This window comes from Anomaloglossus baeobatrachus, chromosome 11 (assembly GCF_048569485.1).
Source record: "Anomaloglossus baeobatrachus isolate aAnoBae1 chromosome 11, aAnoBae1.hap1, whole genome shotgun sequence".
NCBI classification, from domain to species: domain Eukaryota; kingdom Metazoa; phylum Chordata; class Amphibia; order Anura; family Aromobatidae; genus Anomaloglossus; species Anomaloglossus baeobatrachus.
Window position 1 is genome coordinate 98,611,449 of NC_134363.1, and position 72,089 is coordinate 98,683,537.

A 72,089-nucleotide genomic window follows, 5' to 3' on the forward strand; every position below is an offset into this window, starting at 1 on the left:
GAAGGAATCACGCACCCCTCATTACTATGCTGGCAGCAGAGCGCAACGGCATCAGGCGGTCTTTAGCTTGACATGTCTTGGGAATAGGAGTCACACAGCTGAGGAGTTGTGGTCAGCTCTGCGGTCAGAGTTTAATAAATGGTTGTCTCCACTCAACCTGCAGCCTGGTAAGGCCGTGTGCGACAATGCTGCAAACCTGGGTGCGGCCCTTCGCCTGGGCAAGGTGACACACGTACCTTGTATGGCTCACGTGTTAAACCTTGTCATCCAGCAATTTTTAACACACTATCCCGGCCTAGATGGCCTTCTGAACAGGGCACGAAAACTGTCTGCTCACTTCCGCCGTTCAAGCGCCGCAGCTGAGCGACTTGCATCGCTCCAGAAGTCTTTCGGCCTGCCGGTTCATCGCCTGAAATGTGATGTGGCGACACGCTGGAATTCAACTCTCCACATGTTACAGCGACTGTGGCAGCACCGCCGAGCCCTGGTGCAATACGTCATGACGTATAGCCTGGGCCAACGAGATGCAGAGGTGGGTCAGATCACCCTGATGGAGTGGTCTCAGATCAAGGACCTATGCACCCTTCTGCACAGTTTCGACATGGCGACGAATATGTTTAGCGCTGACAATGCCATTATCAGCATGACGATTCCAGTCATTTACATGCTGGAGCACACGCTAAACACTATTCGGAGTCAGGGGGTGGGACAACAGGAAGGGGAGGAAGTACAGGAGGATTCATATGCGCAAGACACAACAACATCACCAAGGTCCAGACGTTCATCATCACCAAGGCGCCAGGCATGGGACCATGGGGGACAGGGATCAACAAGGGCGCATGGTAGCAGGCGAGATGTTGAGGAAGGTGCAGGAGAACATGAAGAAATGGAGGACGAACTGTCCATGGACATGGAAGACTCAGCAGATGAGGGAGACCTTGGTCAAATTTCAGTTGAAAGAGGTTGGGGGGAGATGTCAGAGGAAGAAAGAATGGTTAGCACCTCTATGCCACAAACACAGCGTGGACTTGGTCCGCATGGCTGCGCAAGACACATGAGTGCCTTCTTGTTGCACTACCTCCAACATGACCCTCGTATTGTCAAAATTAGAAGTGATGATGACTACTGGCTTGCCACACTATTAGATCCCCGGTACAAGTCCAAATTTTGTGACATAATTCCAGCGATAGAAAGGGACGCACGTATGCAGGAGTATCAGCAGAAGCTGTTACTCGATCTTAGCTCGGCTTTTCCACCAAAAAACCGTGCAGGTGCAGGGAGTGAATCTCCCAGTTGTAACTTGACAAACATGGGACGGTCTCGTCATCTTCAACAGTCTACCCGTACCAGTAGGACCGTATCTGGTGCTGGTAACAGCAATTTTATGGAATCTTTTCATAAATTTTTTAGACCCTCTTTTGCAAGGCCAACAGAGACAACAAGTCTGACACATAGTCAACGGCTGGAGAGGATGATACAGGAGTATCTCCAAATGAACATCGATGCCATGACTTTGCAAATGGAGCCTTGTTCCTTTTGGGCTTCAAATGTAGAAAAATGGCCAGAGCTCTCCAGTTACGCCTTGGAGATTTTGTCGTGTCCAGCTGCCAGCGTTGTCTCTGAATGTGTCTTCAGTGCTGCTGGGTGTGTGCTGACAGATAAGCGCACGCGTCTGTCCAGTGACAATGTGGATAGACTGACGTTCATCAAAATGAACAAGTCATGGATCCAGAAGGAATTTACTACCCCTGTGTCATCCTGGAGAGAGTAAATGCTTGTGGATTTGGAATGTGCTTGATGCAAATCAAAACATCCTGTTTGCAACTAGGGCACAACTGCTGCCACTGAAGGGGTGGGTGTGTGTGGGGCCCAATTTTTGGAAAAAAGGAAGACTCCGCTTGGAGTAACCCTTGCTTGCTGTGTTTTTTAAAAGGAGCCAAGATGAACAGAGCTGGGATCAGGAAAGACTTTGCTACCTACCCTGGTGTCATCCTGGGGACGGTTAATTATGGCGTATTTTTGAGTGTGCTTGATGCAAATCTAGCTGTGAAGTGTACAACTGGGGCACAACTGCTGCCACTGAAGGGGTGGGTGTGTGTGGGGCCCAATTTTTGGAAAAAAGGAAGACTCCGCTTGGAGCAACCCTTGCTTGCTGTGTTTTTTAAAAGGAGCCAAGATGAACAGAGCTGGGATCAGGAAAGACTTTGCTACCTACCCTGGTGTCATCCTGGGGACGGTTAATTATGGCGTATTTTTGAAAGTGCTTGATGCAAATCTAGCTGTGAAGTGTACAACTGGGGCACAACTGCTGCTACTGAAGGGGTGGGTGTGTGTGGGGCCCAATTTTTGGAAAAAAGGGAGACTCCGCTTGGAGTAACCCTTGCTTGCTGTGTTTTTTAAAAGGAGCCAAGATGAACAGAGCTGGGATCAGGAATGACTTTGCTACCTACCCTGGTGTCATCCTGGGGACGGTTAATTATGGCGTATTTTTGAATGTGCTTGATGCAAATCTAGCTGTGAAGTGTACAACTGGGGCACAACTGCTGCCACTGAAGGGGTGGGTGTGTGTGGGGCCCAATTTTTGGAAAAAAGGAAGTCCCTGCTTGGAGTAACCCTTGCTTGCTGTGTTTTTTAAAAGGAGCCAAGATGAACAGAGCTGGGATCAGGAAAGACTTTGCTATCTACCCTGGTGTCATCCTGGGGACGGTTAATTATGGCCTATTTTTGAATGTGCTTGATGCAAATCTAGCTGTGAAGTGTACAACTGGGGCACAACTGCTGCCACTGAATGGGGGTGTGTGTGTGGGGCCCAATTTTTTGAAAAAAGGGAGACTCCGCTTGGAGTAACCCTTGCTTACATTGTTTTTAAAAGAAGCCAAGATGAAGAAGTCATGTTTCAGCAAAGACTTTGCTACCTACCCCGGTGTCATCCTGGGGACGGTTAAGAATAGCATATTTTTGAATGTGCTTGATGCAAATCTAGCTGTGAAGTGTACAACTGGGGCACAACTGCTGCCACTGAAGGGGTGGGTGTGTGTGGGGCCCAATTTTTGGAAAAAAGGAAGACTCCGCTTGGAGTAACCCTTGCTTACATTGTTTTTAAAAGAAGCCAAGATGAACAGAGCTGGGATCAGGAAAGACTTTGCAACCTACCCTGGTGTCATCCTGGGGACGGTTAATTATGGCGTATTTTTGAATGTGCTTGATGCAAATCTAGCTGTGAAGTGTACAACTGGGGCACAACTGCTGCCACTGAAGGAGTGGGTGTGTGTGGGGCCCAATTTTTGGAAAAAAGGGAGACTCCGCTTGGAGTAACCCTTGCTTGCTGTGTTTTTTAAAAGGAGCCAAGATGAACAGAGCTGGGATCAGGAAAGACTTTGCTACCTACCCTGGTGTCATCCTGGGGACGGTTAATTATGGCGTATTTTTGAATGTGCTTGATGCAAATCTAGCTGTGAAGTGTACAACTGGGGCACAACTGCTGCCACTGAATGGGTGGGTGTGTGTGGGGCCCAATTTTTGGACAAAAGGGAGACGCCGCTTGGAGTAACCCTTGCTTGCTGTGTTTTTTAAAAGGAGCCAAGATGAACAGAGCTGGGATCAGGAAAGACTTTGCTACCTACCCTGGTGTCATCCTGGGGACGGTTAATTATGGCGTATTTTTGAATGTGCTTGATGCAAATCTAGCTGTGAAGTGTACAACTGGGGCACAACTGCTGCCACTGAAGGGGTGGGTGTGTGTGGGGCCCAATTTTTGGAAAAAAGGAAGACTCCGCTTGGAGTAACCCTTGCTTGCTGTGTTTTTTAAAAGGAGCCAAGATGAACAGAGCTGGGATCAGGAAAGACTTTGCTACCTACCCTGGTGTCATCCTGGGGACGGTTAATTATGGCGTATTTTTGAATATGCTTGATGCAAATCTAGCTGTGAAGTGTACAACTGGGGCACAACTGCTGCCACTGAAGGGGTGGGTGTGTGTGGGGCCCAATTTTTGGAAAAAAGGAAGACTCCGCTTGGAGTAACCCTTGCTTACATTGTTTTTAAAAATGATCCAAGATGCACAGCGCTGGGATCAGGAAAGACTTTGCTACCTACCCCGGTGTCATGCTGGGGACGGTTAAGAATGGCGTATTTTTGAATGTGCTTGATGCAAATCAAAACATCCTGTTTGCAACTAGGGCACAAGTGCTGCCACTGATGGGGTGACTGTGTGGCCCAATTTTTGGAAAAAAGGGAGACTCCGCTTGGAGTAACCCTTGCTTACATTGTTTTTAAAAATGATCCAAGATTCACAGCGCTGGGATCAGGAAAGACTTTTCTACCTACCCCGGTGTCATCCTGGGGACGGTTAAGAATGGCGTATTTTTGAATGTGCTTGATGCAAATCTACCTGTGAAGTGTACAACTGGGGCACAACTGTTGCCAGTGAAGGGGTGGGTGTGTGTGCGGCCCAATTTTTGGAAAAAAAAGGGAGACTCCACTTGGAGTAACCCTTGCTTACATTGTTTTTAAAAATTATCCAAGATGAACAGAGCTGGGTTCAGCAAAGACTTTGTTACCTACCCCGGTTTCATCCTGGGGACGGTTAAGAATGGCGTATTTTTGAATGTGCTTGATGCAAATCTACCTGTGAAGTGTACAACTGGGGCCCAACTGCTGCCACTGAAGGGGTGTGTGTGTGTGGTCAATTTTTGGAAAAAAAGGGAGACTCCGCTTGGAGTAACCCTTGCTTGCTGTGTTTTTTAAAAGGAGCCAAGATGAACAGAGCTGGGATCAGGAAAGACTTTGCTACTGACCCTAGTGTCATCTTGGGGACGGTTAATTATGGCGTATTTTTGAATGTGCTTGATGCAAATCTAGCTGTGAAGTGTACAACTGGGGCACAACTGCTGCCACTGAAGGGGTGGGTGTGTGTGGGGCCCAATTTTTGGAAAAAAGGGAGACTCCGCTTGGAGTAACCCTTGCTTGCTGTGTTTTTTAAAAGGAGCCAAGATGAACAGAGCTGGGATCAGGAAAGACTTTGCTACCTACCCTGGTGTCATCCTGGGGACGGTTAATTATGGCGTATTTTTGAATGTGCTTGATGCAAATCTAGCTGTGAAGTGTACAACTGGGGCACAACTGTTGCCACTGAAGGGGTGGGTGTGTGTGCGGCCCAATTTTTGGAAAAAAGGGAGACTCCGCTTGGAGTAACCCTTGCTTACATTGTTTTTAAAAATGATCCAAGATGCACAGCGCTGGGATCAGGAAAGACTTGCTACCTACCCCGGTGTCATGCTGGGGACGGTTAAGAATGGCGTATTTTTGAATGTGCTTGATGCAAATCAAAACATCCTGTTTGCAACTAGGGCACAAGTGCTGCCACTGATGGGGTGACTGTGTGGCCCAATTTTTGGAAAAAAGGGAGACTCTGCTTGGAGTAACCCTTGCTTACATTGTTTTTAAAAATGATCCAAGATGCACAGCGCTGGGATCAGGAAAGACTTTTCTACCTACCCCGGTGTCATCCTGGGGACGGTTAAGAATGGCGTATTTTTGAATGTGCTTGATGCAAATCTACCTGTGAAGTGTACAACTGGGGCACAACTGTTGCCACTGAAGGGGTGGGTGTGTGTGCGGCCCAATTTTTGGAAAAAAAAGGGAGACTCCGCTTGGAGTAACCCTTGCTTGCCGTGTTTTTAAAAATGATCCAAGATGAACAGAGCTGGGATCAGGAAAGACTTTGCTACCTACCCTGGTGTCATCCTGGGGACGGTTAATTATGGCGTATTTTTGAATGTGCTTGATGCAAATCTAGCTGTGAAGTGTACATCTGGGGCACAACTGCTGCCACTGAAGGGGTGGGTGTGTGTGGGGCCCAATTTTTGGAGAAAAGGGAGACTCCGCTTGGAGTAACCCTTGCTTACAGTGTTTTTAAAAAGGAGCCAAGATGAACAGAGCTGGGATCAGGAAAGACTTAGCTGCCTACCCCGGTGTCATGCTGGGGACGGTTAAATATGGCGTATTTTTGAATGTGCTTGATGCAAATCTAGCTGTGAAGTGTACAACTGGGGCACAACTGCTGCCACTGAATGGTTGGGTGTGTGTGGGGCCCAATTTTTAGAAAAAAGGGAGACTCCGCTTGGAGTCACCCTGCGGTGTTTTACATGATTTTAGAAGGGCGTGCCATGCCTATATCTGTGTCTCCTCCTCTTTTTCCTTGTCCTGCTCTTTTGTTTTCACATGAGTATATGTCCTTGTCACTTTCCCATGTGTTTGTGTTGTGCTGTGAGTTGTTTGTCACCTTTTGGACACCTTTGAGGGTGTTTTCTATGTGTTTTTATGTGTTTGTGAATGCCTGCCATTGTTTCCTATGCGGTTCGAGTTCGGTTCGTCGAAAGTTCGACGAACCGAACTCGAACGGGACCTCCGTTCGGCGAACCGACCTCGAGCCGAACCGGGACCGGTTCGCTCATCTTTATTTAGGACACAAAATTTGGTATATGATACCATTATTATAACCTATATACCTACATAAAGAGCTCATATTAATAATGTGTAACATATGGCTCTTAATTATAATGTGTATGATATACGGTTAAAACTTCTTGATATAACTTTGAACGCTTGTACATTTTCTCTCCATACACAATTCTATCTTAAAACTATACCGCTATAAAGCTACGAGGTACGTTCCCGCCCCATGCATGACGCACTATTACATGTCATGTGACATTCTGTGGGCGTGTTTGATTGCTGCTAAAATCAGCTATATTAGTCATTATGACTATACCGTGCTGGGACTGTTATGTACTTTAATCATAAGACTTACTATGCTTGCATTTTGTTACCATCTCCACCGTAGCACCATACCGATATGATTGGATGAGCTCCCTATGACATGTACTGACATTCTCCCACGTGATACCCCACTATGTCTGGCCGCTACGTAGGTTCACATCTCTTCATCTATTGGCTACTCACGTATACTTAAACTCCTATGTAATTAGATGACTCCACCCCCTGAAGAAGACAGCAACGAAACGTGCGCGCGTCGGGGTGTAGGCGTCCTTTTCCTTACCAGGAGGCAGCATTACATCATTAGTTTGGTAAATATCTCGCTACTATGTACAACCTAATTGTACTCTGACATTTTTGAGGGGTTTTTCCTCCATCTATTACTGCCTCCTGCATTTAATGAATTCCTTTGCAGTGGTCTGGGTGAACTGCACTGGCTACTACGGAGATAGGTATTTGTGCTTCTGTAGCTTGTCCCCAGCTGCAGTTTAGTGCTCTTTGCCTCCATTCTTATGCATATGTATATGTGTGATATGATTGACATGTGCATATTTGTATTTACATTATATATACCATAAAATTGCATTATCTCCTGTTTGTTCACCCACACCACGGTATGGTTTTACATGGTATTATATGACATTATGTGTTATTATGTAATTTTGTGACGCCCCCTTTTTTCTAGTCACAGTGTGCCTTTTAAATATATATGTAATGTTCAATTTTTTATTAGACATGAATAAAAATTGTTTTTATGACCTGTTGTTCGGTTAATTTTTTTTGGGTGATTTATATTGAATCCGAATGGTCCTATTGGTCCAATATACCCTCACATATAGTATGATCTCTATACAAGACTATTTGAAAGATTAATTACTTTGTGATGTGATATGGGTATTTTCCTCTAACTATTGGTGTTTATTATTGTACTGTGTTTTGCACAGGTTCGTTCGAGCAAATGGATCTTAAAGCCAGGGAGACCAGCTGGCTGAGTCAGATCAACCAAGTTTTTAATGACACTACTCTTGCTGGACCTAGTGGTACACAGGTCGATATTATTACACATGATTTGAAGGATCTCCTGTTGAAAAAGACCAAACTTTTGTGGAACAGAGCGTTTCTAGAGAATTATGTACTCAAACAAATAATCCCTAGAGGTCTCCGTGTCAGAGTCATACCCTCTTTTGAAGTTGATGATGACGTTTTTAAAAAGACATGGGAGAGCATATGTTCAGATGCATCTCGGAAATTCATGGAACTACTTATTAGTCTGAACACAAAAAAATTGTGCGATATTGACAAAACATTAAATGATATGTATACTTCTGCCCAGACTGAATTATCCACCGAACAATATGCTTTACTCACAGACCAAATGGACAAAAACTTGGATTCCTGGGTAAAAGATATTAAAACAAATCATGCCAATAAATACGCAAGGGATGCCCGCGATTTTGCAAATAATAAAGTTTATATGTGGAGAAAACCAATGATACGTAACTCCAACAAGGACCGAACCCCCTCCATTGTATCCATTTCTTCTAGTACCTCCGCGAGTGCCGTATCAGAGGTCTCTAATCAAGCACCTCCTATGTCTAACAATCTGACACCTAAACGCAAAAGAGATTATAGGTCCAATTTTGTCTTTTCACCTAAAAGAGCATATGGACACTCACCCGAATATAAAAGAAATTTTCAAAAGGTAATTAATCTAAGTTCACATGTCCTTTCAGATTCTGACCTTTCTCTTCTCAGTAGAGGTCTATCTTTCTGTCCCGCGGAGAGGTTTGACAAATTTACGGCCATCAAGGACCTGCATATTTTTGCTAGGTCCTTGATGTTCAAAAAATTCTTTCATAATGAATCTACATCAGTTCTTTTTCCCACAGAGACAGAACAGGCGGCGTTAGGTGTCTTGGAGGAATTGGCCCAGGAAGATAATATGATTGAGGGAGGTAAGATCCCTAGCAGCATTAGGGCTAGATCAACTACATTTCCACCTTTGTCGACATACCCTAATTTGGACTTATTTGTTAAAACTGTAAGTCAAGAATTTGACACTATTCCTTCCTACATTAGGAACAATAATCTCAGTTTAGATGAAAGTAAAAGCATTCAGAAATTTGAAAAATTATCAGATGTGGTAATAAAACCTGCCGACAAAGGTGGAAATGTCGTTGTCTGGCCTAAATCCATGTATGAAGCAGAAGCCTTTAAACAGTTGAATAACCCAGTATGCTATATAAAAATGACTTTTAACCCTTTGATTAAATTTCAGGTTGAACTTTTCAATATCCTGAAACTGGCAAGGGACAATAACATCATTACCAAGGATCTGTCTTTGGCATTACAGGTGTGTGAACCTACAATACCAACTTTTTATCTTTTACCCAAACTGCATAAAAACATTAAGGTTCCCCCTGGTAGACCGATCATATCGGGAAAAAACAACTATCTAGATCATATCAACAAATTCATTGATGCCAAACTTCAACCTTTGGTTGAATGTCTTCCATCTCATACTCGTGATACTAGTGACTTTTTGAGGAAGATTGAGGGACTCCACATCGATGACCAATCACTTATGGTCACATGTGATGTGGAGTCCCTGTATACTAATATCAGACATACTGATGGTCTTAAGGCTACTCAATTCTTTTTGAGTACCTCTTTGATATCTCCTGTCATGCAAAAACTTATTTTTCAATTGTTGGAGTTTACGTTGTCACACAATTTCTTTACTTTCAAGGGGTCCTTTTTCCTCCAGACTCAGGGCACAGCTATGGGGGCGGCCTTTGCGCCCTCGTATGCTAATTTGTTCCTGGGTCTGTGGGAGAGGGACCTCTTCCTGTCAGATCATGGGCCATCAATGGACCGCGTCCTGTTTTGGACGCGGTACATTGATGATATCTTCATGATCTGGCAGGACACTGAGGATGAATTATATCAGTTCATGGGCAATTTAAACAAAAACGAATACAATATTCACTTAACCTACCGAGCTGATAAAAATTCTGTCGACTTCTTGGATGTCATAGTAAAACGGGATGAGTTAAATTATCTCCACACTGCTCTTTTTCGTAAAACTACAGCGACCAACTCGTTACTTCATGCTAGTTCTTCCCACCCTCCGGCTTTGATTAGAGCTATTCCCACAGGACAATTTCTGCGATTACGCAGGATCTGTTCCAATGACGCCGACTATGAAAAACGGGCTGTTGAACTTAGTGATAGGTTCTTTGAGAGAGGTTATAGTCGCAGATCGGTAAAAAAGGCTTTTAATAGAGCAAAACATACTTCTAGACAGAATTTACTATACACTTCAGAACCTAAAAAAAACTACAACTAATCAAGTGAGATTCATTACTAAATTTAACTCACAATATTCCTATTTATATTCCTGTCTTGAGAGATTTTGGCCTATACTTACCTCAGACCCAGTTTTCTTGAAATATCTCGACGCCAGACCAGGCATCACCTTCAGGAGGTCAACAAATCTACGCGATATATTAGTTCAGAGCCACTATACCATCAAATTCACTACTTTTCTTGATCAATATTGCCAACCTTGGGGAAGCTCCTCGTGTGGCAATTGTGTTGCATGCCCCAATATTATTAAGGGGAATACATTCATGGATTCTGAGGGCAAAAAGACATTTAATATCACACATTCAATCACATGTACTACAAAAGCCGTGATATATTATGCCACTTGCCCGTGCAACCTTATCTATGTTGGCCTCACCTCCCGCCAACTCAAAGTCAGGATACGCGAACATATTAATGGAATTACTGCAGCTAGGGACATTACGGATTTATCTGTCCTTAAAACGATTCCCAAACATTTTAAACTGCACCATGACTGTAATGCATCAACTTTTTTGGTGAGAGGGATTGACCACATTAAGCCCCATATTAGAGGTGCTAATATTAAAAAACAACTGGCAAGACTTGAGGCTAAGTGGATATGGACTCTGAACATGGTGTTCCCTTCGGGACTTAATGAGAATCTTAGCTTTGTTCCCTTCCTATGAGAAGTTATTGGCCAAATTGGCAACGGGTGTTCCAGTATAGTGTAATTACTTATGGTATACATAAGTCTTTCTCTATATGTATATCGATTTTAATTTTTACTGTTTTTATATTTTTTTAGTTTTTATTTATTTATCCTCTGGACCTATATGATGAAAAATCTACAGTGGCCATCCATCTAAAGAATGAGAACTCGTGGGAGAAATCATGAATTACACATTTGTAATATCTGTTATTGTAGTCAGGACGGCCGTGTATATCACTCTAGCCCTATGAATTGATATTTATTGTGTTTATTGCTTATTATGTGTACACTACTATGAAGTAATATTTATTTAATTATTGTTCTATTATTTTATTGTAATTTTACATTGCACGTATGGATTTACATGTATGCACAGTGTGAATGGATAGGGGTATACGTTATATTTATTCCAGTTACTGGTCATAATAATTCTTTACACTTTTATTAGTTTGTATATCTATATTGATTACATTTGCACTCGTTTAATGTGTTTTGTGTCCATATTGTATGGGCACAGACTCATTGATGTATTATTTGTTTACACGTGGCTGCAATTGTGCATGTAGATGATTGCACACTTGCATCTATACACCCTTTATGATTACTAATTTTCTTACTTAGGTCTTTATGATTCAGTTATGGACCATGGTTTTTTCTGTGATTTTTTATATAGTAATTTATCACTTTCCTCCCTCACATTGTCACTTCCTTTTCCTCACTTTTTCCTCACTTTATATTTAATTCCATGATCATTCCCTGGTCCATAAATTGGATTATATTACATATAGAATTTCTTAATTGTAGGATATTGTTTAATTGATTGACCTTGATGGTCTTGGATGACCACATGTGGTCTCGTGTTCATGTATGTATATGTGTGTATATACGTGTGTATGTATGTGTACATGTATGTATGCGCTTGTATATATATGTGTATATATGTGTATGAGTGCGTATGTATATGTATGTATGTGAATGTGAACATATGTGTGCCCCCATTTGTGTTTATATCTATATGTATATTCATATAATGTGTTGTGTTTTTTCTAGTAGTAAATAATAATTTTTTGTACACAGTGTTGGCTCTAACACTTATCTATCATTCTTGACTTAGCTCTATACATTTGATTCATATATGTGAATTTTAACGGTTCTGTAACAAATTATTTATTAAAGCCCTATTTACATCTGCAGGTTAAATAAGAGTACAATATTATCATATTCCCTATTCACAGCCCTCTTAGTTAATTAATTGCATCTATTTTTCATATATAATTTAATTTCTCTTTATTCACTACACATATGGTTACACAATTATCCTTAATGATTTTACAATGCAGCTTTCTTGACCACTGAGGAAGGATTTTCCGGTCGTGATGGTTACTATCCCCCTAAAACTTAACCTAAAAATAACACACCGACTGCATGCGACTTGGTTAAACAAATTGGCCACAGCAGCCTTTATTACCTATTATTAACATACTACCACAAAGGGGGGCGCCGTCCAACGGGCGACCCCAAACACACAATAATAGGTAACACATAATAATAAACTGTACATGAAACCCTATGTAGGCCCGGTCCAGAAACCCTTTCCTACAATAATATCCCTGGCCGCAACACTCCGACCCAGAGATGAGGTATTAATCACCCCACGGATTAATACCCCCCAAACTTTGCAGAACCCCGTGCCTGCAATTTCCCGGAACCCAGAGACACCATACCAAGACAGTGCCTCTCAGTCCAGCTACCAATCCCTTCCAACCACTTCTGGACCAGACCTACCCCCGCCACAGGACAGGACACGTGACACCTTACGTGGCCTGGACCCGCCACACGCCCAAGGCTTGCTCCACACCATCCCGCAAACCCAGGGCCCATAAATCAGAACCAATATCATTAAGATGAACCCCATCACCTCTCCGAAACTGCCACTTTGCCGATTCCAGGTCCACATGCCTCACCACCACGCCGCCGTTTCTCCGCACGAAACGCGCAACCACCCTGTTCACTTGCGCCCGGGCGCGATTAATCTTCTCAACTGACCGAGCCCCCCTCCACCATAATCTGGCCACAATATCCGACCACACCACTATCAGGCCCGGATATCTTGCCCATAACCGCAGTAGGTCGATCTTAATGTCCCGAATCAGATCGCGGGATGCCCTCGAACCCAGGTACTTCCCCCCCACGTGCAAAACCAACACGTTCGGGGGTCTGTCCATCCTGCAATAGTATTCAAATTCCGGCACGACCCTGCTCCATTCCATGCCCCGCACTCCAATCCACTTGACTGATGCCAGCGATCTGTCCACACCCAACTGCCGACCATTCGGGCGAGCGTCGGCCCGACGGGCCCCCCAAAAAACGAAGGAGTGCCCCAGGATCCAGATCAGACACACTCCTACAATAAAGGAAACAATTTTAACAACAACACCAGCATTCCAGATTGTCACAAAGAACAACAAAACCTAACGGCAGAACAAACAAACTCCCCACCAGAGCCCTCAACGAGATAATAACTGCGGGCGCACATAACCACGAAAACGAGAGGACTCCCACCGACCAATCCGTCTCACCATGTCATCTCCAAGACCCCAACGAGAAGCCTCGGTAGCCGCCCCAATCGTGAACGAATGGGACCCGTAATCCTCTGGGCGCTCACCCGCCCAGTGCAGGCAAGTCCTCAGCACTGCCACAAACTGATAACGAGACAACCAAGCCCCGTCCTCGTGACGTAGCAGCGGGCCCGGAAGACCGCCCCGCAGACCACAAAACTTACTCACCACCTGCACCGGGCACAAGCCATCCCCTTGGACCGCATACAACACTACCAACCTGCCCCGACCCATCTGGTCCGTCTTGGACCGCCGAAGCCGACACTCCACTCTCTGTCCCACTACCGACACATCCTCGAATAGCAAACCACCCCCACTCACCCTTGACGGGCTCACCAATTCTCCTATCCGAAAAGCCCCGAAAAAAGCTAACACAAAAGCAGTTTTAAACAACACCGTCTCATACGCTGAGACACAAATGCCCTGCAAACCATCCACCAAACGCCGTAACAAGTCCAACGAAATGGGACGCCTAGTGTCCCGCACCTTCACCCCTTTACGAAAACCTTTCAATGCTTGCCGTACCCGGAAGTCCCGTGAAACGTCCTCCTCACCCCTAACCTTTAACCAAAAGGCCACGGCCGCCACCCTAATCGCCACTGCCGACGCTGACCTCCCAGCCCTAAAATCCTCACTCACCAATGCCAAGAGCGCCAATAAATAATCCATTCGCCCGTTACCAAACATCTCACCCAGCACTGCCTGCCACTCAACCCACACCTTAGCATAACGGCACCAAGTCACCTCAGTCACCGAATTCCTAATCAAACCCGCAATCACTGCCTCACCAGGCTCCACAATTCCTCTGGGCACACCGCTCCGACCTCGTCCGCCCCCGGCAGTAACTCCCGAAACCTGTGGAACTGAAAACGAGATAAAGCGTCAGCCACCCCGTTATCCACCCCCGGCACATGTTTTGCAACCACATGAATATTCCACAGCAAACACTTGAGCACCAAATGCCGCAAATATGCCACTACAGGTCCAGATTTCGCTGACAAGCTGTTTATTGCATGTACAACTGCCTGATTATCGCAATGGAAGCACACCTTACGTCCCGAAAATTGCGACCCCCACAACTCCACCGCCACCATGATTGGAAACAACTCAAGCAGGGCCAGATTTTTTACAAGGCCACCCTGTCGCCAATCCTCGGGCCACCTTCCCACACACCAATGACCCTGAAAAATGGCGCCGAAACCCGCCGACCCGGCCGCATCCGTATACAGTTCCAGAGCATCATTGGGCACCACCTTCTTCAACCACAAAGTGCGGCCGTTAAAATGTCGCAAGGAGACGTCCCAAACCAACAAGTCTGCCTTGATCTCCCGCGTGACCCGCACGAAATGCGCCGATGACCGTACGCCTGCCGTAGCTGTTGCCAACCTCCTAGCGAAAACACGCCCCATCGGCATAATCCTGTATGCAAAATTCAGCTTTCCAAGCAAAGACTGTACCACCTTAAGCCGCACTTTTTTTCTGCCAGCATTGCAGCAACCGCACTCCGCAAATCCACAATCTTGTCCTCTGGCAACCTACATTCCATGGCCAGCGAGTCAATTTCAATCCCCAGGAACCGCATAACCGGCGCCGGCCCCTCCGTTTTTTCCTGCGCCAAAGGGATCCCGAAACGATCCGCCACTCTCTGCAAGGCGAATAACAAACCAGCACAAACCACGGAACCCGCCGGACCAACACACAGAAAATCATCCAAATAATGAATAATGGATGACAAACCGGACACGTCCCGCACCACCCACTCCACAAAGGAGCTAAAAGCCTCAAAATATGAACAAGAAATCGAACAGCCCATAGGCAAACACCGATCAACATAAAACTTCCCGTTCCACCAGCAACCCAGAAGGTGCTGACTCTCCGGATGCACCGGCAACAAACGAAACGCCGATTCTACATCCGCCTTTGCCATGAATGCACCACGTCCTGCCGCCCGTACCAAGTCCAGCGCTTTGTCGAACGAGACGTAGTACACCGCCGAAAATTCCGGAGCAATGCCGTCATTCACAGACGACCCCTCCGGAAATGAAAGATGATGAATGAGCCGGAATTTATTCGGCTCCTTCTTTGGCACCACCCCCAGCGGGGACAGCACCAAATTACTGCACGGAGGGCTCTCAAATGGGCCCCCCATCCTGCCCAGCTCAACCTCTTTACCCAACTTCTCACCCACAACCATAGGGTGGTCCCTTGCCGACCGCAAGTTACGACAAACCGGAGGCAATGCCTCAACCGCCTACGGAATCCGAAAACCGTACAAAAAACCAAACCGCAAGAGCGACGCCGCTGCCCCGTCCGGATACCTACTTAAAAACGGCGCCATCGCCTCTATTTTCACCGGCGTCCTCCCTTTTTCCAGACCCGTCCCCAGCCTTGCCTCTCCCTTTCTTAAAGCATTTGGACAAACTATGCCCCCCCCCCCGCAGCCGGAGCACTCATGCTTGAACCTACACGCTGCGCCAAATTTGCACTGGCCCTCGTTAAATTGCCAGCACAATCCCTTTTTCTGAATCCCCGAGGGCCCGGATCCCGTTCCCCCGGCACCGCCACGAAAGGGCTGGCTCGGGGCCACCATTAAGCGCATCCATAAGGAAATGTCCTTATGATCCCACCGCATGCCGGGCCGCAACGCCTTCCGCTGCCTAAACTGCTCATCATACCGCAGCCATGCCAAACCCCCGTACGTGCGATATGCCTCCCCAATTGCATCCATATAGCCGAATAGAGCCGAGCAGTGCTCCGGCTCCTTTACCCCTACCACGCTAGCCAAAATTGCGAACGCCTGCAACCAATTGGAAAAGGAACGAGGAATGAGCCTATAACGGCATTTTTCTTCCTCCTCTTTTTCCTTCTTGGAATCGCTCGGCTTCACCTTGTCTAGGTTAAATTTTTCCAGGGGTAGTAAGGAAAATATCTCCACATACTCCCCTTTCCAAATTTTTTCCCTCACCTCCTTTTTGAGGTGCGCCCCCAGCGGTCCCTCAAAGCACACATACACCTCGCTCTTAGCCCTGTCATCCAGCCGCACCACCTCATCCTCCTTTTCCTTCTCCTTTTCTCCCGCTTTATCGCCTGCAGGCTCCACTACTCCGCTACCTACACCCACCCCCACCGGCACCGTCTCGCCGCTAGCCGCCGCTGCGCCATCCGCCGCCGACCCCGTCCAGGCCGTCGCCGCCGCCGGCGCTCGTTCTAAACCCTGCAAAAACCCCAGCAACTGGCTAAGCAAAGCTGACCCCTCTGGCGCTGCCGTGCCCGCAGCCACCTCCCCAGCACCAGCACCCCACGCCGCAAGCAATGCCGAATCCACAGCTAGCTCACCCGACTGCGACGCAGAGATGGAATTCGATTCAGCGATGTCGTCCGCCATCGGCTCCTCAAATTCATCCCCCGACCTGAGGGCTCCTTCTTCCTCTTCACTGTAGCCGTCCTCCACTGTCCCAGCTCCAGAGGACGCAGCCGATGCGTCCCCTCCACCACAGCCACCCTCCTGGGCAGCCGCGTGGGCGCTGGCGGTGGGCGTCCGTTGCTTTCTGTGCGGCGACAGCCCACCAGACCGTCCTGTCCCCTGGGCCGCCGCCGACCGAGTCCTCTTCCTGGAGGAGCCTCTCCCCGAGCTCAGGGGGCTCCCCACCGCCGGTTCCCGCCCTCCGGGGCCTCCAACCGAGACCTCCCGCTGGGTCTTCCCCCCCCCGAGGGAGACCGCGGCCGCCGGGCGCAGAGCTGATGACCTGAGGGACCTGGCGCGCCCTGCGGGGGTCCCACCGTCCCTCCTCTCCTCCGCAGCCGTGCAGGTATCCGGGTGGCGCCTGCCCACACCGGTCCCCCTGCTGGCTGGCTGCGCCCGGCCCCCCCAACGTCTACGGGGGGTAGTGCTGGCCTCCATCACAAGCCGGGCACGCTCCTGGTCAGAAGCAGCCGCCGGGACATGCCCCACCGCCGGGGGCCCGGCGTCCAGAGCAGGCCCAAGGCTGGACACGCCCCCTTTCCGTGCCTCCGGTTCATGCTGGGCATGGCCCGGTCCCCGGGCTGCCGCCGGCCTGTTCAATCGAGCCCGAGGCCTGGGACCGGAAGTAGGCCCCAGGCCGGGCCCGCCTCCATCCAGGCCACCGCTGGCCTCATTCCATCGCCGGGCTCGCTCCCGGCCGGGAGACGCCGCTGGGCTCTGCACTCCAGCCCGAGGCCTGAGACCGGAAGAAGGCCCCGGGCTGGCCACGCCCCCTTCTCAGCCGTCGCAGCCGCGTCGGAGATTCCTCCCGGCGGCCGGAGCGGACGCAGGGAGCTGCCGCTGCCCGCCCCGCCGCGGAGGGTCCCGAGGGGGGCTCTCACTTGGCCTCCTTGCTCCCCCCGCGCCCGGAGAGTACCTGACAGGGGGCCTGGAACGCCGCCCACGGCGAGGGGGGGAACAAGGGGCAGGTGCCGACGGGGAAACCCAGGCAGCCCTGAAGTGAGACTGCACTGCCTGGGCCCCGTGCACCGCCATCGCCGCTCGGATCATCCGATCCAGTTCCTGGAGATCCGCCATCAGTCCTGGTCGTGGTCCAATCTGTCGCCGTCCGGAGTCCAAAAGGGGAGGTAAGACCCACCCTCATCACTTTTATACTCCCCCCCCTCCCCTACAGGGATCCTTTTCTCCACCAATCCCCTATACCTTCCCATAATGCCCCTCATTATAACTTTATTAACCCCTCACTCCCTCCCTTCCCTCTGGTCATGTCGCCCCTCCCCCCTATGGGGTCCATGGCTTTCTAATCACAATTTTTACTAAATTATTTCTGTCTCATCTTCCCTACCATTTTTATTCGTTTTGGAACAATGAAATATTATTATTATATTATTATTATTTATGATTATTCTCTTGTTACCCATTATGAATATGAGCTCTTTATGTAGGTATATAGGTTATGATAATGGTATCATATACCAAATTTTGTGTCCTAAAGTACTTTGTGACTTTTTGAGGGCGTGCAACATTAGTGATTTAATTGTCGGAAGATTTGGTTGTATTCCGTCTCTCACAACATTAACCCTGTGGCTGCACCATTATAACATTTAAAGATAATTGGTTAAATGTATTATTGATCCACTTTATGATGTTGATCACCTGAATATATATGCGCTGATCTTATATGTATATTCCGATTTCGGAATTATATGCTATATAGCTGCTTGGTATATTCCCGCCCCATATGTGATGCATTGTATATGTTGCGTGATTTCTGTGGGCGTGTAATACTGATGTGATTGCTTAGAGGTGTGACCCCTTTGCCCATAACATCGGCTTTATATGGCTCTTAATCATAATGTGTATGATATACGGTTAAAACTTCTTGATATAACTTTGAACGCTTGTACATTTTCTCTCCATACACAATTCTATCTTAAAACTATACCGCTATAAAGCTACGAGGTACGTTCCCGCCCCATGCATGACGCACTATTACATGTCATGTGACATTCTGTTGGCGTGTTTGATTGCTGCTAAAATCAGCTATATTAGTCATTATGACTATACCGTGCTGGGACTGTTATGTACTTTAATCATAAGACTTACTATGCTTGCATTTTGTTACCATCTCCACCGTAGCGCCATACCGATATGATTGGATGAGCTCCCTATGACATGTACTGACATTCTCCCAAGTGATACCCCACTATGTCTGGCCGCTACGTAGGTTCACATCTCTTCATCTATTGGCTACTCACGTATACTTAAACTCCTGTGTAATTAGATGACTCCACCCCCTAAAGAAGACGGCATCGAAACGTGCGCGCGTCGGGGTGTGGGCGTCCTTTTCCTTACCAGGAGGCAGCATTACATCATTAGTTTGGTAAATATCTCGCTACTATGTACACCCTAATTGTACTCTGACATTTTTGAGGGGTTTTTCCTCCATCTATTACTGCCTCCTGCATTTAATGAATTCCTTTGCGGTGGTCTGGGTGAACTGCACTGGCTACTACAGAGATAGGTATTTGTGCTTCTGTAGCTTGTCCCCAGCTGCAGTTTAGTGCTCTTTGCCTCCATTCTTATGCATATGTATATGTGTGATATGATTGACATGTGCATATTTGTATTTACATTATATATACCATAAAATTGCATTATCTCCTGTTTGTTCACCCACACCACGGTATGGTTTTACATGGTATTATATGACATTATGTGTTATTATGTAATTTTGTGACGCCCCCTTTTTTTCAGTCACAGTGTGCCTTTTAAATATATATGTAATGTTCAATTTTTTATTAGACATGAATAAAAATTGTTTTTATGACCTGTTGTACGGTTAATTTTTTTTGGGTGATTTATATTGAATCCGAATGGTCCTATTGGTCCAATATACCCTCACATATAGTATGATCTCTATACAAGACTATTTGAAAGATTAATTACTTTGTGATGTGATATGGGTATTTTCCTCTAACTATTGGTGTTTATCAACAGAGACAACAAGTCTGACACATAGTCAACGGCTGGAGAGGATGATACAGGAGTATCTGCAAATGAATATCGATGCCATGACTTTGCAAATGGAGTCTTGCTCATTTTGGGCTTCAAATCTTGAAAAATGGCCAGAGCTCTCCACTTACGCCTTGGAGATTTTGTCGTGTCCAGCTGCCAGCGTTGTCTCTGAACGTGTCTTCAGTGCTACTGGGTGTGTGCTGACAGATAAGCACACGCATCTGTCCAGTGACAATGTGGACAGACTAACGTTCATCAAAATGAACAAGTCATGGATCCACAAGGAATTTACTACCCCTGTGTCATCCTGGGGAGAGTAAATGCTTGTGGATTTGGAATGTGCTTGATGCAAATCAAAACATCCTGTTTGCAACTAGGGCACAAGTGCTGCCACTGATGGGGTGTCTGTGTGGCCCAATTTTTGGAAAAAAGGGAGACTCCGCTTGGAGTAACCCTTGCTTACATTGTTTTTAAAAATGATCCAAGATGAACAGAGCTGGGATCAGGAAAGACTTTGCTACCTACCCCGGGGTCATCCTGGGGACGGTTAACAATGGCGTATTTTTGAATGAGCTTGATGCAAATCTAGCTGAGAAGTGTACAACTGGGGCACAAGTGCTGCCACTGAAAAGGTGGGTGTGTGTGGCCCAATTTTTGGAAAAAAGGGAGACTCCGCTTGGAGTAACCCTTGCTTACATTGTTTTTAAAAATGATCCAAGATGAAAAGGGCTGGGATCAGGAAAGACTTTGCTACCTACCCCGGTGTTATCCTGGGGACGGTTAAGAATGGCATATTTTTTAATGTGCTTGATGCAAATCTAACTGTGAAGTGTACAACTGGGGCACAAGTGCTGCCACTGAAGGGGTGGGTGTGTGTGTGGCTCAATTTTTGGAAAAAAGGGAGACTCCGCTTGGAGTAACCCTTGCTTACATTGTTTTTAAAAATGATCCAAGATGAACAGAGCTGGGATCAGGAAAGACTTTGCTACCTACCCCGGGGTCATCCTGGGGACGGTTAACAATGGCGTATTTTTGAATGTGCTTGATGCAAATCTAGCTGTGAAGTGTACAACTGGGGCACAAGTGCTGCCACTGAAGGGGTGGGTGTGTGTGGCCCAATTTTTGGAAAAAAGGGAGAATCCGCTTGGAGTAACCCTTGCTTACATTGTTTTTAAAAATGATCCAAGATGAACAGAGCTGGGATCAGGAAAGACTTTGCTACCTACCCCGGGGTCATCCTGGGGACGGTTAAGAATGGTGTATTTTTGAATGTGCTTGATGCAAATCTAGCTGTGAAGTGTACAACTAGGGCACAAGTGCTGCCACTGAATGGGTGGGTGTGTGTGGGGCACAATTTTTGGAAAAAAAGGGAGACTCCAATTGGAGTAACCCTTGCTTGCTGTGTTTTTTAAAAGGAGCCAAGATGAACAAGTCATGGTTCAGCAAAGACTTTGCTACCTACCCCGGTGTCATCTTGGGGACGGTTAACAATGGCGTATTTTTGAATGTGCTTGATGCAAATCTAGCTGTGAAGTGTCCAACTGGGGCACAACTGCTGCCACTGAAGGGATGGGTGTGTGTGGGGCCCAATTTTTGGAAAAAAGGGAGACTCCGCTTGGAGTAACCCTTGCTTACATTGTTTTTAAAAATGATCCAAGATGAACAGAGCTGGGATCAGGAAAGACTTTGCTACCTACCCCGGGGTCATCCTGGGGACGGTTAACAATGGCGTATTTTTGAATGTGCTTGATGCAAATCTAGCTGTGAAGTGTACAACTAGGGCAGAAGTGCTGCCACTGAATGGGTGGGTGTGTGTGGGGCACAATTTTTGTAAAAAAAGGGAGACTCCGCTTTGAGTAACCCTTGCTTACATTGTTTTTAAAAATGATCCAAGATGAACAGAGCTGGGATCAGGAAAGACTTTGCTACCTACCCCGGGGTCATCCTGGGGACGGTTAACAATGGCGTTTTTTTGAATGTGCTTGATGCAAATCTAGCTGTGAAGTGTACAACTGGGGCACAACTGCTGCCACTGAAGGGGTGGGTGTGTGTGGGGCCCAATTTTTGGAAAAAAGGGAGACTCCGCTTTGAGTAACCCTTGCTTACATTGTTTTTAAAAATGATCCAAGATGAACCAAGCTGGGATCAGGAAAGACTTTGCTACCTACCCCGGGGTCATCCTGGGGACGGTTAACAATGGCGTATTTTTGAATGTGCTTGATGCAAATCTAGCTGTGAAGTGTACAACTGGGGCACAACTGCTGCCACTGAAGGGGTGGGTGTGTGTGGGGCCCAATTTTTGGAAAAAAGAGAGACTCCGCTTGGAGTAACCCTTGCTTACATTGTTTTTAAAAATGATCCAAGATGAACAGAGCTGGGATCAGGAAAGACTTTGCTACCTACGCCGGGGTCATCCTGGGGACGGTTAACAATGGCGTATTTTTTAATGTGCTTGATGCAAATCTAGCTGTGAAGTGTACAACTGGGGCACAACTGCTGCCACTGAAGGGGTGGGTGTGTGTGGCCCAATTTTTGGAAAAAAAGGGAGACTCCAATTGGAGTAACCCTTGCTTGTTGTGTTTTTAAAAAGGAGCCAAGATGAACAAGTCATGGTTCAGCAAAGACTTTGCTACCTACCCCGGGGTCATCCTGGGGACGGTTAACAATGGCGTATTTTTGAATGTGCTTGATGCAAATCTAGCTGTAAAGTGTACAACTGGGGCACAACTGCTAATGTGACGCCCTGGGCAAGCCAGGGGTCACAGGTCACAACAACACACACACCCCACATTCCCTGCAGGTACACCAGCTAACCAGAAATCCTTGTTGCCTTCCTCCAGGGGCTGGTGTCCACACCAGGAGGTGGAGCCAGGCGGTTGGTGTCCACCCACCAAGGAGTTCACAGCCCTGGAGGCAGGAAGAAGTAGGCAGATAGAGTGTGGAGTTTGAAGAGAATGGAAGTCTAGCTGAGGGCTAGAGAGGAGTTCAGCCAGGGAGGAGGAGGTGGAAGGAAGTTTAGTGTAGTGGAGCTGAAGAAGAAAGCTGAAGTGACAGAGGAGTGAAAGTAGAGAAAGTGCAAAGTGGCAGTTTAGTACAGCCTGAAGTGGTCTGAGGCTGTGTGCCTGGACAGAGACAGCAAGGTCAGCAGACGGCGGAGATTGTCTGGAGTGGGACTGTTTGGAGGTTCCTGGAAGGACCGCGGACGGGTGGTGACCCGGCGGTCTGGAGCAGCGTGCAAAGGACAGTCAGCACCAGGGCAGGGGCCTCTCGGACCCCGGCAAGGCTAGGAGTCGCCATAATTTGCCGAATCCGTCAGTGAAGGGGACGTAGATCCCCCAACAGCCAAGTCCCGATTGAAGGCAACAGCTCAACCATTACAGGGGAGACACCGCCACCGCCAGGGCACCAGTTTCCCCAGGGCCAGCGCCTGCGGGCAAAGTGTGGAGCTCCTCCGGCCCAGATTGTAGTCGGGGAGCGGGTAACCGGTGGGAATCCATCGCTACCAATAGATGTAACATAGGTGCAGGGAAGAATGACCATCACCGCCAACTGCAGGGAACCGCAGCACCGTGAACCGTCCGAGGGACCCGTCCAACCAGCCGTTTGTTTACCAAAAACTGTGTCAACGTCTCAGGCTGAGTGAGTACCACAGTGCCGCAAGGCACAGCGCTGCCCCCGCGTCCCTGCGCCCACCAGGCCCTTCCCATCTCATCACCGGGCCCCGGGATCACCAACCCCTACCCACGGAGGGGCAACACAACACCTGACTTCTCCGCATCACCATCCCCGGGATCCCCATATCGAGCAGCGTTGGTGAAATCACCACAACCGTGGGTGGCGTCACGGACATTAAACAATTCCCACACCCAACAATCCCCTTTCACTCACGGGCGAGGAGCGCCGCTCGAGAAACCCCCGGGATCCGGCCTACAGCTCGAGCCACCACTGAGCAGCGGCCGCCGGACCTGAGCAGAAGGGGGTGAGCATAGTGTGCTGACACCCTCCTCCCCGCCCGCGACAACTTGGCGTCACAAACAGGATCTTACTGTTCTGCCGTTTGGTAGAGGTGCGCCTTGTTACCGCCGGAGGTATCCGGCTGAAAAATTTCAGAAGTCGCCATCTTTGGCGCGAAAAGTTCCTGCTCGAGCGTCTTCTCGAGTAGCAGAGGCGCGAAGGCCAAAACCCCGCCCCGAGAGAGGAGGGGCCGGAAAGAGCTAAGGGGGACGCGATGGCGGCTGGACGCATGTAGCTGCAGCTATAAAAGCAGGGACGCCAGGACTCTGCGGCAATACTGGGTTCCTGGAAGGCACGATTGCCAAGATGTACAACCCAACTCCCAACGAGGAAATCCCCGCGCCCGGCACGGCGACGTGGTTGAGGGATCGGACCGTCCCGCTGAGTAATCGTCTGCAGGCCCATATGCAACTCCTCCTGGAGGAGTGGGAGACCGACATGGCGGACGTGGTGGCTGCTATGTGGAGACGCGAGGTTGAAGAGGAGTTGGAGGAGCGGGTAAGCGACCCACGCCCCTGTATTCCTGAGGGATCGGCCGTTGGAGCTGAGGGGCCCGGCCGGCTTCCGCTCACCCTGCCTCTCTCCCCGCTATCCGTGATAGCTGCTGCCGCCCCGCCATTAGGCCCGCTACCTGCCCAACCGGTAGCGATACCCTGCCCAGCCGCTCCGGCGGACCAGCCGGCTGCAGACGTCCGGGACGTCCCTGAAGTACACCAGGGGGAACCGCTAGCACCACGGCCCCTTAACAGCATGGTGCCAGAAGTCCCAGTAGAGACTGTGCCAGACCCTGAGCCCGGGCCCGTGGCCTGGATGAGGGCCCGGGTGATTCAGTTCCACCAGTGTCAGCAGGAACAAATCCTCCAGATGATGGAGCAGTGGACCAGCGAAGTGGAGATGCTGACTACGACTCCCCGAGGTACGGAGGGGGAATGGATGTAGTAGAACCGACTGGTGACCCACGTCCCTATGTCCTGCCTGGACCGGCCGCTGCGGCTGAGGGGCCCGGCCTAGTCTCGGCCCGGCCTAGTCTCGGCCTATGCATCACCCTTGCCGCTACTTATGGGGCGCCTCAGTGTAAGCTCGCCTAATCCGCTGCTCCGTGCTACCGCAGAAGAGGCTGAAGTGTTGGATGCTGGAGACCAGGAGGCTGCGGCAGCTGGTGGCAACCCGCCTGATGCAGGAACAAGAGATGACGACTCCTGCCCCAGCTCCGGGTCTGCTGTTGCGGTTGAAGGAGCAAGCGAGCGTTCCCACTATGTAGGAGCCCCAGTGGTCGTCCATGCCCCGTGTACCGGTGGAAATGGGTACCGGGTGCCCCTGTCACCGCAGGCATGTCAGTGCATGTTGGATATGCTGGTGGAGGGGGATGGAGCTGCGTTCGCTGCATATCCGGAGTAGGGCAGCGGATGCCCGCTGCAGCAGTCCCCGTTGGGACCACCACTGAGTTTAAGTGTTTGAAAGTTTGAAAAAGAATGATAAGTAAAATGATACCGAGTACATTACCTGATTTTCTTTGTGATTTGCAACCGGCTGGAGCCGGCACCGTTGTCCCTGTGGGGACCGTTTAAAAAGTTTTGCATGGAGAACTTTCCATGGACAAGCCCGTGAACTTGCAGGGCAACCACAAACGTTAGTGGCTTGTAAATAAGTTGTTTACCGTTACCGTTTCCGCAATGCCGCCTCCGGAGAGGCAGGTTGGAGGGAGGGCCCTCAGCGGAGCAGGCTGGGGCCCAGCCACCAAAGGAACCGGTGGCTACCCTCTGGAGGGGAAGGACAGATCCCGCTCGGGTACCGTGTGCTGGACTGTGGGTCAAGGGGTGCTGCCTGGGCTTTAAGGGCAGCATCAGGGCCAGGTTGCTTGGGTGGGAGAGAGCAGAAACCGTAACCGTAAACCGTTTGCAACGTTTAAGAATGTGCCTCCCGATGTGGGATGATGTTATAATATATATGTGTTTATTCTTTTTACATTTACAGAAAACAAAAAGGAAAATAAAACCGGTGTTGGAAGGGCAGCCCGAGGACGGTCTGCATTTTGCTAAGGGGGAATGTGACGCCCTGGGCAAGCCAGGGGTCACAGGTCACAACAACACACACACCCCACATTCCCTGCAGGTACACCAGCTAACCAGAAATCCTTGTTGCCTTCCTACAGGGGCTGGTGTCCACACCAGGGGGTGGAGCCAGGCGGTTGGTGTCCACCCACCAAGGAGTTCACAGCCCTGGAGGCAGGAAGAAGCAGGCAGATAGAGTGTGGAGTTTGAAGAGAATGGAAGTCTAGCTGAGGGCTAGAGAGGAGTTCAGCCAGGGAGGAGGAGGTGGAACGAAGTGAAGTGTAGTGGAGCTGAAGAAGAAAGCTGAAGTGACAGAGGAGTGAAAGTAGAGAAAGTGCAAAGTGGCAGTTTAGTACAGCCTGAAGTGGTCTGAGGCTGTGTGCCTGGACAGAGACAGCAAGGTCAGCAGACGGCGGAGATTGTCTGGAGTGGGACTGTTTGGAGGTTCCTGGAAGGACCGCGGACGGGTGGTGACCCGGCGGTCTGGAGCAGCGTGCAAAGGACAGTCAGCACCAGGGCAGGGGCCTCTCGGACCCCGGTAAGGCTAGGAGTCGCCATAATTTGCCGAATCTGTCAGTGAAGGGGACGTAGATCCCCCAACAGCCAAGTCCCAATTGAAGGCAACAGCTCAACCATTACAGGGGAGACACCGCCACCGCCAGGGCACCAGTTTCCCCAGGGCCAGCGCCTGCGGGCAAAGTGTGGAGCTCCTCCGGCCCAGATTGTAGTCGGGGAGCGGGTAACCGGTGGGAATCCATCGCTACCAATAGATGTAACATAGGTGCAGGGAAGAGTGACCATCACCGCCAACTGCAGGGAACCGCAGCACCGTGAACCGTCCGAGGGACCCGTCCAACCAGCCGTTTGTTTACCAAAAACTGTGTCAACGTCTCAGGCTGAGTGAGTACCACAGTGCCGCAAGGCACAGCGCTGCCCCCGCATCCCTGTGCCCACCAGGCCCTTCCCATCTCATCACCGGGCCCCGGGATCACCAACCCCTACCCACGGAGGGGCAACACAACACCTGGCTGCTCCGCATCACCATCCCCGGGATCCCCATATCGAGCAGCGGTGGTGAAATCACCACAACCGTGGGTGGCGTCACGGACAATAAACAATTCCCACACCCAACAATCCCCTTTCACTCACGGGCGAGGAGCGCCGCTCGAGAAACCCCCGGGATCCGGCCTACAGCTCGAGCCACCACTGAGCAGCGGCCGCCGGACCCGAGCAGAAGGGGGTGAGTGTAGTGTGCTGACACCCTCCTCCCCGCCAGCGACACTGCCACTGAAGGGGTGGGTGTGTGTGGGGCCCAATTTTTGGAAAAAAGGGAGACTCCGCTTGGAGTAACCCTTGCTTACATTGTTTTTAAAAATGATCCAAGATGAACAGAGCTGGGATCAGGAAAGACTTTGCTACCTACCCTGGGGTTATCCTGGGGTTGGTTAACAATGGCGCATTTTTTAATGTGCTTGATGCAAATCTAGCTGTGAAGTTTACAACTGGGGCACAACTGCTGCCACTGAAGGGGTGGGTGTGTGTGGGGCCCAATTTTTGGAAAAAAAGGGAGACTCCGCTTGGAGTAACCCTTGCTTACATTGTTTTTAAAAATGATCCAAGATGAACAGAGCTGGGATCAGGAAAGACTTTGCTACCTACCCCGGGGTCATCCTGGGGACGGTTAACAATGGCGTATTTTTGAATGTGCTTGATGCAAATCTAGCTGTGAAGTGTACAACTGGGGCACAACTGCTGCCACTGAAGGGGTGGGTGTGTGTGGCCCAATTTTTGGAAAAAAGGGAGACTCCAATTGGAGTAACCCTTGCTTGCTGTGTTTTTTAAAAGGAGCCAAGATGAACAAGTCATGGTTCAGCAAAGACTTTGCTACCTACCCCGGGGTCATCCTGGGGACGGTTAACAATGGCGTATTTTTGAATGTGCTTGATGCAAATCTAGCTGTGAAGTGTACAACTGGGGCACAACTGCTGCCACTGAAGGGGTGGGTGTGTGTGGGGCCCAATTTTTGGAAAAAAAGGGAGACTCCGCTTGGAGTAACCCTTGCTTACATTGTTTTTAAAAATGATCCAAGATGAACAGAGCTGGTATCAGGAAAGACTTTGCTACCTACCCCGGGGTTATCCTGGGGACGGTTAACAATGGCGTATTTTTGAATGTGCTTGATGCAAATCTAGCTGTGAAGTGTACAACTGGGGCACAACTGCTGCCACTGAAGGGGTGGGTGTGTGTGGCCCAATTTTTGGAAAAAAGGGAGACTCCAATTGGAGTAACCCTTGCTTGCTGTGTTTTTTAAAAGGAGCCAAGATGAACAAGTCATGGTTCAGCAAAGACTTTGCTACCTACCCCGGGGTCATCCTGGGGACGGTTAACAATGGCGTATTTTTGAATGTGCTTGATGCAAATCTAGCTGTGAAGTGTACAACTGGGGCACAAGTGCTGCCACTGAAGGGGTGGGTGTGTGTGGCCCAATTTTTGGAAAAAAGGGAGACTCCGCTTGGAGTAACCCTTGCTTACATTGTTTTTTAAAATAATCCAAGATGAACAGAGCTGGGATCAGGAAAGACTTTGCTACCTACCCCGGGGTCATCCTGGGGACGGTTAACAATGGCGTATTTTTGAATGTGCTTGATGCAATGCTAGCTGTGAAGTGTACAACTGGGGCACAACTGCTGCCACTGAAGGAGTGGGTGTGTGTGGCCCAATTTTTGGAAAAAAGGGAGACTCCGCTTGGAGTAACCCTTGCTTACATTGTTTTTAAAAATGATCCAAGATGAACAGAGCTGGGATCAGGAAAGACTTTGCTACCTGCCCCGGGGTCATCCTGGGGATGGTTAAGAATGGTGTATTTTTTAATGTGCTTGATGCAAATCTAGCTGTAAAGTGTACAACTAGGGCACAAGTGCTGCCACTGAATGGGTGGGTGTGTGTGGGGCACAATTTTTGGAAAAAAAGGGAGACTCCAATTGGAGTAACCCTTGCTTGTTGTGTTTTTAAAAAGGAGCCAAGATGAACAAGTCATGGTTCAGCAAAGACTTTGCTACCTACCCCGGGGTCATCCTGGGGATGGTTAACAATGGCGTATTTTTGAATGTGCTTGATGCAAATCTAGCTGTGAAGTGTACAACTGGGGCACAACTGCTGCCACTGAAGGGGTGGGTGTGTGTGGGGCCCAATTTTTGGAAAAAAGGAAGACTCGGCTTTGAGTAACCCTTGCTTACATTGTTTTTAAAAATGATCCAAGATGAACAGAGCTGGGATCAGGAGAGACTTTGCTACCTACCCCGGGGTCATCCTGGGGACGGTTAACAATGGCGTATTTTTGAATGTGCTTGATGCAAATCTAGCTGTGAAGTGTACAACTGGGGCACAACTGCTGCCACTGAAGGGGTGGGTGTGTGTGGGGCTCAATTTTTGGAAAAAAGGGAGACTCCAATTGGAGTAACCCTTGCTTGTTGTGTTTTTAAAAAGGAGCCAAGATGAACAAGTCAAGGTTCAGCAAAGACTTTGCTACCTACCCCGGGGTCATCCTGGGGACGGTTAACAATGGCTTATTTTTGAATGTGCTTGATGAAAATCTAGCTGTGAAGTGTACAACTGGGGCACAACTGCTGCCACTGAAGGGGTGGGTGTGTGTGGGGCCCAATTTTTGGAAAAAAGGGAGACTCCGCTTGGAGTAACCCTTGCTTACATTGTTTTTAAAAATGATCCAAGATGAACAGAGCTGGGATCAGGAAAGACTTTGCTACCTACCCTGGGGTCATCCTGGGGTTGGTTAACAATGGCGCATTTTGAATGTGCTTGATGCAAATCCAGCTGTGAAGTGTACAACTGGGGCACAACTGCTGCCACTGAAGGGGTGGGTGTGTGTTGCCCAATTTTTGGAAAAAAGGGAGACTCCAATTGGAGTAACCCTTGCTTGCTGTGTTTTTTAAAAGGAGCGAACATGAACAAGTCATGGTTCAGCAAAGACTTTGCTACCTACCCCGGGGTCATCCTGGGGACGGTTAACAATGGCGTATTTTTGAATGTGCTTGATGCAAATCTAGCTGTGAAGTGTACAACTGGGGCACAAGTGCTGCCACTGAAGGGGTGGGTGTGTGTGGCCCAATTTTTGGAAAAAAGGGAGACTCCGCTTGGAGTAACCCTTGCTTACATTGTTTTTTAAAATGATCCAAGATGAACAGAGCTGGGATCAGGAAAGACTTTGCTACCTACCCCGGGGTCATCCTGGGGACGGTTAACAATGGCGTATTTTTGAATGTGCTTGATGCAAATCTAGCTGTGAAGTGTACAACTGGGGCACAAGTGCTGCCACTGAATGGATGGGTGTGTGTGGGGCACAATTTTTGGAAAAAATGGGAGACTCCAATTGGAGTAACCCTTGCTTACTGTGTTTTTTAAAAGGAGCCAAGATGAACAAGTCATGGTTCAGCAAAGACTTTGCTACCTACCCCGGTGTCATCCTGGGGACGGTTAACAATGGCGTATTTTTGAATGTGCTTGATGCAATGCTTGCTGTGAAGTGTACAACTGGGGCACAACTGCTGCGACTGAAGGGGTGGGTGTGTGTGGCCCAATTTTTGGAAAAAAGGGAGACTCCGCTTGGAGTAACCCTTGCTTACATTGTTTTTAAAAATGATCTAAGATGAACAGAGCTGGGATCAGGAAAGACTTTGCTACCTACCCCGGTGTCATCCTGGGGATGGTTAACAATGGCGTATTTTTGAATGTGCTTGATGCAAATCTAGCTGTGAAGTGTACAACTGGGGCACAACTGCTGCCACTGAAGGGGTGGGTGTGTATGGGGCCCAATTTTTGGAAAAAAGGGAGACTCCGCTTGGAGTAACCCTTGCTTACATTGTTTTTAAAAATGATCCAAGATGCACAGAGTTGGGATCAGGAAAGACTTTGCTACATACCCCGGTGTCATCCTGGGGACGGTTAACAATGGCGTATTTTTTAATGTGCTTGATGCAAATCTAGCTGTGAAGTGTACAACTGGGGCACAAGTGCTGCCACTGAAGGGGTGGGTGTGTGTGGCCCAATTTTTGGAAAAAAGGGAGACTCCAATTGGAGTAGCCCTTGCTTGCTGTGTTTTTTAAAAGGAGCCAAGATGAACAAGTCATGGTTCAGCAAAGACTTTGCTACCTACCCCGGGGTCATCCTGGGGACGGTTAACAATGGCGTATTTTTGAATGTGCTTGATGCAGATCTAGCTGTGAAGTGTACAACTCGGGCACAAGTGCTGCCACTGAAGGGGTGGGTGTGTGTGGCCCAATTTGTGGAAAAAAGGGAGACTCTGCTTGGAGTAACCCTTGCTTACATTGTTTTTAAAAATGATCCAAGATGAACAAGTCATGGTTCAGCAAAGACTTTGCTACCTACCCCGGTGTCATCCTGGGGACGGTTAACAATGGCGTATTTTTGAATGTGCTTGATGCAATGCTAGCTGTGAAGTGTACAACTGGGGCACAACTGCTGCCACTGAAGGGGTGGGTGTGTGTGGCCCAATTTTTGGAAAAAAGGGAGACTCCACTTGGAATAACGCTTGCTTACATTGTTTTTAAAAATGATCCAAGATGAACAGAGCTGGGATCAGGAAAGACTTTGCTACCTACCCCGGGGTCATCCTGGGGACGGTTAACAATGGCGTATTTTTGAATGTGCTTGATGCAAATCTAGCTGTGAAGTGTACAACTGGGGCACAACTGCTGCCACTGAAGGGGTGGGTGTGTGTGGGGCCCAATTTTTGGAAAAAAGGGAGACTCCGCTTGGAGTAACCCTTGCTTACATTGTTTTTAAAAATGATCCAAGATGAATAGAGCTGGGATCAGGAAAGACTTTGCTACCTACCCCGGGGTCATCCTGGGGACGGTTAACAATGGCGTATTTTTGAATGTGCTTGATGCAATTCTAGCTGTGAAGTGTACAACTGGGGCACAACTGCTGCCACTGAAGGGGTGGGTGTGTGTGGCCCAATTTTTGGAAAAAAGGGAGACTCCAATTGGAGTAACCCTTGCTTGCTGTGTTTTTTAATAGAAGCCAAGAAGAACAAGTCATGGTTCAGCAAAGACTTTGCTACCTACCCCGGGGTCATCCTGGGGACGGTTAAGAATGGTGTATTTTTGAATGTGCTTGATGCAAATCGAGCTGTGAAGTGTACAACTAGGGCGCAAGTTCTGCCACTGAATGGGTGGGTGTGTGTGGGGCACAATTTTTGGAAAAAAAGGGAGACTCCAGTTGGAGTAACCCTTGCTTGCTGTGTTTTTTAAAAGGAGCAAAGATGAACAAGTCATGGTTCAGCATAGACTTTGCTACCTACCCCGGTGTCATCCTGGGGACGGGTAACAATGGCGTATTTTTGAATGTACTTGATGCAAATCTAGCTGTGAAGTGTACAACTGGGGCACAACTGCTGCCACTGAAGGGGTGGGTGTGTGTGGGGCCCACTTTTTGGAAAAAAGGGAGACTCTGCTTGGAGTAACCCTTGCTTACATTGTTTTTAAAAATGATCCAAGATGAACAAGTCATGGTTCAGCAAAGACTTTGCTACCTACCCCGGGGTCATCCTGGGGACGGTTAACAATGGCGTATTTTTGAATGTGCTTGATGCAAATCTAGCTGTGAAGTGTACAACTGGGGCACAAGTGCTGCCACTGAAGGGGTGGGTGTGTGTGGCCCAATTTTTGGAAAAAAGGGAGACTCCGCTTGGAGTAACCCTTGCTTACATTGTTTTTTAAAATGATCCAAGATGAACAGAGCTGGGATCAGGAAAGACTTTGCTACCTACCCCGGGGTCATCCTGGGGACGGTTAACAATGGCATATTTTTGAATGTGCTTGATGCAAATCTAGCTGTGAAGTGTACAACTGGGGCACAAGTGCTGCCACTGAATGGGTGGGTGGGTGTGGGGCACAATTTTTGGAAAAAAAGGGAGACTCCAATTGGAGTAACCCTTGCTTGCTGTGTTTTTTAAAAGGAGCCAAGATGAACAAGTCATGGTTCAGCAAAGACTTTGCTACCTACCCCGGTGTCATCCTGGGGACGGTTAACAATGGCGTATTTTTGAATGTGCTTGATGCAAATCTAGCTGTGAAGTGTACAACTGGGGTACAACTGCTGCCACTGAAGGGGTGGGTGTGTGTGGGGCCCAATTTTTGAAAAAAAGGGAGACTCCGCTTGGAGTAACCCTTTCTTACATTGTTTTTAAAAATGATCCAAGATGAACAGAGCTGGGATCAGGAAAGACTTTGCTACCTACCCCGGGCTCATCCTGGGGACGGTTAACAATGGCGTATTTTTGAATGTGCTTGATGCAAATCTAGCTGTGAAGTGTACAACTGGGGCACAAGTGCTGCCACTGAAGGGGTGGGTGTGTGTGGGGCCCAATTTTTGGAAAAAAGGGAGACTCCGCTTGGAGTAACCCTTGCTTACATTGTTTTTAAAAATGATCCAAGATGAACAGAGCTGGGATCAGGAAAGACTTTGCTACCTACCCCGGGGTCATTCTGGGGACGGTTAACAATGGCGTATTTTTGAATGTGCTTGATGCAAATCTAGCTGTGAAGTGTACAACTGGGGCAGAAGTGCTGCCACTGAAGGGGTGGGTGTGTGTGGCCCAATTTTTTGAAAAAAGGGAGACTCCGCTTGGAGTAACCCTTGCTTACATTGTTTTTAAAAATGATCCAAGATGAACAGAGCTGGGATCAGGAAAGACTTTGCTACCTACCCCGGGGTCATTCTGGGGACGGTTAACAATGGCGTATTTTTGAATGTGCTTGATGCAAATCTAGCTGTGAAGTGTACAACTGGGGCAGAAGTGCTGCCACTGAAGGGGTGGGTGTGTGTGGCCCAATTTTTTGAAAAAAGGGAGACTCCGCTTGGAGTAACCCTTGCTTACATTGTTTTTTAAAATGATCCAAGATGAACAGAGCTGGGATCAGGAAAGACTTTGCTACCTACCCCGGGGTCATCCTGGGGACGGTTAAGAATGGTGTATTTTTGAATGTGCTTGATGCAAATCTAGCTGTGAAGTGTACAACTAGGGCGCAAGTTCTGCCACTGAATGGGTGGGTGTGTGTGGGGCACAATTTTTGGAAAAAAAGGGAGACTCCAATTGGAGTAACCCTTGCTTGCTGTGTTTTTTAAAAGGAGCAAAGATGAACAAGTCATGGTTCAGCATAGACTTTGCTACCTACCCCGGTGTCATCCTGGGGACGGGTAACAATGGCGTATTTTTGAATGTACTTGATGCAAATCTAGCTGTGAAGTGTACAACTGGGGCACAACTGCTGCCACTGAAGGGGTGGGTGTGTGTGGGGCCCACTTTTTGGAAAAAAGGGAGACTCTGCTTGGAGTAACCCTTGCTTACATTGTTTTTAAAAATGATCCAAGATGAACAAGTCATGGTTCAGCAAAGACTTTGCTACCTACCCCGGGGTCATCCTGGGGACGGTTAACAATGGCGTATTTTTGAATGTGCTTGATGCAAATCTAGCTGTGAAGTGTACAACTGGGGCACAAGTGCTGCCACTGAAGGGGTGGGTGTGTGTGGCCCAATTTTTGGAAAAAAGGGAGACTCCGCTTGGAGTAACCCTTGCTTACATTGTTTTTTAAAATGATCCAAGATGAACAGAGCTGGGATCATGAAAGACTTTGCTACCTACCCCGGGGTCATCCTGGGGACGGTTAACAATGGCATATTTTTGAATGTGCTTGATGCAAATCTAGCTGTGAAGTGTACAACTGGGGCACAAGTGCTGCCACTGAATGGGTGGGTGGGTGTGGGGCACAATTTTTGGAAAAAAAGGGAGACTCCAATTGGAGTAACCCTTGCTTGCTGTGTTTTTTAAAAGGAGCCAAGATGAACAAGTCATGGTTCAGCAAAGACTTTGCTACCTACCCCGGTGTCATCCTGGGGACGGTTAACAATGGCGTATTTTTGAATGTGCTTGATGCAAATCTAGCTGTGAAGTGTACAACTGGGGTACAACTGCTGCCACTGAAGGGGTGGGTGTGTGTGGGGCCCAATTTTTGAAAAAAAGGGAGACTCCGCTTGGAGTAACCCTTGCTTACATTGTTTTTAAAAATGATCCAAGATGAACAGAGCTGGGATCAGGAAAGACTTTGCTACCTACCCCGGGGTCATCCTGGGGACGGTTAAGAATGCTGTATTTTTGAATGTGCTTGATGCAAATCTAGCTGTGAAGTGTACAACTAGGGCACAAGTGCTGCCACTGAATGGGTGGGTGTGTGTGGGGCACAATTTTTTTAAAAAAAGGGAGACTCCAATTGGAGTAACCCTTGCTTGCTGTGTTTTTTAAAAGGAGCAAAGATGAACAAGTCATGGTTCAGCAAAGACTTTGATACCTACCCCGGTGTCATCCTGGGGACGGTTAACAATAGCGTATTTTTGAATGTGCTTGATGCAAATCTTGCTGTGAAGTGCACAACTGGGGCACAACTGCTGCCACTGAAGGGGTGGGTGTGTGTGGGGCCCAATTTTTGGAAAAAAGGGAGACTCCGCTTGGAGTAACCCTTGCTTACATTGTTTTTAAAAATGATCCAAGATGAACAGAGCTGGGATCAGGAAAGAATTTGCTACCTACCCCGGGGTCATCCTGGGGACGGTTAACAATGGCGTATTTTTGAATGTGCTTGATGCAATGCTAGCTGTGAAGTGTACAACTGGGGCACAACTGCTGCCACTGAAGGGGTGGGTGTGTGTGGCCCAATTTTTGGAAAAAAGGGAGACTCCGCTTGGAGTAACCCTTGCTTACATTGTTTTTAAAAATGATCCAAGATGAACAGAGCTGGGATCAGGAAAGACTTTGCTACCTACCCCGGGGTCATCCTGGGGATGGTTAAGAATGGTGTATTTTTTAATGTGCTTGATGCAAATCTAGCTGTAAAGTGTACAACTGGGGCACAAGTGTTGCCACTGAATGGGTGGGTGTGTGTGGCGCACAATTTTTGGAAAAAAAGGGAGACTCCAATTGGAGTAACCCTTGCTTGCTGTGTTTTTTAAAAGGAGCAAAGATGAACAAGTCATGGTTCAGCAAAGACTTTGCTACCTACCCCGGTGTCATCCTGGGGACGGTTTACAATGGCGTATTTTTGAATGTGCTTGATGCAAATCTAGCTGTGAAGTGTACAACTGGGGCACAACTGCTGCCACTGAAGGGGTGGGTGTGTGTGGGGCCCAATTTTTGGAAAAAAGGGAGACTCCGCTTTGAGTAACCCTTGCTTACATTGTTTTTAAAAATGATCCAAGATGAACAGAGCTGGGATCAGGAAAGACTTTGCTACCTACCCCGGGGTCATCCTGGGGACGGTTAACAATGGCGTTTTTTTGAATGTGCTTGCTGCAAATCTAGCTGTGAAGTGTACAACTGGGGCACAACTGCTGCCACTGAAGGGGTGGGTGTGTGTGGGGCCCAATTTTTGGAAAAAAGGGAGACTCCGCTTTGAGTAACCCTTGCTTACATTGTTTTTAAAAATGATCCAAGATGAACCAAGCTGGGATCAGGAAAGACTTTGCTACCTACCCCGGGGTCATCCTGGGGACGGTTAACAATGGCGTATTTTTGAATGTGCTTGATGCAAATCTAGCTGTGAAGTGTACAACTGGGGCACAACTGCTGCCACTGAAGGGGTGGGTGTGTGTGGGGCCCAATTTTTGGAAAAAAGAGAGACTCCGCTTGGAGTAACCCTTGCTTACATTGTTTTTAAAAATGATCCAAGATGAACAGAGCTGGGATCAGGAAAGACTTTGCTACCTACGCCGGGGTCATCCTGGGGACGGTTAACAATGGCGTATTTTTTAATGTGCTTGATGCAAATCTAGCTGTGAAGTGTACAACTGGGGCACAACTGCTGCCACTGAAGGGGTGGGTGTGTGTGGCCCAATTTTTGGAAAAAAAGGGAGACTCCAATTGGAGTAACCCTTGCTTGTTGTGTTTTTAAAAAGGAGCCAAGATGAACAAGTCATGGTTCAGCAAAGACTTTGCTACCTACCCCGGGGTCATCCTGGGGACGGTTAACAATGGCGTATTTTTGAATGTGCTTGTTTCAAATCTAGCTGTAAAGTGTACAACTGGGGCACAACTGCTAATGTGACGCCCTGGGCAAGCCAGGGGTCACAGGTCACAACAACACACACACCCCACATTCCCTGCAGGTACACCAGCTAACCAGAAATCCTTGTTGCCTTCCTCCAGGGGCTGGTGTCCACACCAGGAGGTGGAGCCAGGCGGTTGGTGTCCACCCACCAAGGAGTTCACAGCCCAGGAGGCAGGAAGAAGCAGGCAGATAGAGTGTGGAGTTTGAAGAGAATGGAAGTCTAGCTGAGGGCTAGAGAGGAGTTCAGCCAGGGAGGAGGAGGTGGAAGGAAGTTTAGTGTAGTGGAGCTGAAGAAGAAAGCTGAAGTGACAGAGGAGTGAAAGTAGAGAAAGTGCAAAGTGGCAGTTTAGTACAGCCTGAAGTGGTCTGAGGCTGTGTGCCTGGACAGAGACAGCAAGGTCAGCAGACGGCGGAGATTGTCTGGAGTGGGACTGTTTGGAGGTTCCTGGAAGGACCGCGGACGGGTGGTGACCCGGCGGTCTGGAGCAGCGTGCAAAGGACAGTCAGCACCAGGGCAGGGGCCTCTCGGACCCCGGCAAGGCTAGGAGTCGCCATAAATTGCCGAATCCGTCAGTGAAGGGGACGTAGATCCCCCAACAGCGAAGTCCCGATTGAAGGCAACAGCTCAACCATTACAGGGGAGACACCGCCACCGCCAGGGCACCAGTTTCCCCAGGGCCAGCGCCTGCGGGCAAAGTGTGGAGCTCCTCCGGCCCAGATTGTAGTCGGGGAGCGGGTAACCGGTGGGAATCCATCGCTACCAATAGATGTAACATAGGTGCAGGGAAGAGTGACCATCACCGCCAACTGCAGGGAACCGCAGCACCGTGAACCGTCCGAGGGACCCGTCCAACCAGCCGTTTGTTTACCAAAAACTGTGTCAACGTCTCAGGCTGAGTGAGTACCACAGTGCCGCAAGGCACAGCGCTGCCCCCGCGTCCCTGCGCCCACCAGGCCCTTCCCATCTCATCACCGGGCCCCGGGATCACCAACCCCTACCCACGGAGGGGCAACACAACACCTGGCTTCTCCGCATCACCATCCCCGGGATCCCCATATTGAGCAGCGTTGGTGAAATCACCACAACCGTGGGTGGCGTCACGGACATTAAACAATTCCCACACCCAACAATCCCCTTTCACTCACGGGCGAGGAGCGCCGCTCGAGAAACCCTCGGGATCCGGCCTACAGCTCGAGCCACCACTGAGCAGCGGCCGCCGGACCTGAGCAGAAGGGGGTGAGCATAGTGTGCTGACACCCTCCTCCCCGCCCGCGACAACTTGGCGTCACAAACAGGATCTTACCGTTCTGCCGTTTGGTAGAGGTGCGCCTTGTTACCGCCGGAGGTATCCGGCTGAAAAATTTCAGAAGTCGCCATCTTTGGCGCGAAAAGTTCCTGCTCGAGCGTCTTCTCGAGTAGCAGAGGCGCGAAGGCCAAAACCCCGCCCCGAGAGAGGAGGGGCCGGAAAGAGCTAAGGGGGACGCGATGGCAGCTGGACGCATGTAGCTGCAGCTATAAAAGCAGGGACGCCAGGACTCTGCGGCAATACTGGGTTCCTGGAAGGCACGATTGCCAAGATGTACAACCCAACTCCCAACGAGGAAATCCCCGCGCCCGGCACGGCGACGTGGTTGAGGGATCGGACCGTCCCGCTGAGTAATCGTCTGCAGGCCCATATGCAACTCCTCCTGGAGGAGTGGGAGACCGACATGGCGGACGTGGTGGCTGCTATGTGGAGATGCGAGGTTGAAGAGGAGTTGGAGGAGCGGGTAAGCGACCCATGCCCCTGTATTCCTGAGGGATCGGCCGTTGGAGCTGAGGGGCCCGGCCGGCTTCCGCTCACCCTGCCTCTCTCCCCGCTATCCGTGATAGCTGCTGCCGCCCCGCCATTAGGCCCGCTACCTGCCCAACCGGTAGCAATACCCTGCCCAGCCGCTCCGGCGGACCAGCCGGCTGCAGACGTCCGGGACGTCCCTGAAGTACACCAGGGGGAACCGCTAGCACCACGGCCCCTTAACAGCATGGTGCCAGAAGTCCCAGTAGAGACTGTGCCAGACCCTGAGCCCGGGCCCGTGGCCTGGATGAGGGCCCGGGTGATTCAGTTCCACCAGTGTCAGCAGGAACAAATCCTCCAGATGATGGAGCAGTGGACCAGCGAAGTGGAGATGCTGACTACGACTCCCCGAGGTACGGAGGGGGAATGGATGTAGTAGAACCGACTGGTGACCCACGTCCCTATGTGCTGCCTGGACCGGCCGCTGCGGCTGAGGGGCCCGGCCTAGTCTCGGCCCGGCCTAGTCTCGGCCTATGCATCACCCTTGCCGCTACTTATGGGGCGCCTCAGTGTAAGCTCGCCTAATCCGCTGCTCCGTGCTACCGCAGAAGAGGCTGAAGTGTTGGATGCTGGAGACCAGGAGGCTGCGGCAGCTGGCGGCAACCCGCCTGATGCAGGAACAAGAGATGACGACTCCTGCCCCAGCTCCGGGTCTGCTGTTGCGGTTGAAGGAGCAAGCGAGCGTTCCCACTATGTAGGAGCCCCAGTGGTCGTCCATGCCCCGTGTACCGGTGGAAATGGGTACCGGGTGCCCCTGTCACCGCAGGCATGTCAGTGCATGTTGGATATGCTGGTGGAGGGGGATGGAGCTGCGTTCGCTGCATATCCGGAGTAGGGCAGCGGATGCCCGCTGCAGCAGTCCCCGTTGGGACCACCACTGAGTTTAAGTGTTTGAAAGTTTGAAAAAGAATGATAAGTAAAATGATACCGAGTACATTATCTGATTTTCTTTGTGATTTACAACCGGCTGGAGCCGGCACCGTTGTCCCTGTGGGGACCGTTTAAAAAGTTTTGCATGGAGAACTTTCCATGGACAAGCCCGTGAACTTGCAGGGCAACCACAAACGTTAGTGGCTTGTAAATAAGTTGTTTACCGTTACCGTTTCCGCAATGCCGCCTCCGGAGAGGCAGGTTGAAGGGAGGGCCCTCAGCGGAGCAGGCTGGGGCCCAGCCACCAAAGGAACCGGTGGCTACCCTCTGGAGGGGAAGGACAGATCCTGCTCGGGTACCGTGTGCTGGACTGTGGGTCAAGGGGTGCTGCCTGGGCTTTAAGGGCAGCATCAGGGCCAGGTTGCTTGGGTGGGAGAGAGCGGAAACCGTAACCGTAAACCGTTTGCAACGTTTAAGAATGTGCCTCCCGATGTGGGATGATGTTATAATATATATGTGTTTATTCTTTTTACATTTACAGAAAACAAAAAGGAAAATAAAACCGGTGTTGGACGGGCAGCCCGAGGACGGTCTGCATTTTGCTAAGGGGGAATGTGACACCCTGGGCAAGCCAGGGGTCACAGGTCACAACAACACACACACCCCACATTCCCTGCAGGTACACCAGCTAACCAGAAATCCTTGTTGCCTTCCTACAGGGGCTGGTGTCCACACCAGGGGGTGGAGCCAGGCGGTTGGTGTCCACCCACCAAGGAATTCACAGCCCTGGAGGCAGGAAGAAGCAGGCAGATAGAGTGTGGAGTTTGAAGAGAATGGAAGTCTAGCTGAGGGCTAGAGAGGAGTTCAGCCAGGGAGGAGGAGGTGGAACGAAGTGAAGTGTAGTGGAGCTGAAGAAGAAAGCTGAAGTGACAGAGGAGTGAAAGTAGAGAAAGTGCAAAGTGGCAGTTTAGTACAGCCTGAAGTGGTCTGAGGCTGTGTGCCTGGACAGAGACAGCAAGGTCAGCAGACGGCGGAGATTGTCTGGAGTGGGACTGTTTGGAGGTTCCTGGAAGGACCGCGGACGGGTGGTGACCCGGCGGTCTGGAGCAGCGTGCAAAGGACAGTCAGCACCAGGGCAGGGGCCTCTCGGACCCCGGTAAGGCTAGGAGTCGCCATAATTTGCCGAATCTGTCAGTGAAGGGGACGTAGATCCCCCAACAGCCAAGTCCCAATTGAAGGCAACAGCTCAACCATTACAGGGGAGACACCGCCACCGCCAGGGCACCAGTTTCCCCAGGGCCAGCGCCTGCGGGCAAAGTGTGGAGCTCCTCCGGCCCAGATTGTAGTCGGGGAGCGGGTAACCGGTGGGAATCCATCGCTACCAATAGATGTAACATAGGTGCAGGGAAGAGTGACCATCACCGCCAACTGCAGGGAACCGCAGCACCGTGAACCGTCCGAGGGACCCGTCCAACCAGCCGTTTGTTTACCAAAAACTGTGTCAACGTCTCAGGCTGAGTGAGTACCACAGTGCCGCAAGGCACAGCGCTGCCCCCGCATCCCTGCGCCCACCAGGCCCTTCCCATCTCATCACCGGGCCCCGGGATCACCAACCCCTACCCACGGAGGGGCAACACAACACCTGGCTGCTCCGCATCACCATCCCCGGGATCCCCATATCGAGCAGCGGTGGTGAAATCACCACAACCGTGGGTGGCGTCACGGACAATAAACAATTCCCACACCCAACAATCCCCTTTCACTCACGGGCGAGGAGCGCCGCTCGAGAAACCCCCGGGATCCGGCCTACAGCTCGAGCCACCACTGAGCAGCGGCCGCCGGACCCGAGCAGAAGGGGGTGAGCGTAGTGTGCTGACACCCTCCTCCCCGCCAGCGACACTGCCACTGAAGGGGTGGGTGTGTGTGGGGCCCAATTTTTGGAAAAAAGGGAGACTCCGCTTGGAGTAACCCTTGCTTACATTGTTTTTAAAAATGATCCAAGATGAACAGAGCTGGGATCAGGAAAGACTTTGCTACCTACCCTGGGGTTATCCTGGGGTTGGTTAACAATGGCGCATTTTTTAATGTGCTTGATGCAAATCTAGCTGTGAAGTTTACAACTGGGGCACAACTGCTGCCACTGAAGGGGTGGGTGTGTGTGGGGCCCAATTTTTGGAAAAAAAGGGAGACTCCAATTGGAGTAACCCTTGCTTGCTGTGTTTTTTAAAAGGAGCAAAGATGAACAAGTCATGGTTCAGCAAAGACTTTGCTACCTACCCCGGGGTGATCCTGGGGACGGTTAACAATGGTGTATTTTTGAATGTGCTTGATGCAAACCTAGCTGTGAAGTGTACAACTGGGGCCCAACTGCTGCCACTGAAGGGGTGGGTGTGTGTGGCCCAATTTTTGGAAAAAAAGGGAGACTCCAATTGGAGTAACCCTTGCTTGTTGTGTTTTTAAAAAGGAGCCAAGATGAACAAGTCATGGTTCAGCAAAGACTTTGCTACCTACCCTGGGGTCATCCTGGGGACGGTTAACAATGGCGTATTTTTGAATGTGCTTGATGCAAATCTAGCTGTGAAGTGTACAACTGGGGCACAACTGCTGCCACTGAAGGGGTGGGTGTGTGTGGGGCCCAATTTTTGGAAAAAAGGGAGACTCGGCTTTGAGTAACCCTTGCTTACATTGTTTTTAAAAATGATCCAAGATGAACAGAGCTGGGATCAGGAAAGACTTTGCTACCTACCCCGGGGTCATCCTGGGGACGGTTAACAATGGCGTATTTTTGAATGTGCTTGATGCAAATCTAGCTGTGAAGTGTACAACTGGGGCACAACTGCTGCCACTGAAGGGGTGGGTGTGTGTGGGGCCCAATTTTTGGAAAAAAGGGAGACTCCAATTGGAGTAACCCTTGCTTGTTGTGTTTTTAAAAAGGAGCCAAGATGAACAAGTCAAGGTTCAGCAAAGACTTTGCTACCTACCCCGGGGTCATCCTGGGGACGGTTAACAATGGCTTATTTTTGAATGTGCTTGATGCAAATCTAGCTGTGAAGTGTACAACTGGGGCACAACTGCTGCCACTGAAGGGGTGGGTGTGTGTGGGGCCCAATTTTTGGAAAAAAGGGAGACTCCGCTTGGAGTAACCCTTGCTTACATTGTTTTTAAAAATGATCCAAGATGAACAGAGCTGGGATCAGGAAAGACTTTGCTACCTACCCTGGGGTCATCCTGGGGTTGGTTAACAATGGCGCATTTTGAATGTGCTTGATGCAAATCCAGCTGTGAAGTGTACAACTGGGGCACAACTGCTGCCACTGAAGGGGTGGGTGTGTGTTGCCCAATTTTTGGAAAAAAGGGAGACTCCAATTGGAGTAACCCTTGCTTGCTGTGTTTTTTAAAAGGAGCCAAGATGAACAAGTCATGGTTCAGCAAAGACTTTGCTACCTACCCCGGGGTCATCCTGGGGACGGTTAACAATGGCGTATTTTTGAATGTGCTTGATGCAAATCTAGCTGTGAAGTGTACAACTGGGGCACAAGTGCTGCCACTGAAGGGGTGGGTGTGTGTGGCCCAATTTTTGGAAAAAAGGGAGACTCCGCTTGGAGTAACCCTTGCTTACATTGTTTTTTAAAATGATCCAAGATGAACAGAGCTGGGATCAGGAAAGACTTTGCTACCTACCCCGGGGTCATCCTGGGGACGGTTAACAATGGCATATTTTTGAATGTGCTTGATGCAAATCTAGCTGTGAAGTGTACAACTGGGGCACAAGTGCTGCCACTGAATGGGTGGGTGGGTGTGGGGCACAATTTTTGGAAAAAAAGGGAGACTCCAATTGGAGTAACCCTTGCTTGCTTTGTTTTTTAAAAGGAGCCAAGATGAACAAGTCATGGTTCAGCAAAGACTTTGCTACCTACCCCGGGGTAATCCTGGGGACGGTTAACAATGGCGTATTTTTGAATGTGCTTGATGCAAATCTAGCTGTGAAGTGTACAACTGGGGCACAAGTGCTGCCACTGAAGGGGTGGGTGTGTGTGGCCCAATTTTTGGAAAAAAGGGAGACTCTGCTTGGAGTAACCATTTCTTACATTGTTTTTAAAAATGATCCAAGATGAACAGAGCTGGGATCAGGAAAGACTTTGCTACCTACCCCGGTGTCATCTTGGGGACGGTTAACAATGGCGTATTTTTGAATGTGCTTGATGCAAATCTAGCTGTGAAGTGTACAACTGGGGCACAACTGCTGCCACTGAAGGGGTGGGTGTGTGTGGCACAATTTTTGGAAAAAAGGGAGACTCCAATTGGAGTAACCCTTGCTTGCTGTGTTTTTTAAAAGGAGCCAAGATGAACAAGTCATGGTTCAGCAAAGACTTTGCTACCTACCCCGGTGTCATCCTGGGGACGGTTAACAATGGCGTATTTTTGAATGTGCTTGATGCAATGCTTGCTGTGAAGTGTACAACTGGGGCACAACTGCTGCGACTGAAGGGGTGGGTGTGTGTGGCCCAATTTTTGGAAAAAAGGGAGACTCCGCTTGGAGTAACCCTTGCTTACATTGTTTTTAAAAATGATCTAAGATGAACAGAGCTGGGATCAGGAAAGACTTTGCTACCTACCCCGGTGTCATCCTGGGGATGGTTAACAATGGCGTATTTTTGAATGTGCTTGATGCAAATCTAGCTGTGAAGTGTACAACTGGGGCACAACTGCTGCCACTGAAGGGGTGGGTGTGTATGGGGCCCAATTTTTGGAAAAAAGGGAGACTCCGCTTGGAGTAACCCTTGCTTACATTGTTTTTAAAAATGATCCAAGATGCACAGAGTTGGGATCAGGAAAGACTTTGCTACCTACCCCGGTGTCATCCTGGGGACGGTTAACAATGGCGTATTTTTTAATGTGCTTGATGCAAATCTAGCTGTGAAGTGTACAACTGGGGCACAAGTGCTGCCACTGAAGGGGTGGGTGTGTGTGGCCCAATTTTTGGAAAAAAGGGAGACTCCAATTGGAGTAGCCCTTGCTTGCTGTGTTTTTTAAAAGGAGCCAAGATGAACAAGTCATGGTTCAGCAAAGACTTTGCTACCTACCCCGGGGTCATCCTGGGGACGGTTAACAATGGCGTATTTTTGAATGTGCTTGATGCAGATCTAGCTGTGAAGTGTACAACTCGGGCACAAGTGCTGCCACTGAAGGGGTGGGTGTGTGTGGCCCAATTTGTGGAAAAAAGGGAGACTCTGCTTGGAGTAACCCTTGCTTACATTGTTTTTAAAAATGATCCAAGATGAACAAGTCATGGTTCAGCAAAGACTTTGCTACCTACCCCGGTGTCATCCTGGGGACGGTTAACAATGGCGTATTTTTGAATGTGCTTGATGCAATGCTAGCTGTGAAGTGTACAACTGGGGCACAACTGCTGCCACTGAAGGGGTGGGTGTGTGTGGCCCAATTTTTGGAAAAAAGGGAGACTCCACTTGGAATAACGCTTGCTTACATTGTTTTTAAAAATGATCCAAGATGAACAGAGCTGGGATCAGGAAAGACTTTGCTACCTACCCCGGGGTCATCCTGGGGACGGTTAACAATGGCGTATTTTTGAATGTGCTTGATGCAAATCTAGCTGTGAAGTGTACAACTGGGGCACAACTGCTGCCACTGAAGGGGTGGGTGTGTGTGGGGCCCAATTTTTGGAAAAAAGGGAGACTCCGCTTGGAGTAACCCTTGCTTACATTGTTTTTAAAAATGATCCAAGATGAATAGAGCTGGGATCAGGAAAGACTTTGCTACCTACCCCGGGGTCATCCTGGGGACGGTTAACAATGGCGTATTTTTGAATGTGCTTGATGCAATTCTAGCTGTGAAGTGTACAACTGGGGCACAACTGCTGCCACTGAAGGGGTGGGTGTGTGTGGCCCAATTTTTGGAAAAAAGGGAGACTCCAATTGGAGTAACCCTTGCTTGCTGTGTTTTTTAAAAGAAGCCAAGATGAACAAGTCATGGTTCAGCAAAGACTTTGCTACCTACCCCGGGGTCATCCTGGGGACGGTTAAGAATGGTGTATTTTTGAATGTGCTTGATGCAAATCTAGCTGTGAAGTGTACAACTAGGGCGCAAGTTCTGCCACTGAATGGGTGGGTGTGTGTGGGGCACAATTTTTGGAAAAAAAGGGAGACTCCAATTGGAGTAACCTTTGCTTGCTGTGTTTTTTAAAAGGAGCAAAGATGAACAAGTCATGGTTCAGCATAGACTTTGCTACCTACCCCGGTGTCATCCTGGGGACGGTTAACAATGGCGTATTTTTGAATGTACTTGATGCAAATCTAGCTGTGAAGTGTACAACTGGGGCACAACTGCTGCCACTGAAGGGGTGGGTGTGTGTGGGGCCCACTTTTTGGAAAAAAGGGAGACTCTGCTTGGAGTAACCCTTGCTTACATTGTTTTTAAAAATGATCCAAGATGAACAAGTCATGGTTCAGCAAAGACTTTGCTACCTACCCCGGTGTCATCCTGGGGACGGTTAACAATGGCGTATTTTTGAATGTGCTTGATGCAATGCTAGCTGTGAAGTGTACAACTGGGGCACAACTGCTGCCACTGAAGGGGTGGGTGTGTGTGGCCCAATTTTTGGAAAAAAGGGAGACTCCGCTTGGAGTAACCCTTGCTTACATTGTTTTTAAAAATGATCCAAGATGAACAGAGCTGGGATCAGGAAAGACTTTGCTACCTACCCCGGTGTTATCCTGGGTACGGTTAAGAATGGCATATTTTTGAATGTGCTTGATGCAAATCTAGCTGTGAAGTGTACAACTGGGGCACAACTGCTGCCACTGAAGGGGTGGGTGTGTGTGGGGCCCAATTTTTGGAAAAAAGGGAGACTCCGCTTGGAGTAACTCTTGCTTACATTGTTTTTAAAAATGATCCAAGATTAATAGAGCTGGGATCAGGAAAGACTTTGCTACCTACCCCGGGGTCATCCTGGGGACGGTTAACAATGGCGTATTTTTGAATGTGCTTGATGCAAATCTAGCTGTGAAGTGTACAAATGGGGCACAACTGCTGCCACTGAAGGGGTGGGTGTGTGTGGCCCAATTTTTGGAAAAAAGGGAGACTCCGCTTGGAGTAACACTTGCTTACATTGTTTTTAAAAATGATCCAAGATGAACAGAGCTGGGATCAGGAAAGACTTTGCTACCTACCCCGGGGTCATCCTGGGGACGGTTAACAATGGCGTATTTTTGAATGTGCTTGATGCAAATCTAGCTGTGAAGTGTACAACTGGGGCACAAGTGCTGCCACTGAAGGGGTGGGTGTGTGTGGCCCAATTTTTGGAAAAAAGGGAGACTCCGCTTGGAGTAACCCTTGCTTACATTGTTTTTAAAAATGATCCAAGATGAACAGAGCTGGGATCAGGAAAGACTTTGCTACCTACCCCGGCGTTATCCTGGGTACGGTTAAGAATGGCATATTTTTGAATGTGCTTCATGCAAATCTAGCTGTGAAGTGTACAACTGGGGCACAACTGCTGCCACTGAAGGGGTGGGTGTGTGTGTGGCCCAATTTTTGGAAAAAAAGGGAGACTCCGCTTGGAGTAACCCTTGCTTACATTGTTTTTAAAAATGATCCAAGATGAACAGAGCTGGGATCAGGAAAGACTTTGCTACCTACCCCGGGGTCATCCTGGGGACGGTTAACAATGGCGTATTTTTGAATGTGCTTGATGCAAATCTAGCTGTGAAGTGTACAACTAGGGCACAAGTGCTGCCACTGAATGGGTGGGTGTGTGTGGGGCACAATCTTTTGAAAAAATGGAGACTTCGCTTGGAGTCACCTTGCGGTGTTTTACATGATTTTAGAAGGGCGTGCCATACCTATATCTGTGTCTCGACCTCTTATTCCTCGTTACGCTCTTTTGTTTTCACATGAGAGTTTGTTCTTGTCACTTTCCAATGTGTTTGTGTTGTGTTTTGAGTTGTTTGTCACCTTTTGGACACCTTTGAGGGTGTTTTCTAGGTGTTTTTGTGTGTTTGTGAATGCCTGCCATTGTTTCCTATGCAGTTCGAGTTCGGTTCGTCGAACATTCGATGAACCGAACTCGAACGGGACCTCCGTTCGGCGAACCGAACTCGAGCCGAACCACGACCGGTTCGCTCATCTCTCGTCAAGGCTACACTGTCTAGAACAATTGGTCAGGCAGTCTCTATTTGTGTTACATAGTTACATATTACTAAGGTTGAAAAAAGACCTAGGTCCATCTAGTTCAACCTTACTCCACAAGTTCTACATTTGGTCACTTAGTCATTTTTAACCAACAATGTTTTGTGTAATGAGGAAATCATCCAGCCCTTTTTTAAAAGCTGTTATAGTATCTGCCATTACTACCTCTTGTGGTAGGGCATTCCACAGTCTGACTGCTCTAACTGTAAAGAACCCCTTCCTATTTAGCTGTCAGAATTGCTTTTCTTCCACTCGCAGTGAGTGCCCCCTGGTCCTTAGTATTGTCTTTGGAAGAAATAAGTCATGTGCCAGTCCTTTATATTGACCACACATGTATTTATACATATAAATGAGATCTCCTCTGAGACGTCTTTTTTCTAAGCTAAACATGTCTAACTTTTTCAACCTGTCATCATATGGGAGGCCTTCCAATCCTTGTAGTAGTCTAGTTGCCTGCCTTTGAACTGACTCTAACTTCTGAATGTCCTTTTTAAGATGTGGAGCCCAAAACTGGATCCCATATTCCAGATGTGGCCTTACAAGTGATTTATAGAGGGGTAACAATATGTTGGGATCACGGGATCTTATCTCTCTTTTTATACACCCTAGAATCTTGTTTGCTTTAGCAGCTGCTGCTTGACATTGAGTGCTGCTGCTCAGCTTATTTGTAATGAGAATATCCAAGTACTTCTCCTGTTCTGTAGTCCCGAGTTTACTTCCATTTAATGTACAGTATACTCAGTTATAGGATTACTCCGTCCTAGGTGCATTACTTTACATTTATCAACATTAAATCTCATTTGCCAAGTATCTGCCCATTCTGACATCTTATCCAGATCGTTTTGTAATATTGTACTATCAAGGTCAGTTTTTAATATCCTACATAGTTTGGTGTCATCAGCAAAAACTGACACTTTACTATCAATCCCATCCACAAGGTCATTAATAAAGAGATTAAAAAGAATTGGTCCTAGCACAGATCCCTGCAGCACCCCACTGCTGACTATAGCCCATTTAGAGATTGTACCATTTATGACTACGCTTTGTTTCCTATCTTTTAGGCTATGTGCGCACGTTGCACAAATACATGCAGTTACGCTGCGCTTTGTAGCGCAGCGTAACTGCATGCGTCCTGCGTCCCCTGCACAGTCTATGGAGATTGTGCAGGGGCCGTGCGCACGTGGCGTTTTAGAGCGCAGCCCTTTGGCTACTGCCGAAGCGCTGCGTTCTAAGAAGTGACATGTCACTTCTTCCGTGCGCTTTGCCGGCAGCTCCTGCTCTGTCTATGGCAGAAGCTGCAGGCAGAGCGCATGGAATCGGCTTCACTATGGACATTTCTGCAGCGATTTAAAGCGCGCATGTGCTCTTCAGATCGCTGCAGAAAGTTCTGCAGTGAACTGTACGCAACGTGCGCACATAGCCTTAGCCAATTCCTTACCCAGTTGCATATAGTTTCCCCTAGCCCTTGCGTCTGGAACTTTACTATAAGGCTATTATGTGGTACAGTATCAAATGCCTTTGCAAAGTCCATATAAATCACATCAGCTGCATTACCAATATCCAGGTTTGCACTTACCCCCTCATAGAACCCCAACAGGTTGGTTAGACACGACTTATCTTTCATGAATCCATGCTGTCTGTCAGTTATTATATTATTTTCTGCAACATATTTTTGCATGTCATCCCTTAAAATGCCCTCAAACACTTTGCATACTACTGATGTCAGGCTTACTGGACGGTAGTTGCCTGGATCTATCCTCTTACCTTTCTAAAATATTGGCACCACATCAGCAATCCTCCAATCCTGAGGCACCAACCCTGTTACATGCGAGTCTAAAAAGATGAGATACAGCGGTCTGTCAATTACGGAGCTCAATTCCCTCAATATTCGTGGATGAATGCCATCTGGCCCTGGGGATTTGTCAATGTTTAATTTACTGGGACGTAGGCGTACTTCTTCTTGTGTTAAATTAATTATATTGGGTGGTGAACTTTGATTTTTCACTTGTTGAATGATCCCTGGTACAGTCAGTTCCTTGGTGAACACAGATGAGAAATGCCTATTTAATATCTCAGTCTTTTGTTTGTCCTAAATAACTAACTTGTTATTATATTTTAAGGGGCCAATACTATCATTTGTTTTCCTTTTGGCATTAATGTATTTATAAAAGATTTTGGGATTTATTTTAATGTCATTGGCGATTATTGTTTCAGTAGCTAGTTTTGCTTGTTTGATTTCTTTTTTGCATTTCCTATTGATATCTTTATACTCCTGAAATGCTATTTCTGTATTCTCAGCTTTCAAGATTTTAAACGCCCTTTGTTTTTGTTTTATTATACTTTGTACAGTCTTATTTATCCATAGTGTTTTTTTTTTATTCCGGGACATTTTATTACCAGAGGGTATACGTTTTTTACAGGACTCTACTAGTATATCCTTAAACTTTCCCCATTTATGTTCAGTATCCCCAGTTACCATGACTTTCTCCCAATCTGCACATTTAAGCTCTTCCCTTAATTTGTTGAAATCAGCTTTCCTAAAATTCCAGGTTTTAGCATTTCCCCTTTGAAATGTTCTATTGAATATTACGTTGAAGCTTACCATATTATGATCGCTGGTGCCCAAGTGCTCCCGGACCTGTAGATCTGAAATTGTATCCGGTCTAGTTGACAGGACCAGATCTAGCAAATTATCTCCCCTTGTTCATCTACCATCTGAGAGAGGAAATGGTCTTGAATGGTAGATAAGAATTTACAGCTTTTAGCACAACCAGGAGATTATATGTCCCACTGAATGTCTGGATAGTTGAAATCCCCGATAATAAGAACCCGATTATTATTATTAGCTGCCTTTTCAATTTGTTCCAGAATTTCACCCTCTATTTGTTTAGGAATGTTAGGAGGCTTATAGCAAACTCCAATTAGCATTTTTCCATTATTCCCCTCCCCATGTACATTTACCCATGGGGAGGGGAATAATGGAAAAATGCTAATTGGAGTTAGCTATAAGCCTCCTAACATTCCTGTTCTTTATTGATTCTGTGCTCCATGATGTGTTACACATGGTCACCCTGCGGAATCAGATTTTTTTAAACTCCTTGGCATGTTATGCCCCGTTGCAAATCCTACCAATTTTTTAAAAAAGAGCTGTTGAGAGCTATTGGGAGTACCTTCTGATGCTGTGCTCCATGGTGTCTGAACCATTATCCTCTAGGGGAACTGAATTTATTAAACTTTTTGGCATGTTATGCCCCATTGCAAATCCTACCAATTTTTTAAAAATAAGCTGTTGAGAGCTATTGGGAGTACCGTCAGATGCTGTGCTCCATGGTGTTTGAACCATTTTCCCTGGGAAAACTGAATTTTTTGAAATGCTCGGTGATAGCTAGTGGAATAAAGCCTGAGTTCCAGAGTGAAATAACTGCCACTTTCACGGTGCTGCATGCTTCACAAAATTTGATGATGCCTCCTGCTCCCAAACTGCGTTTGGTCAGATGCAATCATCATCAACGACATCAGCTTCGATGTCCCAGCGTTCCGTTCAGTTGTCCATACCACAGACCTTCGAAAAGAAGTGAAAATACCCCATTACGCATCCAAGGGCAGAAACCATAACTGCACACATTGCACGATTGATAGCCCTTGAGATGTTGCCGTATCGGCTTGTGGGAACAGAGGATTTCCGCGACATTTTGGCGGTGTTAGAAATTGAATTAATTAAACTCCTTGGCATGTTATGCCCTGTTGCAAATCCTACCAATTTTTTTAAAAAAGTGCTGTTGGGAGCTGTTGGGAGTACCTTGTGATGCTGTGCTCCTTGGTGTCTGAACCATTATCCCCTGGGGGAACTGAATTTATTAAACTTCTTGGCATGTTATGCCCTGTTGCAAATCCTACCAAGTTTTTAAAAATAAGCTGTTGAGAGCTATTGGGAGTACCTTCTGATGCTTTGCTCCATGGTGTTTGAACCTTTCCCCCCTGGGGAAACTGAATTTTTTTAAATCTTCGGTGATAGCTAGTGGAATAAAGCCTAAGTTCCAGAGTGAAACAACTGCCACTTCCACTGTGCTGCATGCTTCACAAACTGCGGTCTAGGAAGCAGGCGATGATGCCTCCTGCTCCCAACCTGATTTTGGTCAGATGCAATCATCATCAACGACATCAGCTTCGATGTCCCAGTGTGGCTATCATTTGTCCATAAATTTCTGAATCATTTGAATAGAATTTGAATAGAGGGCCACTTGAGCTGGTGGTGTTGGTGGAGGAGGAGGAGGAGGGCAAGGCCAACACCCAAAATGGCCACATTGGCAATAGCACTGTAAAGTGTTTTGGAGTACGTATCCCAACTTTCACACTAATGATATAGGGGACGCAGAAAACTACAAATGGCTGCCATCCCTCCCCAATGTATGTTACAGGGCCCACCTGAGAGCCCTAAGAAGTATGAGATTTGAGGACAGCCAGTGGCCGTTCCTACATTTGAATAGAGGGTTACTGGAGCTGATGGTGTTGATGGAGGAGGAGGAGGGCAAGGCCAAAATCCAAATGGCTACATTGCTAATAGCACTGTAAAGTGTTATGGAGTACATATTCCAACTTCCACACTAATGATATAGGGGACGCAGAAAACTACAAATTACTGCCATCCCTCTCCAATGTATGAGGGAGGAGGAGGAGTGCAAGGTCAACATCCCAATGGGCACATTATAGCTGACCTTTTAAAGTGCTTTCAAATATGTCCCAAAAATGAGGTGTGAGACAGACACCAATATAATGTATAAGTTATAGCCCTTTCTAATCGAAAAAGAAGGAAAAATGTAAAAAATGAAATGTGTGAACATATGCTAAAGTTTTTTTTTTTGGAGGTCGGGGCTCGATTATTATTATTATTATTATTTATTATCATAGCGCCATCAATTCCATGGCGCTTTACATGTGAAAGGGGTATACATAATAGGGACGAGTACAATAATCATCCAGGAAGACTTCACCACATTCAAAAATGCAATTCACACATTTCGTTTTGCCCTTACCTCTACTAAACAGGATTACTTCAGAGCTCTCATATCCTCTTTAACACACAACCTCAAACAGCTATTTAATACTTTTACCTCCCTTCTTCGCCCACCACTGCCCCCTCCAACCTCCCTCAGTTCCGCAGAAGAATTTGCCACATATTTCAAAGAAAAGATCGACCAAACCAGACAAGTCTTTTCTGCTCAACCACCACAACCCCTACATATAACAGACCACTGCCCCTCCCCCATAAGCTTCCTCCCCGCCATCACCGAAGGAGAACTACCACATCTTCTCTCAAAAGCGCACCTCACCACCTGCGCATTTGACCCCATCCCATCCCACCTCCTCCCCAACCTCACCACTATCCTTATTCCAGCCTTAACCAACCTCTTCAACCTATCTTTAACAACTGGTACCTTCCCTTTTGCCTTTAAACATGCAACAGTCACACCCATCCTAAAGAAACCTTCCCTTGACCCAACCTCTACTACCAGCTATCGCCCCATATCACTGTGACGACATGGACACTCAGTGCCTAGCAGGGGTTAAAGTTTCTTAAAATTCAGCCAGACGTATTTTTCTTCTGTGTGTTAACTCATGTTTGCTAAACTATTGTTTGGGACCAGACCCTTCCGAGCAATCATTGTAATGTAGTTGTGTATTGCTAATCTAATGTAAATTACCTTAGTAGCCATTGTCTAGTCTGTGACTTGCAGACTACATGTAGATATCCTCAGTCTTTCTATCCACATCATTTAAATGAACATTATCCATGCAGCTTGAAATTCATCCAATAAGAGAAGCAACCTTGTACAACCAATCCGATAAGGACACAGTATATCCAAAGGGAAGGCTATGGCTATATAAGAGACTTCTTTAAGTCACCAGTTGTTGATGGATGTGCATGATCCAGTCTAAGCTTTTAGGAGCTGGCTAGAGGATCATAACCAGGATACCTTGTGGCTTCAATCTAGGGACTTCGATTCCGATTGGAGACCATATCCACAGTCTAGGGATTTCGACTCCAGCTGCCAGGATTATATCATCAAACCAGAGACTACTTAAGGAGGAAACCCAGGTTGGGACAATCCAGTCACCTGGTACAGATTTTGCAGATCTCAGCCAGCTTCCTAAATCTGGTGTTATTCCTTTCTCAGTGGGTGCCCGCCAAAAGCGGGGTGCTGCTGGATTGGAGTAAATAGCCCTGGAACCTCTGAGGCATGGACATTATAAATCCCTGGTGAGCCAGCGGAAGGGTGAGACTCTGTTGCCTGTTACATGTTTGTGTTTTGCTGGTTATGTGTTATGTGCCGTTAATTGTTTGGGGATCCAATAAAGTCTTAATATTGTGATTCCCTCACCCTGTTTTGTCTGAGTAGTGTTCCACCCACAGTTAAGGAGGTTGTGCGTTCAGTTGGGATGAGCCCTGAGCCATGCTGTCTTTCTAAAGGCGACTGGGCCAGCGGACAAGAGCACCCACTGAGCCCCGTGTCTCCACAATTGGTGGCAGCAGTGGGACACAACTCAGCCTGGTTTACCCAGGGGAGCTGCAGAGGACTCGTGTTCGTGGACTCCGTCCAGGGCTCGACAACCAGGGAGGCACATAAACACACCCAGCAGGCCATAGGGGAGGCATTCAGGTTTCGGACGCTGCCATGTCCAACCCCACCAGCTCAGCTATGGGAGAAGGACCAGAGAGGAGTTATGACCGCAGCAGTAAATGGATGCTACAGGATCTGTGCCAGATGCGAAAGATTAACTACAGGAACGCTGACTCTCGGTCGGACTTGATGCAGAAATTAGTCCATTGGGATGCCCAGAATGATGCAGAGGACGGTGAGGATCCCGCCGATATTGACCCAGAGGATTTAAACTATGTGCCACATCATGGATCTAGTGACAATTGAGAATCAACTTGGTCCAAAATGGCCCAAGCCACAGCATTATTGGTTGCATTGGGGCCTAAATCCTCAAGAGAAGAGAGGGCTTGTGTTTTGGAATATGTTTAGACCACCACCAAGGAAGTCTTCTTCATTACAGGGACGTGCCAGTGTTTAATGATTCCAGCACTGAGATAGATGAACACTTGCAAAACTTTGAGGTGCTAATGCGTATGCACCAGGTACCAACAGCTGAGTGGTCCAAATACCTGTGGACAAGCTTGCCTGTCCAGGCCCAGGAGGCTGTCCGATCACTTGGGCCTCAGGACTGCTTGGGCTACGGGATTATTAAGGACACCTTCTTGGCCCTTTTTACCATAACACCCGAGATGCATCGCACTAAGTTCCGGACTATGTCTCGCCAGGGTGTCTCGTATGTCGAATTTGGCAGTCAACTCCGATGACACTGTAACCACTGGCTCGATGGTCGGGCTGCCCACTCCGCTGCTGCCCTCCGGGATGTGATGGTGCTCGAACAGCTGCAGGAGAAGATGGACCAGGAAATCCGAGAATGGGTAGCTGACAGGAAGCCCAAAACCCCAGAGCAAGCAGCGCGATTGCCTGATGAATTTACAGCCAACTGACCCAGCTGGAGGCCCAATAGGCCCACCGATCTGAGGAGGTCCCTCAACCATGGATCCAAGCGACCCCCAGACTCCCGTGCTGGACTAACTAATTACCCCACAGAAGCCTCAACAAGACAAAGGTTTACCAACAGGGCCGGTGACTTGTCTAATCCACGGCGCTATTATACGTGTGGGCACCTTGGACACATGGCCAACGAGTGTCTTCAAAGCCGGGGCCCCATGCCTGGAGCCCGTCTGCCAGTCCAACCAGTCAACTTACGCCGAGATGAACCAACGAGACGTGAGGAATGCTACTCCCGAGAAACACCAATAGCTGTGGAAGTGGTTTACCCAGTCCACACCCTACGACAGGCCGGACACCGTACACCAGCCAACCTCCATCCCCATATCCAGACGGTCAAGGTTGGTGATATACAGGCTCAGGGACTTCGATACACTGGATCTTCCATCACCCTGGTCAGCCCAGATATTGTTCCCACAGAACATCGTTTACCTGGCCGCCAAGTGACCATCACCCTTGCTGGGGGCCAGCGCTCGAACATCCCTCTGGCACGAGTGCAGTTGGACTGGGGAACTGACCAAGGGGAGGTTGAAGTGGGGCTCATGGACGGCCTCTCCACCCCTGTTATTTTGGGAAATGACCTAGGACAAGGACTATCCAGCCAGTTTGTCACTGCCATCACCCGCAGCCAAGCCAAACACCATCCTGGTGCAGGTCTTTCTTCCAACCCATCAGAGGAGAACCCTCCTCAATCTTCAGCCTCCTCATCAGAGCCAACAAATGTGAGTACATCAGACCCAACTGTGGCCATTGACTGGGGGGAGATAGATCGTAAGGAATTCAGGGAAGCCCAACTGACAGACCCCACCCTAGAGCTTATCCGTAGTGCGGCCACCCAACCTGAGGGAGGAAATCAGGGGGAGGTGTATAGATGGGAAAAAGGCCTCTTATATCGGGAGAAGCCTGCATCCTGCCCAGAAAAACCCTGGACCCGTGTACATCAGCTTGTGGTACCCCAGCAATACCGACCCCAACTATTGCATTTAGCTCATGATGTTCCTGCGGCTGGGCACATGGGGACCAAAAAGACTCGGGCCCGCCTGTTACATTTGTGTGTTTTGCTGCAGTTTCTGCTGGGTAACGGGACCATCCTTCTCGAGCAGCTGGTCCAGTCAGTTTGAAGCAGCCATCACCCACTTCCAAGTCAAGCAGGACCATGATGTGGATCTTTCTAACATCTTTTACAAAGATAATTCACATTTCCAGTCTCCATCATCCACCTCTGAGCAAACAACCGTGAGTAAGCCTAACCAGACTGTGGCTATTGACTGGGGAAAGATTGATAGTAAGAAATGTATGCAAGCCCAACTCATGGACCCCACCTTAGTGCTTGTCCGCAATATGACTGCTCAACCTGGGGGAGGTAATCAGGGGGAGGTGTATAGATTCAAGCCTCTGATGCTGACCTCACCATTAAAAAGGACAATGCCGTCAATATATTAGGAAGGGGGAGGAATGTGATGACATGGACACTCAGTGCCTAGCAGGGGTTAAAGTTTCTTAAAATTTCAGTCAGGCGTATTGTTCTTCTGTGTGTTAACTCATGTTTGCTAAACTATTGTTTGGGACCAGACCCTTCCGAGCAATCATTGTAATGTAGTTGTGTATTGCTAATCTAATGTAAATTACCTTAGTAGCCATTATCTAGTCTGTGACTTGCAGACTACATGTAGATATCCTCAGTCTTTCTATCCACATCATTTAAATGAACATTATCCATGCAGCTTGAAATTCATCCAATCAGAGAAGCAATCTTATACAACCAATCCGATAAGGACACAGTATATCCAAAGGGAAGGCTATGGCTATATAAGGGACTTCTTTAAGTCACCAGTTGTTGATGGATGTGCATGATCCAGTCTAAGCTCTTAGGAGTTGGCTAGAGGATCATAACCAGGATACCTTGTTGCTTCAATCTAGGGACTTCGATTCCAATTGGAGACCATATCCACAGTCTAGGGATTTCAACTCCGGCTGCCAGGATTATATCATCAAACAAGAGACTACTTAAGGAGGAAACCCAGGTTGGGACAATCCAGTCACCTGGTATAGACTTTGCAGACCTCAGCCAGCTTAAAAAATCTGGCGTTATTCCTTTCTCAGTGGGAGCCCACTGAAAGCGGGGTGCTGCTGGATTGGCGTAAATAGCCCTGGAACCTCTGAGGCATGGACATTCTAAATCCCTGGTGAGCCAGCGGAAGGGTGAGACTCTGTTGCCTGTTACATGTTTGTGTTTTGCTGGTTATGTGTTATGTGCCGTTAATTGTTTGGGGATCCAATAAAGTCTTAATATTGTGATTCCCTCACCCTGTGTTGTCTGAGTAGTGTTCCACGCACAGTTAAGGAGGTTGTGCGTTCAGTTGGGATGAGCCCTGAGCCACGCTGTCTTTCTAAAGGTGGCTGGGCCAGCGGACAAGAGCACCCACTGAGCCCCGTGTCTCCACAATCACTACTTCCATTCGCCTCAAAACTCCTGAAACAGCATGTCCATGCTGAACTTTCCTCCCACCTCTCCTTTAACTCTCACTTTGACAACTTACAGTCCAGCTTCCGTCCACATCATTCCACTGAAACTGTCATGACTTAAATCACAAATGACTTACTGCCAAAGCTAACAACCACTTCTCTATACTCCTACTTCTAGACGTCTCCTCAGCCTTTGACACTGTCGACCACTCCCTCTTACTACAGATCCTCTCTTCCCTTGGAGTCAGAGACCTCGCCCTCTCTTGGATCTCTTCATACCTCTCCAACCGCACTTTTAGTGTCTCCCACTCCCACACAACCTCTTCATCCTGCCATCTCTCTGTTGGCGTCCCTCAAGGCTTTGTCCTGGGACCTTTACTCTTTTCCATCTATACATTTGGCCTGGGACAACTCATAAAGGCCCCTGGCTTCCAGTACCACCTATATGTTGATGACACTCAGATCTACCTCTGTGGTCCAGATGTCACTCCTCTGCTGTCCAGAATCCCAGAGTGCCTATCGGCTATAACGTCCTTCTTCTACTCTCTCTTCCTAAAGCTCAATATGGCCAAAACTGAACTGATCATCTTTCCTCCATCTCCCCTATACTCTCTACCTGATCTATCTATTACAATAAATAACATCACGCTCTCCCCAGCACCCAAAGTTCGGTGCCTCGGAGTGACCTTTGACTCAGCCTTGTCCTTCATACCACACATTCAATCCCTCACCACCTCCTGCCGTCTTCAACTCAAAAATATTTCCAGAATCTGTCCATTCCTCGATTCTCAATCTACAAAAATGCTAGTGCATGCTCTCATAATCTCCCACCTCGACTACTGCAACATCCTCCTCTGTGGTCTCCCTGCTAACATGCTTGCCCCTCTCCAGTCCATCCTTAATTCTGCTAGCCCAAATGATCCACCTCTCTCCTCAATACCACCCCGCTTCTCCTCTCTGCAAATCCCTCTATTGGCTCCCAATCTTCCATCGTATCCAATTCAAACTACTAACACTGACCTACAAAGCCATCCATAAACTGTCTCCTCCGTATATCTCTGAACTAATCTCTCGCTACACTCCAAAACGTAATCTCCGGTCCTCCCAAGATCTCCTTCTCTCCTCCTCTTTCATTCGCTTCTCATGCAACTGTACCACCCCGTGCTCGGCCGCAGCCGAGCCGCTCGGAACCGGGCTCACTGGTGGGTGGCTTGAGCATCTCCGGACCCGGGGGTCCTGTGGTCACTCCGATCTGAAAGGGGCTGGCAGTTTAGGGGACGTAGGTGTACGGCCAGAGCCGTGTTAAGTTTGTGACGCCACCCACAGGATGTGGTGAAGGTGGACACCACCGCTGCGGTTTACGGGGCACCCAGGGGAGATGTTGCACAGCAAGTTGTTAACCCCTCCGTGGGTAAGGATGGTGGCCCGAGGACCCATTGGAGGAGTAGTTGTGCGGTGCAGGGAGATGGGCGGCCGCAGGGCACTGATGTACTCACGATTAGTAACACACTCAAGTCTCTGGTAAACCAAGGTGATGGTGGTCGGTGCCCGCAGCCGGCTGCAGTCTGGTCCCCCACCCGGTTGGTGGTCTCTGCCTTTCTCCTGCACCTGTGATGTTGAACTGCCTGAACTTGCAATACAGGAGTCCGCTCCCTGGCTTGTGATTGTCGGAGGAGCCCTTTGCCCGCAGACGCTGGCCCGTGGTATCTCTCTGCCGTGGCAGTGGCTTTCTATCCCCCTCGTTGGGCTGTTGTCTTCAGCCAGGACTTTGGGTGGGAAAGGACCTATAGTCCTGGCCGCAATCAGTTAATTAGCTAGCCCGCAGTAGCTTATGGACCTAGCTTCAGGGTCTGAGTACCCCCCTTTGTGCTCCAGTTTCCAGTCGATTCCCCGGGTCGGTACCGGCGGGCCACTACCCTGTCCCAGTCCACCATGGTTCCACCGAGCCATCTTCCCGGCTCCTGCAGACAGAGGCCTCTGTATGCCTCCTAGCCAAAGGTGCCCGGGCTCCAACCCTGGCACCTGTCAGTCTGCTACAGGCCTCTCACACCAGCCTTACCTTCTCCACTCTCAGACTAAAACTTCTCTCTTTTTCCTGCCTCAGGCTCTCTGAACTCCTCGGTGGGCGTGCCAACCGCCTGGCTCCGCCCCCTGGTGTGCCCATCAAGCACTGAGGGAGGTGACTAGGGTTTAAGTGTTTGGCTGCTGTCACCTTGTTAGGGGACTGGTGTAATGCGGGGCTTTATCTGTGACTACCTGGCTTGTCCAGGGCGTCACACAACTGCCTCCAAGACTTCTCCCTAGCATCCCCCATTCTTCTGGAACTCGCAGCCTCAACACGTCAGACTATCTACTACACTTGCAAACTTCAAACGGAACCTGAAAACTCATCTGTTCAGAACTGCCTATAATCTTCAATGACCCCACCACAGAGCAGAGCTGCCACCCCACCATTGTGCGGAGCTGCCAGCCCACCACCGTGCGGAGCTGCCGCCCAACCTACACCCCACCTACTGTCTCCTCCTCAAAATCCTTTAGAATGTAAGCCCGCAAGGGCAGGGCCCTCTTCCCTCTGTACTAGTCTGTCTATTGTAACTTGTATATGTATTCTGTATGTAACCCCCTTCTCATGTACAGCACCATGGAATCAATGGTGCTCTATAAATAAATAATAATAATAATAATAATAATAATCATAAACAATACAAGACACAGACAGGTACAGCAGGAGAGAGGTCCCTGCCCGCGAAGGCTCACAGTCTACGGGGAATGGGTGAGGATACAGTAGGTGAGGGTAGAGCTAATTGTGCGGCGCTGTATCAGACTGAGGGTTACGGCAGGTTGTAGGCTTGTCGGAAAGAGGTGGGTTTTCAGTTTCCTTTTGAAGCTTGTCAAGGTAGGCAAGAGTCTGATGTGTTGAGGCAGAGCATTCCAGAGTATGGGGGAGGCACGGGGGAAATCTTGGATGCGATGGTGGGAAGAGGAGATGAGAGGAGAGTAGAGAAGGAGATCTTGTGAGGATCGAAGGTTACATGCAGGTAAGTACCGGGAGACTAGGTCAGAGATGTAGGAAGGAGACAGGTTGTGGATGGCTTTGTAGGTCATGGTTAGGGTTTTGAACTGGAGGCGTTGGGCAATGGGAAGCCAGTGAAGGGATTTGTAGAGAGGAGAGGTCGGGGAGTAGCAGGGGGACAGGTGGATTATCCGGGCAGCATAGTTTAAAATAGATTGTAAGGGTGTGAGACTGTTAGAAGGGAGGCCACAGAGCAGGAGGTTGCAATAATCCAGGCGGGAGATAATAAGGGCATGTACTAGGGTTTTTGCAGCTTCTTGGGAAAGGAATGTACGGATCCGGGAAATATTTTTGAGTTGGAGGCGGCAAGAGGTGAAGCGTGCTTGGATGTGTGACTTGAAACAGAGATCAGAGACTAGGATTACTCCCAGGCAGCGAGCGCGTGGCACTCGGGAAAGTGAGCAGCCATTGACATTGATGGATATGTCAGGTGGAGGAGTTGAATGATGAGGAGGAAAGACAATGAATTCTGTTTTGTCCATGTTCAATTTTAAGACTCGAGCAGAGAAAAAGGATGAAATAGCAGACAGACATTGTGGGATTCTGGTTAGTAGGGAGGTGATGTCAGGTCCAGAGAGGTAGATCTGCGTATCATCAGCATAGAGATGATACTGAAAGCTGTGGGACTCTATGAGCTGTCCCAGGCCGAAGGTGTAAATGGAGAACAGCAGGGGTCCAAGAACTGAACCTTGGGGGACACCGACAGATAGGGGGCGAGATGAGGAAGTGGTGTGAGAGTGGGAGACGCTGAAAGTTCGATTGGTTAAGTATGAGGAGATCCAAGATAGTGCCAAGTCTGTAATGGCCAGAGACGAGAGAATTTGTAGTAGAAGGGAGTAGTCTACTGTGTCGAAGGCAGAGGACAGGTCCAGGAGGAGGAGGACAGGGTAGTGTCGCTTGGCTTTTGCGGTTAGTAGGTCATTAGTGACTTTGGTTAGGACAGTTTCAGTTAAATTGTGGCGCCCTGGACAAGCCAGGTCGTCACAGAACAACACCAACACACCCCACACTCCCGGTCAGGCACACCAAAGTCAAACAAAATCCTTGTTGCCTTCCTCCAGGGACTGATGTCCACATCAGGGGGTGGGCCAGGCGGTTGGTCCCGCCCACCGAGGAGTTCACAGTCCTGGAGGCGGGAAAAGGAAGGAGTGGAGTTTTAGCGTTTGAAGTGGAAGGAGTGGAGTGGTAGAGGAGCAGACAGAAAGTGGTCCGGGTGTGTGGCCCGGACGGAACAGCAAGGTTGGCAGACGGTGGTGACCGTCTGCAGGAGAGGCCTATTGGAGCTAGCCGTAAGGACGGGTGGTGGCCCGGCGGTACCGGACCGTATGCAAAGAGAAGCCAGCACCATCCGGCAGGGGCTTACGGACCCCGACAAGGCTAGGAGTCGCCGTGCAATTTGTCAAATCCATTAGCGAAGGGAACCTCCTGGGTTTCCCAGCAGCCAAGTCCCGACAGAAGGCAACAGTCCAACCGAGAGAGGGAAACACAGTCACCGCCAATTCTAAAGTTCCCAGGGCCAGAGCCTGCGGGCAAAAGGGGCTCCTTCAGCGCATATCCAAGCTGGGGAGCGGGTTACCGGTGGGAACCCATTGGAACCGTACACACTACACAGGTGCAGGGAAAGGCAGTCACCATCAACCTGCCGGGAGGAGAAACACCGCAGCCGTCTGTGGGACCTGTCCATCTAGCCGTTTGTTTTACCGGAGACTCTGTGTTCATCATTGGCTGAGTGAGTACCACCGTGCCGTGCGGCACAGCGCTGCCCCCGCAACCCTGCACCTCACCAGGCCCTGTAACCCGCCTGCCATCCATCCCTACCCCCTCACCGGGCCCCGGGACCACCAACCCCCTACCCCCGGAGGGGAGAACTAACATCCAGGGTGCTCCCTGTCATCGCTCCCGGAATTGCCGTCCAGAGCAGCGGTGGTGTCACCAATCTCACCACAACCGTGGGTGGCGTCACGGACAATATCCCTAAACTACAAACATTCCCCCTTTTCACTCACGGGCAAGGAACGCTGCTCGAGTCCCCGGGATCCGGCCCACCACTCGAGCCACCACCGAGCAGCAGCCGCAGCAGCGGCCGGACCCGAGCAGTGGGAGAGCGCAGCGTCCCCTCCTCCGCCCGCGACAACTTGGCATCACGAACAGGATCTTACCGCTCTGCCGTCTGGTAGAGGTGCGCCTTGTGACCGCCGGAGGTGTCTGGCCGAAAAATTTGTGAAGCCGCCATCTTGGGCGCGAAAAATTCCCACTCGAGCGTCTCCTCGAGCAGAGGAGGCGCAAAAGCCGAAACCCCTCCCCCGTAGAGGAGGAGCTGGAAAGAGACTAAGGGGGACTGATGGCGTCTGGCCGCATGTAGCCCGCAGCTATAAAAGCAGGGACGCCAGGACCCTGCGGCCATCTTGTTGCTGGAAGAGGCCACCAGAGCCATGTTTATGCCGTCCCGCAGCACCGTAGCCCCCGCACCTGGAACCGCGGCGTGGGTGGAACGCCGCTCGAGTCCCCTGGATCCAGCCCACCGCTCGAGCCACCACCGAGCAGCAGCCGCAGTAGCGGCCGGACCCGAGCAGTGGGAGAGCGCAACGTCCCCTCCTCCGCCCGCGACAGAATGATGGGGTCGGGAGCCAGATTGTAACCAATCAAAGAGAGAGCAGGAAGAGAAGTATGAGGACAGTTCAAGATGGACATGCTGTTCCAGTAGTTTTGAGGCATAAGGAAGAAGTGATAGGGGGCGATTGTTTGTCACAGAGGAAGGGTCAAGGGAGGGCTTTTTGAGGATGGGTGTGATGGAGGCATGTTTAAAGGATGAAGGGAATACACCAGTTGTTAGTGATAGGTTGAAGAGATGGGTTAAGGTCGGGATGAAGACTGTTGTGAGATTGGGGATGAGGTGGGATGGGAGTGGATCAAGCAGGCAGGTTGTAAGATGTGATCTTGAGAGTAGAGTGGAAAGATGATCCTCTGTCATGGTGGAGAAGCTGGATTTGGAGGAAGAAGGCTGTGTAGTTGTGAAGAGTATAGTATAAGTAACTCCGGCACTCAAGAGGAATTTTATTTTGATTATTTTTATTCAAAAAAAGTTTTCTTCCAGTAAGGTTATTATAAATAAAACGTTTCGGCTATTCGCCTTCTTCAATTTTATATGGTTCTATATAATGAGAAAACAAAGTATCAATACAATATGTATACACACATACATCAAATAGAAGAGAAAATCATGTCACAAACGGGGTAAATCAAAATATCAACCATACTTGGGAATGTACAGTAAAAATAAACAGAAAAATTAATTTCTCCATTTTGTTAATAAATTCAATTATCCATTACCTCTGGTAATGGAAGATAGGTGCTGGACTCACAACACTTTTATCTTTGCTTATGCAATTGAAGTGAAATTATCTGTGTGAAAAATAAAAATGCATACATATGAATTGTAATACTATTATAGACAGCTGTTTGTCAGCAAGATACAGGTTTACTGCAAGCTGCAGGATATCAATGAGAGACTATGAAAGGGTTCAAATGAACGAAACTGATAACAATCAAATCAGCCCTCACCATAAATGCCATCTGTATATATCCAGACACATACCTCATGCTGCTCTGATAATTAACAAGTTACTGTGTGATATAATGCCCTTAAGGCACAGGAAACATCAGGTCATGAAATGAAGGATCTAATGTGAACAATAAAAAAATAATAAAAAAATAAAAAAAATAATAAGAAAAAATGCAGTAAATGGTAATAATGGCTTAGAACACAGCCAAACATTTGAGAAAGGTATAATTACCATTAGGAAAAATAAGCATATAATAGGCTACAAAGGACACAACAGTCCATAAGGAACTCATTATCTGTAGAACATGAGATGGCAAAGCTCACATGAGATCCATTCATTACCTGTTCCATTGGTGACCAGAGGAGAAGTGGTGAGTGAAGGGATAACCCTGCACAGGTTTATATAATGGTGGAGGGCGGGTGCATGTGTCAATTTCCTCTTTATGAAACGCAAGCAGTGCAGAGGGTGAGACGCACGCCACGCGTGCGCAATGAAATCAGAAAGTGCGCACATGCGCAGTGCAATCAAAGGGAAAAAAAGACGCGAACAGCTCTGGAAGAACCGCTCCTGACATTCAACGGGTCTGAAAGAAACATTAATAACTATCAGTCATAGTGGCAAGATACAAAAGGATAGTTGTAATCCACATTTAAGCAATAGGAATCCTTGTGATAATGTATGAATATATTATTATCATACATATGACATGGTGGCAAAGGATATATGGCATATTACATTGAAATATAATGGCCATATATACATATATGTACATATACACACATACATGAACATGTATATATACACACACACACATACATATACATTAGCCAACACACACATATATAGATACATACATGCATACAGTGCCTACAAGTAGTATTCAACCCCCTGCAGATTTAGCAGGTTTGATAAGATGCAAATAAGTTAGAGCCTGCAAACTTCAAACAAGAGCAGGATTTATTAACAGATGCATAAATCTTACAAACCAACAAGTTATGTTGCTCAGTTAAATTTTAATAAATTTTCAACATAAAAGTGTGGGTCAATTATTATTCAACCCCTAGGTTTAATATTTTGTGGAATAACCCTTGTTTGCAATTACAGCTAATAATCGTCTTTTATAAGACCTGATCAGGCCGGCACAGGTCTCTGGAGTTATCTTGGCCCACTCCTCCATGCAGATCTTCTCCAAGTTATCTAGGTTCTTTGGGTGTCTCATGTGGACTTTAATCTTGAGCTCCTTCCACAAGTTTTCAATTGGGTTAAGGTCAGGAGACTGACTAGGCCACTGCAACACCTTGATTTTTTCCCTCTTGAACCAGGCCTTGGTTTTCTTGGCTGTGTGTTTTGGGTCATTGTCTTGTTGGAAGAATAAATGACAACCCATCTTAAGATCCTTGATGGAGGAGCGGAGGTTCTTGGCCAAAATCTCCAGGTAGGCCGTGCTATCCATCTTCCCATGGATGCGGACCAGATGGCCAGGCCACTTGGCTGAGAAACAGCCCCACAGCATGATGCTGCCACCACCATGCTTGACTGTAGGGATGGTATTCTTGGGGTCATATGCAGTGCCATCCAGTCTCCAAACGTCACGTGTGTGGTTGGCACCAAAGATCTCGATCTTGGTCTCATCAGACCAGAGAACCTTGAACCAGTCTGTCTCAGAGTCCTCCAAGTGATCATGAGCAAACTGTAGACGAGCCTTGACATGACGCTTTGAAAGTAAAGGTACCTTACGGGCTCGTCTGGAACGGAGACCATTGCGGTGGAGTACGTTACTTATGGTATTGACTGAAACCAATGTCCCCACTGCCATGAGATCTTCCCGGAGCTCCTTCCTTGTTGTCCTTGGGTTAGCCTTGACTCTTCGGACAAGCCTGGCCTCGGCACGGGTGGAAACTTTCAAAGTCTGTCCAGGCCGTGGAAGGCTAACAGTAGTTCCATAAGCCTTCCACTTCCAGATGATGCTCCCAACAGTGGAGACAGGTAGGCCCAACTCCTTGAAAAGGGTTTTGTACCCCTTGCCAGCCTTGTGACCCTCCACGATCTTGTCTCTGATGGCCTTGGAATGCTCCTTTGTCTTTCCCATGTTGACCAAGTATGAGTGCTGTTCACAAGTTTGGGGAGGGTCTTAATTAGTCAGAAAAGGCTGGAAAAAGAGATAATTAATCCAAACATGTGAAGCTCATTGTTCTTTGTGTCTGAAATACTTCTTAATACTTTAGGGGAACCAAATAGAATTCTGTTGGTTTGAGGGGTTGAATAATAAATGATCCTTTGAATAAACTTTTACAATTTAAAAAAAAAATAAAAAAAGAAATAACATTCTTTTTTGCTGCAGTGCATTTCACACTTCCAGGCTGATCTACAGTCCAAATGTTACAATGCCAAGTTAATTCCGAATGTGTAAACCTGCTAAATCTGCAGGGGGTTGAATACTACTTGTAGGCACTGTATATGTAAAAACAGGTATATGGGAATTTCCCATGGAAATCTATATATTCTTTAAAGTAAAAAGATAGAGTTGATGATAACATATCACAAAATTCACGGATATAAACGAATCCGATCTACCCATCCAATATGTATATATTCATTTATGGTAACATATCATATTCGCGATTTAAGCCGTGGGGGGACAGAGTTCTTAGAGTGTGTATCCAGAAAGACTCTCTTTCTTTGAGTCTCTTGACCCTGTCCCCTCCACGTCTCATAGGTGGAACATGTTCCAAAATTTGGAATCTCAATTGAGAAATGGTGTGTCCCAAGGTCAAAAAATGGTGGGGAACTGGCAGCATTAATAATTTACATCTAATGGTCGACTTGTGCTTGCCAATGCGGTCCCGGATATGCTGGGTGGTTTCCCCAACATACCCGAGACCGCACGGGCACTTCAGTAAATACACTACAAAAGATGTATCACATGTGAAAAAATCTTTGATGTAAAAGACCTTACCAGTATGGGGGTGTGTGAACGTATTACCCCTCACCATATTTGAACATTGAGGACACCGTAGACATGGGTAATTACCCTGTTTTGGAGTAGCCAGAAAGGTTTGTCTCGACTTGCGAATTGAAGACCCTATATCAGCCCGGACCAAAAGGTCCCTAAAATTGGATGGTCGTTTGAAACTGAATAAAGGAGAGGCAGCAAATTCGTCTATATCCGGATAAGACTGATGTAATAATTTCCAATGTTTTAGAATAATGCCCCGAAGGATAGAATGAAACGGGTGGAAGGTGTTGGCAAATGTTATAAAGGGACCTCGTCGTTTTTTTTCTTTTACAACATTATCCTGTGCCACATAGTCGGCAATATCTGGGGGATAACCTCTCTGTATAAATTTCTCCTGCATTTCTTTATGCCTGAGTTTACGTTGCATAGTCTCTGACACAATCCTGGCAACCCTTTTATGCTGTGAATGGGGTAAAGATTCTTTAAGATGACGAGGATGACAACTCTTATAATGAAGTAAGCTATTCCTATCAGTTTCTTTGACAAATAGGTCTGATGAAATGGTGCCTCGCGAATCAATAGTAATCAAAGTATCCAAAAAATTAATAGACCGCTGATCCATATGCTTGGTGAATGTTAAACCAGGTATTTGTTGATTAAGATATTGAAAAAATTCTTCAAATACGGTATTGGGACCATTGAAGATGAGAAAGACATCATCTATAAATCTTTTCCAAGTCGTGATATGTGATTTAAAGATGGGATGAGAATAAACATATACGGTTTCAAAATGGGCCATAAATACATTAGAATACGGTGGCGCAACATTCGAGCCCATTGCGGTGCCTCTGTTTTGAATATAAAATTGATCTTGGAACATAAAAACATTTTTTTGCAATACTATAGATAACAGATCGAGGCAAAATTCCATCTGGATAGGTGAAAACGTGGTATAAGTCCGGAGGAACCATTCCATTGCCTCAAGCCCTAAACTGTGTTCAATACTCGTGTATAACGAATTGACATCAAGGGTGACCAGGATGGAGCCAGGAGAGAGTTGTCCTAATGATTTTAAGTGTTCGAGGAAGTGAGTGGTATCTCGTAAATATGAATCACTATTAGGTACCAAGGGAGATAAGATGCGATCCAAAGTGATGGCTAATGGCGACAACAGAGAATCTGTCGAGGCGACGATAGGTCGTCCCGGTGGATACCACAGATTTTTGTGCACCTTGGGCAATGTGTAAAACACGGGGATCTGAGGATTAGACTTATTCAGGAAAGATGCTAGTTTCATATCAATAACCCCTAGTTGAGAATAATAGGATATTCTATTCAAAATGATCTCTTTGATACCTGGAGAGGGGTCAGAACTAACAGGTATGTAGGTGGCACGGTCCGCAAGTTGGGTTAGGATCTCAGAAATGTAATAAACTTTTATCCATAATCACTAATGCACCCCCTTTGTCAGCAGGTTTAATAACTATAGAAGGATTAAGCTTCAATGATCGGAGAGCATTTGACTCTTCCATGGTCATATTGTGTTTGACATGTAAATCACCATTATTCACTCTATGGATAAAGGCTTCAACATCAGTCTTCACAAGTGAAATATATGTCTCCACAGGGTGATAGGAACGGGGAGGCATAAAATTACTGGACATATGCAAATTTAATCCTCGTAGTGAGAATTGTGATGTTCCAGAACCACCTGAAGTAATTTCAGGATTAGCCTGTGAGGGGTGAGCCTGAAAATGAGCCTTTAATCTGAGAGATCTATAAAATCTATTAAGTTCTTGGTCTAATTTAAACGTGTCAAAACTAGGTGTGGGACAGAAGCTTAATCCTTTTTGTAGTACCTGTGACTCGGCGGGGGACAAGGTATAGGAGGAGATATTAAGGACGAGATCCGTCCTACCTGGGACCGTGTCACAATCCGGTCGCCGGGATGAAGTCTTCCTCTTTCCCCTCCTCGTCCTCTTGGGATATATGGGCGACGTGAGCCTAAAAAAGAAGAAGATTCTGGCTCACTTCCTGAGCTCGCAGAGGATGTAAAATCAGTCCTGGGATAGAAACGACGACGAGGAGCTGGTTCTCCACAGCGCCATCTATACACTCGGCCTTTTTTGTAATCCTCCTCATCTATTGAAAATTTTCCTCTTTTCCGTTCCTGCAAAGTTTTCTTATAATCATTTATGGTAACATCCAATTTGGATTTAATATTGGAAAGTTCAGTAGAGGAAAATGTATTGGTAAGTTGACTTTCAATAGTGGAAATATTTTTAGAGATACTGTCCAATTCCTTCTGAAGATAATCAATCGTCAATGTCATTAGATCAAATGAACATTTATTCAATATCTGTTCAAAAATGGAACAAAATTCAGAGTTATCACACAGATAATTTCACTTCAATTGCATAAGCAAAGATAAAAGTGTTGTGAGTCCAGCACCTATCTTCCATTACCAGAGGTAATGGATAATTGAATTTATTAACAAAATGGAGAAATTAATTTTTCTGTTTATTTTTACTGTACATTCCCAAGTATGGTTGATATTTTGATTTACCCCGTTTGTGACATGATTTTCTCTTCTATTTGATGTATGTGTATATACATATTGTATTGATACTTTGTTTTCTCATTATATAGAACCATATAAAATTGAAGAAGGCGAATAGCCGAAACGTTTTATTTATAATAACCTTACTGGAAGAAAACTTTTTTTGAATAAAAATAATCAAAATAAAATTCCTCTTGAGTGCCGGAGTTACTTATACTATAGTTCGATTTTTTTTCTCCAGAGCACCCACTCTAAACGGTGTGCTTAGCCATACCCCATCTTGTACTAGTTGTGAAGAGTGGCTGTGGTGACTGTGGGCCAAAGCTTGCTCTGATGTTGTCAATCTTCTGCTTGAAGAAAGAGGCAAAGTCTTCAGATGAGATGAGAAGAGAGGGAGGTGGTGCTGGGGGACAGAGGAAAGAGTTGAAAGTGTTGAATAGCTGTTTAGGGTTGTGGGATAGAGAGGATATGAGGGATGAGAAGTAGGTTTGTTTTGCAGCAGTGAGTGCAGACTTGAAAGTGGTGAGAGCCTGTTTGTATGTAATGAAGTGCTCAGTGGAATGAGACCTCTTCCATCTGTGCTCAGCAATTCTGGAAGCCCGTCTCAATTCTTTAGTCTGGCTCGTGTGCCATGGTTGCCTGTTGATTGTGCGGGTTTTGGTGTGTGTGAGAGGGGCAGCTGATTCAAGAGCTGCAGAGATGGTGGTGTTGTATAAAGTGGCAGTAGCATCTGCATCGTGTGAAGAAGCAATGTCTTCAAGAGGGCAAAGAGACTGAGAGAGTGAGTGTAAGTCAAGGTGATTGAGATTTTTGCGGGGGTGTGAAAGATTGTGTACTTGGAGAAGAGAGGGAAGAGAATGTGAGTAGGTGTGGTCAGATAGGGGGAGAGGCGAGTTAGAGAGGTTAGATAGGGAACAGAGGCGAGTGAAGATGAGGTCCAGCGTGTGGCCATCTTTGTGAGTAGCTGCAGAGGACCATTGGGTGAGGCCGAAGGAGGAAGCAAGTGTTAAAAGTTTAGAGACAGATGAGTGAGAAGTGTCAATGGGGATGTTAAGATTTGTTAGGTTTGATTTGACGTTTTATTACAGTGATTCTGCACTAGAAACTATTTCTTAGCAATTTCCTCACTTTTTACTTTGGTTTGAGAGCTCTTCTGGCGACCACGTAAACGCCGCGTGCTACTCTGAGCACGTTATTCAATGAGACCAGAAATGCAGTCAGTCACCTTCAGGCTGTGCCCATACTGTTTCAGCCTTTTCCCATCCATTTCAGCCTTTTCCGCCGTCACCACAGGTCACCGACAGATCCAACGTAAAATTATTCTGGTTTCCCATAGACTTACATTGGGGGTCGAATATTCTCGAATAGCGGCGAGATATTTGCCAGATATTCGTCAAATGAAATAATAGGGTATTCGATCATCCCTAATAATTAGTATTACAGTAGTTTGCAGTAAAGGGGTTCTTTGGTGAAAACAAGTTATAGTTAAGGTAGATGATAACTTAGGGATTGGTGGTACCAGACCAGATGAATCCACACTGATCGGAACAATGAGGAACTTTTATCCCTGACAGGGCATTTTTATCCCCATTATAAAATGCAGCAGTGAGTAGGATGTGCGACCGCAGATCCATTCATCCTTTTTGGGGCTTCCAGAAAAAGTCAAGCACAGTGCTCTCAGCCACTGAGGGAATTATTAGATCAGGGGTCGTCGAGTCAGACATGAGCTCCAGTGTAAGGGTACACTCACACGAGCGTTGAAATCGGACGAGTGCAATGCGAGAAATTCTCGCATTGCACTCTGACCAATAATAGT